Source organism: Loxodonta africana, chromosome 3 (genome assembly GCF_030014295.1).
Source record: "Loxodonta africana isolate mLoxAfr1 chromosome 3, mLoxAfr1.hap2, whole genome shotgun sequence".
Lineage (NCBI taxonomy): Eukaryota > Metazoa > Chordata > Mammalia > Proboscidea > Elephantidae > Loxodonta > Loxodonta africana.
In genome coordinates, this window is record NC_087344.1 from 46,937,252 (window position 1) to 46,996,503 (window position 59,252).

Genomic DNA, 59,252 nt, shown 5'->3' on the forward strand with positions numbered 1-59,252 from the left:
TATTTTATTTATTTATTTATGTTTGTTTTTATTGTAATTTAGATGAAAGTTTACAGCTCAAATTAATTGCATACAAAAATTTATACACATACTGTTATACGTGACATTAGTTGCAATCCCTATAATGTGACAGCACACTCCCCCTTTTCCACCCCAGGTTTCTTGTGTTCATTCAGTCGGTTCCTGTCCCTTCCTGCCTTCTCATCCTGCCTCAGGACAGGAGCCACCCATGTGGTCTCGTGCATTTGCTTGAACTAAGAAGCACACGCCTCACGAGTATTATGTTTTATAGACCAGTCTAAGGTTTGCCTGAAGAGTGGGCTTTGGGAATGGTTTTAATTCTGGGTTAACAGAGTGTCCAGGGACCATGGCCTCAGGGGTTCCTCCAGTCTCAGTCAGACCCGTAAGTCTGGTCTTTTTACATGAATTTGAGTTCTGCTCTGCACTTTTGTCCTGCTGCATCATGGACTCTCTGTTGTGTTCCCTGTCAAGGCAGTCATTGGTGATAGCAAGACACCATCTGGTTCTGGTCTCAGGCTGATGGAGTGTCTGGTTTATGTGGCCCTTTTGTCTCTTGGGCTAATATTTTCCTTGTGTCTTTGGTGTTCTTCATTCTCCTTTGCTCCAGGTGGGTTGGGACCACTTGATGCATCTTAGATGGCCACTTGAAAGCTTATAAGACCTCAGACACCACTCACCAAAGTGAAATGCAGAACATTTTCTTAATATACTTTGTTATGCCAATTGACCTAGATGTCCCCCAAAACCATGGTCTTCAGACCTAAGATCATCTTTAAAACTTAAACTGAAAATATTCACTGAAGTCTTCTTAAAACTAAACAATAAAAAACAACTAGTAAAGAATGTCTGCTTTGAACATGTGCTCTTTCAAGATCTATCTATATGGGATCAAACTGACAACAGCAACTCAAAAGATTAGATAGGAAACTTAGGGGGCAGTGAGTTTATGTTAACGGGGGAGGAACAACTCAGAAAAGGAGGGTGAGGATGGTTACACACCTTGAAGAAGGTAATCAGTGTCAGTGAATCGTACATGTAGAAATTGTTGAATTGGTGTAAGTTTGAAAAATAAAATAAAATAAACCCAAACCAAGCCAGTTGCCATCAAGACAATTCCAACTCATGGCAACTCCATGTGTTGCAGAGTAGAACTGTGCCATAGGGTTTTCAAGGCCGTGACCTTTCAGAAACAGATCACCAGGCCTTCCTTCTGAGGAGGCTCTAGTAGAGTTCAAACCATCAACCCTTCAGTTAGTAGTTTTAGTAGTTGTTATGGATTGAATTGTGTCCCCCCAAAATATGTGTTATAAGTCCTAACCCCTATCCACGAAGCGCTCCTTGGAAACCCTATGGGGCAGTTCTACTCTGTCCTATGAGGTCACTATGAGTCAGAATTGACTCGATGGCAATGGGGTTTTTTGGTTTTATACCTGTGGTTATAATCCCATTTGGGAATGGATTTTCTTCATTATACTGAGAGGCCATATCGGTGTAAGGTGTGTTTTAAGCCAGTCACCTGTGAGATATAAAAAGAGCAGATTAAGACATAGAAGCAAGCAGAGACTGGGGAGGATAGGTGCCATACCACATGAAGATCACCAAGGAACCAAGCAACAGGGATCTTTCCCAGAGTCAACAGAAAAAGCCATCCCTAGAGCCAGTGCCCTGAATTCCGACTTCTAGCCTCCTAAACTGTGAGAAAATAAAATTCTGTTCAATAAAGCCACCCACTTGTGGTATTTCTGCTACAGTGACACTAGATAACTAAGACAGTTGAGCACTTAACCGCTTGTGCCACTCAGAGACTCCTACATCCAAGGTAGGTCTTGCTTTTTGCCTACAGTGAACCCTCACCTTGACTTCAATTTCCCTTCGGAGCTCAATTTCATGAGCATCATCTTTCATGAGGGCTTGGTTTGTGGCTGAGCTGATGATGCATACCTTCTGAGCTGGAGGGAGCAGAAGCTGTCAGGAGGCCTGGCCTCATCAAAAGGGAAGAGGCCTGGGGCACAGGGGTGATGTGCCCAGGGAGGTCTTCCTGTGCGGACTTCCCTCAGAACTTAAGAGACAGGCACTAGAAGGAAGGATGAAATGGGACTGCATCTGAGTTCACTAGGGAAGAGGTAGCATCACAGGCACCTTATGGTCTACCCGCCCCCCCTTAAGGTTACAAAATCCTCAGCTGCAGCTCTAGCTGCTTAAAGGCACCAACTAGTTTGAGCTGGGAGTCTGGGAAGAACCCAGCAGCTCCTGACCCTGGATTCAGACTCCGTTCTTGGACCCAGGAAGGTCTAACCTTCTGGGCTGTTGGAGTGGGAAGTCAACTCAGAAAGTCCTGTTCAGTTGCCCAGTTTTGGCCTGGAGGACTGACGAAACTTCTCAGATGTGGAACTCCAGGGCCAGGCCCTGCCAGAACCCAGGAGCCAGGTTGGTGGACCAAGGGCACAGACTGGTGGACTAAGGGCCCAGACTGACCCCAACACTCATGCAGCCTGATGGATTCCATCCAAGAGGTCGTGCTGACCTTGTCACCAAAGAGGCAGTAAGGAAGCATTTTATAACCAACCACACCAGCAACGTAGAGTCTTGGAAGGAAATAGGGCAGGCGAGTGAGAGGAGGTGGGCAAGGCTGCCCAAAGCTTTCCCAAAGCAGAGGCCACACGGGGAGGGGAGGAGTTTGGGGTAAGAATGTCCGAGAGGACATAAACCTTGGACATTTGTCAGCAGTTCTTCATCTCAGCTGGGGCAATGAGTCCAGTAATCAAGGGGTCAGAAGCAGCCACAGTTCCTGAGCTCCTACACTTTGTGAAGCATATACTCAGATCCCAGGACCCAAGATCAAAGAGACAGGGCCTCTGTCTCCCTCTTTGGGGAGGCAGGACTTAAAACACAAGTAGAAAAATGTCAGGAATGCCAACAGGCAAATGCTCAAGGACAAACACCCACCCACTGCTGTCAAGTCCATTTCAACTCATAGTGACATTACAGGACAGAGTAGAACTGCCCCATAGGGTTTCCAAGGAGCACCTGGTGGATTCAAACTGCTGACCTTTTGGTTAGCAGCCATGGACTTTAATCACTACACCACCAGGGTTTCCAGAACAAGCACGATTCCTGAAAAACAGTACCTTTGGCTGGAGTGGCCAAGGAAGGCTTCCTGGAGGAGGGGGCATGAGAGCTGGACATCAGAGCAAGGATGAGGAGGGGCTTTGTGGGAAGTGAGAGCAGAGGGAGAGACAGAACCCAGAGTAGCCGGGCTTGGGGACCCACACACAAGGCGGCACACCCGCAGTGAAGAAGCAAGGCAGTCGCTAGGCTAGAGTTTCTGGGTGTGGCTGTGGAAGGCTGCACCGGCAAGGTGGGGCTCGGGAGGTATTTTTCTGGCAGTGATGGTAGCGTGAATCAGAAGAGTTAGAGCTGAAGGCGAGAAGGCCAACCGAGACTACAAGCTGCTTAAGTTCCGTCTCCCCCGATGGAGGGACAGGGTCCATGAATCTTAGGGGAGAGAGTGAGACCTTGAGAGCTAGTGTCTGTGAGTGGTGGATGGGTGCCAGTGGGTGTGGGAAGAACTGAGCAGAGCTCCTCAGGGTGGGAGATCGAGTGAGTGAAAGCCTCCCCAGTAACCGTAGTCACACCTGCCTTTCATCGTGGGCCTGCTGTATGCGAGCACTCTCCTAGGAACTTTGGGTGACTTTTTAAATCCAGACCTTAGACCCGGGAAACGGGCATCGTTAGGAGACTGAGGTCCAGGAAGAAGAAAAAGGTTGCCCAAGGCCACACAACACATGACTTAAAGTGATTTTTCTACTGCTGAAGTTTAAGGATGCAGCAAGGCGGCGAGGGGCGAGGAGGAGGGGCGCCCTATTCCCTCTACAGGGCAACAGCGGGAGCAAGCGCGGCTGCAGGAGAGGTGGGAGCCGGTGTGCACGACGCTGGGCTGCGCGTGCGCGGCAGGAGCAGAGGCGCGGGTCACAGCCAAGGGCTCCAGACTCCTGGCACGTCGGAGGGTGCTGGCACGAATGTCCCTTCACTGTCAGCAAAGCCAAGGCGCCCACGTACCCGGCCCACCCGCCCTCGGCTCCAGTGCCCAGCTTGGCCTGTGGGGCACGGCGGCCACCAGGTTCAGGGCCATGGTGGCGATCTCGTCGGCGTGTCTCTCGTCCCGCTCAGGCAGCCGCCTCTCCACCATGTACGCTTCGCCGAGGGTCTCCACCTGTGGGCGTGCAGGGCCAGCTCAGAAGGCCGCCATCCTAGCTCGGAGCGGCGACCCCGCCCAGGCCCCTGGCCCCGCCCCAGCCCCGCCTCGGACCCTGCTCCAGCCCCTCCCCAATCGGCCTGGCCCCGCCCCAGCCCCGCCTCGGGCCTCACTCCAGCCGCTCTCCGAACACGCAGAGATCAGTGGCTCCGCCTCAAGCCCTGCCTCCGGTCCGATACCGCCCAGCCTACCGGCCCCGCCCAAGGCCACGCCTCCAGCCCCACCCCCGCCACGGCTCCGCCCCCGGCGTTCTCGCGGTTCTGCCCCGTTCTCCTTGTAGAAGTCACGGGACTACATGCGCGAGTCAAAGTGCGCGGGCAGGTTGTTGAGCACCTCCACCACCAGCAGCGGCGTGCAGGCGCCGGAGATACCAGTGAAGCCCACGATGTCAGAGAAGATGGTCACCTGAGAGCCGGGGACCGACACAGGGCTGCATGAGATCTCGGAGGCCCACCTACTTCACAAACCAGGAGCCTGAGACCCAGCGAGGAGCAGGCCACGTTTGCTCTCAGCAGGCCTGGGACAAAAACTTGGGCACCCAGACCCCATCCCAGTGCTTGGCTGAGTTGGGCTGTGGCTGGAGGCCAAGAGGAGCAACTTTGTCCATTGTGCCCCTGGGACATTAGGGGTTGAAGAAGCAGATATGAAACTTTTTAGGTACTTTAAAGATTTTAAGTTTTATATGAATGCAGGGGAGTTTTAGCTTTCACTCACCTGTGCCAATCATCTGTACAGCAGGGGCCACGTGGTCTGAGTCAACTTGGGGTAAGGGGTAAATACACGGGTTTGAGGGTCACAAAGACCAAGGTTCAAATCCTGGATCTGTAACTCCCTGTATCACCCTGACCAAACCTCTCTGAGCCTCAGCTCCCTTCTCCATAAAAAGGTGATGATAGAAGTCCCTACCCTATAGGGCTGTATTGAAGATACATCAAGATAATGTATGTTGTTGTTAGCTGCCTGGAGTCAGCTCCTGACTCATGGTGACCCTATGCATAACAGAAGGAAATGCTGCCCCATCCTGCACCATCCCCATGATCAGTTGGGAATTGAACTGTGTGATCTATAGAGTTTTCAGTGGCTGATTTTTGGAAGTCAGTTGCCAGGCCTTTCTTCGTAGTGCAGTTTAGTCCGGAAGTTCCACCGAAACCTGTTCAGCATCATTGCAACACACAAGCTCCACTGATGGGTGGTGGCTGCACATGGGGTGCACTGGCCGGGGAATCAAACCTGTGTCTCACACGGAAGGGGCGAATTCTACCATTAAACCACCAATGCCTCATGATCTCCGCAAGAACTTAGTATGAACCTCAACATTCAGTAAGCACTACTGTTATTATTGTTGAGATGGGGCCAGATGAGGGTGAGGAAGGCTTAGGGCAACCCGCTCCTCCTCTTGGATTGCTGTTATATTTTATAAAAGACAACCAGATCACTCTCAGCGAGGTAGGAACAGACTGTTTACAAAGCTGACAGATCCACGTCCTTTATCTGGTTGGGTCCTCAAGACAGCCTTGTAGTTAGGTCAGAGTGATTATAAATTCTTTCTGGTAGAAAGTGAGCTTTTTGAAGGCAGGGGTTGTGTAAGCTCAATTAATTTTTATACTTGTATACACCATGAAATCATTTAGGATCAAGATAGGAAATATTTCCAGCATCCCAGAAGGTTCCTTGGAGGCTGTCTGTTCTCAGTACCATCCCAGAGGTAACCACTATCTTTACTTCTATCACTACTGATGAATTGGGTAGTATTAGTATTTTTTAAAAGGAGCCCTGGTGGCACAGTGGCTAAGCACTCAGCTGCTAACCAAAAGGTCGGAGGTTCAAACCCACCAGCCACTCTGCAGGAGAAAGATGTGGCAGTCTGCTTCGGTAAAGACTACAGCCTTGGAAGCCCTATCTGGCAGTTCTGTTCTGTCCTGTAGAGTCACTATGAGTCAGAATTGACTGAACAGCAAGGGGTGAAATATTTTTAAATGGTTAACTCGCTCGGCTGCTAACTGAAATGTTGGAGTTTCAAGTCCACCCAGAGACATCTCAAAAGAAAGACCTGGCTATCTATTTCTGAAAAATCAGTCACTGAAAACCCTGTGGGGCACATTTCTGCTCTGACACACATAGAGTTGCCATGAGTCAGAATCGACTTGATTGCAAGTGGTAACTGGTAGCTTTTCTAACGTCCAGCCAGGGTAGAGTCAAAAAAAACAAACACCCGGCTACAACCGATGACTGCCCTGACAGGGAGCACAACAGAGAACTCCTGAGGGAGCAGGAGAGCAGTGGGATGCAGACCCCAAATTCTCCTAAGACCAGACTTAATGGTCTGACTGAGACTAGAAGGACCCCAGTGGTCATGGCCCCCAGACCTTCAATCGGCCCAGGAGGGGAACCATTCCCGAAGCCAACTCTTCAGACATGGATTGGACTGGACAATGGGTTGGAGAGGGATGCTGGTGAGGAGTGAACTTCTTGGATCAGGCGGACACTTGAGACTATGTAGGCATCTCCTGCCTGGAGGGGTGATGAGAGGGTGGAGGGAGTTAGAAGCTGGCGAAATGGACACGAAAAGAGAGAGTGGAGGGAGAAAGCAGGCTGTCTCATTAGGGAGAGAGTAATTGGGAGTGTGTAGCAAGGTGTATATGGGTTTTTGTGTGAGAGACTGACTTGATTTGTAAACTTTCACTTAAAGCACAATAAAAATTATTAAAAACACACACACACACAAACAAACCCATTGCTGTCAAGTCAATTCCAACTCATAGCGACCCTATAGGACAGAGTAGAGCTGCTGCATAGGGTTTCCAAGGAGCAGCTGGTGGATTCAAGCTGCTGACCTTTTGGTTAGCAGCCGAGCTCTTAAGCACTGTGCCACCAGGGCTCTGAGCCAGGGTAGAGCCAATAATAACAAAGGCTGATCCTGATTGAGCACTTCCTGAATGCCTGGCATTGTGCTAGGTGCACTTCACACACTAACTCATTGAACCCTCACTCAACCCTATGGGGTAGATTCTGTTCCTACCCCTACAGCTCAGATAGGGAAATTGAGGCAGAGGATTTGAATCTGCACTAGGTGGAGAGATGTTCACCAGCTGTGCCCACTTGCAAGGTGGGCTCCGTGGTAAATAGATCAGAAATGGGGCCATTGCAGAGCCAAGGCCAGGGTGGGATTTGCTCCATTGTCACCTGGATCTGGCTTCACCCCACTGCCCACGTGGCCCTGCCTGGAACAGGCTTGCCTGCTCGTAGTTCTCAGCCTTCACGTGCTTGTGCATGCAGGGCTGCCGGGCCACAGACCTGGGCAGTATCTGGTGCAGCAGATTTTCAGCCAGCCACCCCTCCTGCTGCAGGTTCTCAGTCCTCTCCAGAGGCCTTGGGTGTAGGCCTGGCCCAAGCAGGTCATCTGTCTGAAGGAAACCAGTATGATAGAGTGGAAGAGGCTGGCCATCAGCACCAGGCTGACCTTCAGGCTGACAGTGGAGAGTGCCCCCTCGACCTTGCTGCCCAGTCCCATGGAGCCATGCTCCCACATGCAGCCCTGTGCAGACCCATGAGGCTCCGGGCCAGGGCCAGTGCTGGTGACAAGCAGACCATGGAGGAAGGAGGTGAGAGGAAGACAAGGCTGCTCTCAGACAGGGGCCAGAGGAAGAACAGGTTAGCATTTGCCCTCCAGCAAGCCTGAAGTTTCTCAGAAAGCATCACTGCATAGCCAAGGTGGGCGGTGGGTGGTACCAATGTGCCTGCCCATGTGGGAGAAGCTGCCAGGTCTGGAGAAGTTCTTGGACCTCAAAGAGGAAGCTCAGGGCCACCATATCCACCTAGTCAGGGTTGGTCTTCAGAGCTGTGAGGGACTCACTGGGAGCTTTCCAGGAGTGGTAGCAGCTCAGAGATGGTGCCTGAGAGCAGCAAGCTGGATCCTGAGGCTCCGAGCTGCCTTCTGCACATAGAGGTCACAGGCTAAGCCTGGTTCCTGCTCACACCAGGCCCTGTGGGCACTCACCCTGCCCAGCTTTGCCTGGCAGAGGGCCTCCACCCTGCTGAGCAGCAGCCATCAGAGAGCCAGGGCCAGTGTCAGCGTTGTCCATGGGCCCCAGCAGCAGGGCGCTTACTCCTCTCGGAGGAAGCAGATCAGCAAGGCCAGAAGGATATTCCTGCAGCACCGAGTCTGCTCTTGGACCTGCCATTGGCCCAGGTTATCCCTCAGGCCCGGGATGACAGCCCCCAGCAGGGTTGCTTGAGAAAACACACAGGTGGCCAGCATCCTCCACAGCAGCTGGCTGGCTCTGCAGTAAGCACCACTGGGATGCTCAGGAATGGGCCTCGATGGGGCTGGGATTCTGGGAGGCAGTAAGAATTTTACAATAGCTTCCAGGTAGGGCAAGGATTCATGGGAAAGTTGGAGTCCCACATGGGAGTTCACAGGGCTCATGGACCGGGGACTATATTCACAATGGTGGCCTTGGCCAAGTTATGCCCATCTCCAAGCACCAATTTCTTCATCTGCAAACCCCAAATGATGATAACATTTATTGCATTAACTTGATGTGTGTAAAGCCCTTGGTGCACAGGAGGGGCTCAATAAATGTGAATCATAAGATTAAGAATGAGGGAGAGTAGTGTCCTGGTTGGAGTCCCTGAGTGGTGCACATGGCTAATGTGCTCCCTGCTAACTGAAAAGTTGGTGAAAGATTGGTGGTTTGAGTCCACCCAGAGGCACCTCAGAAGAAAGGCCTGGCAATCTACTTCCAAAAGATCTGCCACTGAACACCCTATGAAACATAATTCTACTTTGAGTCACATGGGGTCGCCATGAGTCTGACTCTAGGGCAACTGGTTTGGTTTTTAGTGACCTGGTTGAGGGCATGGACTCTGGAGAGATTTCCTGGGTTCAAATCCTGGCTTTGCCACTTTTTAGCTGTGAGCCTTCGCCACCCTGTGCCTCACTTCCTGCTTATAAAAATGGAAATGGTAATAAGAATACCTACCTCATAGGGTTATTTTGAGGTTTGTTTTGAGGACTAAAGGAGTTAAGCATAAACCCATTACCCATTGCTGTCGAGTCGATTCCGACTCATAGCGACTCTATAGGACAGAGTAGAACTGCCCCATAGAGTTTCCAAGGGAAAAAAAAGAAAAAACCTGTTGCAGACAAGTCAATTCCAACTCATAGTGACCCTGTAGGACAGTAGAACTGCCCTGTTTCCAAGGAGCAACTGGTGGATTTGAACTGCCAACCTTTTGGTTAGAGCCAAGTTCTTAACCACTTCAAAATCAGGCCACCTATAATACCAGTATTACCTCTAATTATGAATCGACTCTATAGCACTGGGTTTGGTTTTGGGTTTTGGTTCTTATCAGCAGCGCGAATCTAATCTCTGCCTTGCCCTCACTTGAAGCATTTTCAGAGGGAGGCAGACTAATTCCATTATCTGTTGTGCAAAGAGTGAACAGTGTGTGGCTGCTAACAGAAAGGCTGGAGGTTCAAGCCCACCTAGAGGTGCCAGGAAAGAAAGGCCTGGTGATCTACATCAGAAAAGTCAGCCATTGAGAAGCCCCTGGAGCACATTTCTACTCTGACACACATGCTGTCGCCGTGAATGGCAACTGGTTATCGCAAAACCGAACAGTAAGCAAATCTACCCGAGTCACATCTTGTACTCCCAAGCCAAGGCAAAGTGATTTAAATCCCTGGAACTACTGTTTTGCCCACTCTATCCACCTTAAGGAGCCCTGGTAGCACAGCGGCTAAAGCACTCGGCTGCCAACAGAAAGCTCGACGATTCGAACCCACCAGCTTCTCCGCTGGAAAAGATATGGCTGGCAGTCGACTTCCCTAAAGATTACAGCCTTGAAAAGTATCAAATTGATTGCAGTGGGTTTGGGGCTACTGTTTTGTCTGCTCTATCCAGGGGCATGACAGAGTTAACTGGGTTAGGAGGTGGGAGTTGGGGGGAAGGCGGGAAGTGGGAATGAAGGGGAGCGGACGAAGCCCGACTGGAGAAAGCGCTTGGGTGAGGGGGCGCTCACTGAAGCAGCACACGGCTCTGCCGGTGGGCCCCAGACCCAGCCGCAAGGTTCAAGCCACAAACTCCCGGGCGATTTAGGGGCCGCCTAGGGTGGAGGTTACATCTGATTATGGGAAGCCAGATGGCCCAATGGACGAGTGATTTGGGGGGCTCGGGGCAGCCCTAGTCCAGGTCTGGCTAGGGATTCGGGCTGCCCCGGTCGGATAGCAGAGTGCAGTGGGGACCATGCGTGGGGAGGGTGGAAGCTGGTCTTGAGGAGCAGGACACCTCCGGAAGGGCCGTGTGCTTGGCAAATACTGCAGACTTCGAGAAAGAGAAGAAAAAGCGCTCAGGCTCCCCCTCCCTCACCTGCTTTGGTCTCTGCTGCTATTTAGGGCGCCCCTGCTGCCCTGTTCTCCCCTCAGCTAGTCTGGAGTGGGGCCTGAGAACTTGTACTTCTAACAGGTTACCCAGGAGACGCTGATGCTACTAGTCCTGGGACCACATGGTGAAAACCACTGCGTTAAAACACGATTCTGATAATTTACTGTCTTTCAAAACTCTTCAATGGTTCCCCCTTTGCCCTCGAGGTAAAATTCAAGCTCTTAGATGTGGTCCCTGCCTTTTAGCCACTCAGCCTCACACAGCTTACGGGGTCTCTGCCTAGAACACCCTCACCACCCAGGCGTCGCTGAACGTTGTCATCAGCGCTCATCACACAGACCTGTCTCCATGGCAGACTTCCTTGCATATTAAATTTTAGGGATATATTTCTAGTCCTAGGACCCAACACAGAGTTTGACACACAGCTCAATAAATTTTTGTTGGATGAACAAAGACAATTATTTTCAAGACTTTTTTTTTCAAATTCAAAATAAAGTTTTACTTAGAGCGCCAATTTTAAAACAAAGTCAGACTCTGCTAGTTGGACCAAGTCTGTATTCCGTTAAGTCTGGTCTCCGCCCTGCCCCCTTGTGGTGGTCTTGAGCCCAGCGCGAAAACTATTTCCGGAAACAGGAGGTTGATGACGCACCTTCATTTACATATCCACAATGCATTGCACAGAGGACAATTTTCGACCTTAAAACTATTAGATACACTCCTTTTTTATAATATAGATATGAGAATGCCCTGATATAATTGTCTGTGAAAAAGGAAGAAGTCACTGTTCCTTTCTAGTGACTAGTCACCGCTAGTGAATTAGGTGTGACAGTTACTCGAGAAATGCGTTCCGTTGATCGCAAGCATACTCTGGTTTCTCTCCAGAATGTATCAGTCTTTGGTCTTTTACCAAAGGCGTCTGGAGATGCAACGATTGTGAGTAAACGGCACAAAACAACAACAACCAATTTTTGGAAGCCCTGCGTAGTGGCAGGGCTTACATTGAGTTATAAAAAACAGACTTTTTTGTGAATTTTAGTAAAATTGGTTTTAAACATTTTTCTTTTTCAGTTTGTCAGCTTTTTCTGTAAATTGCTCATTTTGTTGCGAGAGTTTGGTAAAATATTTTATCGATAATTTTTAAAAAATTAGGTTGCCAGTTTAAATCAGATCACCAAGTTAGCAGCAGAGCACTTTCAACCATTGTACCACCAGGGCTCCTAAGTGTTTCCATTTTTTATAATGAAATGTTGACACGTTGGAGACCACTATACATTATCACCTGCGTGCTCCTGTGCCTCCCCTGGGCCTGGCACAGAAGTTTCTGGTTTTGCCCAGGCCTTGTAACATACAAACCAAAAAAAAATTTTTTTATTTTTTTTGTTGTTGTAAGTTCAGGCTTGGGCACTGCATCTCATTCTAGTAAATGCCAGGCAAGTCCCAGACACCATTCTGGGTCCTAAGTGTTGCACTTATTGTAAGCTTTGACTACTTTTTAAAATACCAACAAAAATTCCATCTGTAGACCCTGGGTTTAGAAGTCCTGACCTGCCTCCAGGTATACACAACAAAGGATTCTCCTGTGTGTTGGTAGAGAGTTTTGAATTTAGCAAAGCACATTCACCAACAGTCCTTTCTTGGGACTTCCCAGCCATCTGATGAAGTTGGAAGGTGTTAGCCCATTTTATAGGTGGGAACCTAATTCACTTGTTTGAGGTCATACAATGATAATGACACAGCTGAACATGAAACTCAGGTCCCTGACCCCCAGTCCAGTGCTCATTCCTTTATATCCAACTTCCTTCCCCAATAATGTTGCCTAATTATCTTTTCTCAAAGTTTTCCTCTGACAGAAGCCACAACCTTTCTCATGAGCTTACCTGCCCCTCCTCACCTGCCTCACCCTTCTCATCTGTCCCTCCTCACCTGCCTCCACTCCTCACCTGTCCACCTGGTTTTCTCAGCTTTCAGGTCACACAGCGAGCTATCACAAGATTCTCAAGATGCTGGTGGATGTTCAGGTGCTGTGATCTGTAGCGCAGTCTTTCACATGTTAGCAGAAGGGATAATTAACCTAACCTGTTACTGGGGCCACCCTTTGACCTTTGGCAACCCACTCTTTCACTGGGTCTCAGTTTCCACGTTGTAAAATGGGGCAATAAATTGTCTTCCCTTGGTTTTCAGGGGTGCAGTACAGATTGGCCAAAATTATGACAGAATTTAGGGGAGAGGAAGTGGTATGCCCACAGGAGACATTTTTGTCTCCAATATTACTGCCAGAGTCCCAGGGTGGTGCATGTGGTTACCACGCTCAGCTGCTAACCACAGGTAGGGGGTTTCAGTCCACCCAAAAGCCCCTCCGAAGGAAGGCCTGGTCGCCTACTTCTGAAAACTCAGCACGGGAAATCCTGTAGAGCACAGCTCTGTTCTGACACACATGGGGTTGCCATGAGTCGGAGCTGACTCGGTGGCAACTGTTTTTGTTGTTGTTGTTACTGCCATGAATTAGGACCAGAGCCTACTCATTACGCTTAGAAGTCAATGATGTGAAGAAATCATCTCCAACTCTCTGCAGACAATCTGAGGTACCAGCTGCTCCCTGGGCGTTTCCGAACGTTCCCACCCGTGTGTTTGCTCACCATTCCGGCGGCCTGATGGTCCTCTCCCACGCCCCGTGCAGTGTGATTGGCCTCACACGCTGAGGCTGCGCATGCGTGAGTGCTGCGTATGGGTGCCCGGCAGGTCCCTGCAGATAAGAGAGCGGTTGAAGCGAAGTGCTGTGGGTGCTTACACCTGCGCAAAGCTCGTTTCCTCATCTCTCAAATTGGGATCCTAACAGCCCCCTTCACCAACTCCTCCTCCCATAGAGCCACGTTGATGTAAAACCCTAACATAATTCTGACATATGGTGAGCTCTGATTTCTGGATATTAGTTCACTGAAATGCTAATCATTCCACCAGTAAGTGTTTGTCGAGCGCCAGGTGCCCGTGTTCACGTCTATGTTGACGGGAGCCTCTGGCACGCCCAGTACCAAGTTAAAGGCAGGTGAATGGGAGCTGTCAGGCGTGGCTTTTGTTGTCAAGCAGCTTCCAGTCTAACTGGAGCAACTGGAGCACCTTCCAAACTGTGAATGACACCAACTGCCCACTATGAGAGTCTCGCTCCCTGAAGAGGCAGGCAGCCCATAGGCCGATGGCATTTCGCACTGTGTACTACCCGGAGCCGGAAGAGAAGGCTCCTGGGACTCAAGTGGCTGGAAAGACAGGGCGCCTTATTGTAGAGTCTGCTCTGCTTGTTTACTTTCTCCCACAGCCATCTGCTGTGGCCAGACTGCAGCTCCTTGGCAAGCAACCTGGTCCCTGGTGAGTCATGCTGCTTAAACTGCTTGTCTGGGAGCCTGGGAGACAACCAGAACACTGGGGCAGCCCCAAGGTGGGCTGCCACGCCCAGCAGTCCCTGGGATGACTCTCACCTCCCACAGAGAGAGGGTGGTCTGACCATGGCTTTGGCTAACACCCTGCAGAAAGCCCACTCAGGGTTTCTTCCTGCTGCCCAGCCCCATGGCCAGCCAACGCCAGGGCAGGAAAGGACCTGGGTGATGCTAGGGGCCCTCAACCAACCTACTCACCAGGCCGCCAGAAAGGTATCCACCTCCACACCTTCTGAATGACTCCTTTGGAGAGGAGTAGAGGACACGGGAAGGTACCGTCTCTACGGCAGGGCTGTGAGGTGTGTCCTTCTGCTGCAGGCACTATGCAAAAATCTGGCGACAGAGGCTTCAACCACACACAAAACCGGTCATGGAAGTTTTAAAAGTTATTTATTTAAAAACAGAACAAAAAGAAGCTTTGGTATTTCAAAACCCAACAATCATCAATTACTAAAAAATTAAACACCTCCCCCGAGGCCCAAAAGTACAAAACCACAGATTTCCACAGGCTCAGGATGAGAAGGAGACAAAGGGCGAGCTAAGAGTGAGCCAGACCGGCGCCCCCACAGGCAGTGCCCTCCCTGGAGAAGGGCCCGGCCCGGCCCGGCCTCCAAACCGCCCATGGCGTCGCAATGCCACAGAGGCAGCTTAGATGCCGAGCCGAGCCGCTGCCAAGACTCACTGCCTAAAGTGGACGCAAAAGCCACCCCACAAAAATAAATTAAAAATTCATTCAAGAAAGAACACCTTAAATTAGGAAAAGAACAATTTTTCCTAAACGAGTCTTTTCAAAAGAGGGTCAATTTCCTGGAACAGACGAAAGGGGGAACATGGAAGGAGTAAGTTCGATTTCAAGTATTTTCCATTTCCATATCATTTTATTGAGCCGAAAGCTTACAAAGAGTCCACTGGCCCCTCCCCTCCCTGCTCCCCACTGGACACTCTCCTTCCTTCCGGCGCAGAGTCCTGAATATCCACAAACGCACCGAGTCGCTGGTTTCCCCAAACAAGGCACAAAAGGGTGGTGGCTTTCGGAGGATCCCTTGTTCGTAGCAGCAGGACTTTCAGTGCTGGATGTCTTGTGCAAATGGTGGCTCAAAGCAGGACCATCTGTTCAGTCAGACACTGGGACCTTCCAGCAGGACCATCTGTTCACTCAGACACTGGGATCTTCCTGTTCAATGAACGAAAAAAGGTATTACTGTTTGCCACCAGCCCTGGTGGACAGCCACAGAAATACTCAGAGACGCAGGCGATGGAGGCCACCCTGTGGCCCCCCCCCCCCCCCGCAGCCAGGCTCTGACCCGGCCTGCAGACAGCACCTAGCCTAGGGTGACACTGGCATTCCCACGGACTTTGTGGCCTGTGGGCTCCTCAGATTGGGACAGAGTGTTCCCCTGGCTCTGCTCCAGTGTGGCACAGCTCGACCACGCGTAAACTGGGGAACATGGGTCAGTACTCTGCAAAGGCGGTTTGGCCTGTCTCCTAGATTATGCAGGGAACCCAGGGTGGATGGGTGTACACCAAGAGCAAGAACAGCAAAGCACGCTGAAAAGCAGGGGGGTGCAGCGGCCTCTGTAACGGCATCGGCAGCAAAGCCACACAACACAAATTTCGCACCTGGTCCATTGTAGCCAGTTGAGAGCCCGTTAATGGGCAGACCTTCTGCACACTGCTTCTTTTTTTTTAAATAATTTTTATTGTGCTTTAAGTGAAAGTTTACAAATCAAGTCAGTCTCTCACACAAAAACCCATATACACCTTGCTACACACTCCCAATTACTCTCCGCCTAATAAGACAGCCCGCTGTCTCCCTCCACTCTCTCTTTCCGTGTCCTTTTCGCCAGCTTCTAACCCCCTCCACCCTCTCATCACCCCTCCAGGCAGGAGATGCCAACATAGTCTCAAGTGTGCACACTGCTTTTTGATCTTTCAATCTATTCTTCAAGCTTGAGAAACTCAGACCTACCTCCGGCCCTCCTCCTGCCCCTTCACTGCTGTTTTCTTCTCCAAGTCCTGGCCTTGGGCCAGAAACCAGAAGCCACAAAGCCCCTCTACTGATGCTATGACGCATCTCTCCTGAGCGGGCTCCAGGCTAGTTAACTACTTGAGGGCACAGACCCAGAGCCTCAAAGATCTCTATTTTCACTGCAGCGGGAAGGCGGCGAGGGGGAGAAATGGAACCTTGCTGAAACCCCAGTGAGGGGTTGAGCTCCAAACACAACACAGAGGCCCTCAGGGGTGAGGACAGGGCTGCTGGCAGTGGACAGAGGCTTCAGGTCAGTCTACGGACGTGTTGGAGTTATTTTAAAATGCAGTTTATGGGGAGAAACCGCCTACGTCTCTGAAAGCCAGTGGACTTGTCTACTCAGCACCTAGATTTCCACAGCTTTCCCTTTCTTATGGTCCCCTTTTACACTCACTTTTTGGTGTCCTCTAAAAACACTCCTACCTCTCTGATGCTGAGAGCACTGGCTATCGAACCCCACTACCACCCAGGCCTCGCCCTGCCCTCTCCAGGCCAGCCTCCTCCTAGACAGAGGATGGGAAACAAGGCAGAGGCCTCATGCTCTCGGCCAATGGCTTTGTACCTTACTCCGGAAGAGGGGCTTGGCGCCAGGCCCGCAGTACTCGTTATAGATGAGCTTGAAGAGGAAGAGGTGGAAGAGGGTGATGAGGGAGGCCACACTGAACCAGAAGAGGAAGGGCAGCCCGGGGTCCTGCTGGGCCATGTGCTCGTCGTGGGCCAGGATGGCCTTGAGGTGCAGCGTGTGCCGCAGGTCCTGCAGGTGCGTGAGGTCGGTGGAGATGTAGAGCAGCGGTGTGATGGGCTGCGTCACCATGATGGAGAATGTGTGGCCCTGGGGTGCCGAGGTCAGCTCCACGGGGTCGTCCAGGCAGCCCGCTTCACAGGCGTAGATCTTGACGGGCTGGCCACGGGACTCCACGGCCACGTGCAGGTAGGGCTTGCCCTCGGCGTCTGCGAGCACGGCCAGGTTGATGTGGTCGTTCTTGTAGCGGATGCCGTGCAATGAGTAGCTGTTGTGCAGCACGTCGGGGTCGGCCTGGAACTGCAGGTGGTTCTCGGTGAACTGCAGCCCGCCAAAGCTGAGCACCATGCCCTGCATGATGCCTGGGGCGCCCACCTTCACCAGTCCCTTGCAACCACGCTTCTGCAGGGTCAGCTTCCACAGGTTGGACAGCTGCAGGATCTGCTGGATCGTGGACAGCCGCCCAGGCCAGAGGTTCTCCGCGTGCATCGTGGCGTGGCCGCTGAAGCAGTGATCTTCATAGTTGAGCGTCGACTCCATCTGGTCTCTCTCCCTGTGGCTCAGGGTGGGGTTGAGCAGTGGGGCTGGGGAGCAGGACAGCATGTAGTACAGTGTCAGGTTCACGGTCAGGCTGGACGGTGTGTGGGCGTCAGTGATCCTCTTCATTTCTACTCCTGGAACACCCCAAGGTTGCACGTTAGACGCAGGACATGGCCAGGAGACAGAGGTTATGAAACAAAAATCAAGAGCAGAGACATGTTAGTGCCTGATGCTGAAGGCAGTGGCTTGCGTCCCTCATTTCAGGACAGAGCTGTCCTGCCTGTCTTCCTCACTTGACCATCTTCAGCTCTGAAGGCTTGACCCCTAAAATTCTGTTAACATGGCAGTGAGGCCTCCTGCCAGAGCTGAGAAGAATACAGACCCGGCCAGGATTTCTCAGCCTATGGCATCAAGAGAAAAGTCTGGTCCCCTCCATGCCAGGACCTTGTGTTCATCAATGCCCTGACCAGTCGTGGGCCACTTCTCTTCTCCACCATCTCTCCCTCCAGTTTTTCAGCTTTATATAATCTCTGAACACAGACATCTCCCAAATTTATGTGGACTCTAGACTCAGTCACCAGCCTGCTTGGTGTCTGCACCTGGCTATCTGAGAGGTATTTTGAACCTGACGTGGTTTGAACTCTTCCAACCCCAAACCATCCTTCCCCAAGTTGTCTCCATCTTGGTAAATAATACCCCCAACAACACAACTGCTCAACCCCCTAAAATCCAGGAGTCCACCTCAAGTTTTCACTTCCCACAGCCAATCCATGATAAGTCCTGGCGGCTCCATCTACTTCTCTCCACCTCAGTGGTCACAACCCTGGCCCAGGCCATCTTCCCCTCTCACCTGGGCTCCAGAAAAAGCCTCTTGACTGGTCCCCATGCATCCACTTCGCCCTTCTACAGTCTGTACTCTTCATACAGTGGCCAGAGAGATCTTTTAAAAAGGTTTACCAGCTCACACTCTCCCCTGCTTTCCATCCCACTTAGAATAGAATTCAAAGTCCTCACCAAGGTTGACAAGGCCCTTTATGATCTGGCCACCGCCAACACCCTCACCTGTCTGACCATGTCTCCCGTTCACTACCTGCCAGCTGCTCAACCTGTATTGCTCCTGCCTGCGGGCCTCTGCCCTTGCTGGCTCCCAGCTGGGCTTTCTGCTCCCAAATCATTACACAGCGACTTCTTCTTGCCATTCAGGCTCAGTTTAAGTGTCTCTTTTTCAGAGAGGCCTCCCTGGCGATGCAGCTAAAAGGAGGCACCTCCATCCCATACTCTCACCCCACTCATCACCCTCGATCACATCACCCTATTTTTAACTTTTCCCCATAGCATTTATTCTAGGAAACTACTACGCTTATTTATTCAAATGTTCACTTTTCTAATACATGTCTTCCTCCCAACCAGAATTTAAGCAAGAACCATGAGAACAGGGACTTCATTCCGTTTACTTCTATGTCTCCAGTGCCCAGAAGAGCCCCTGGCACAAGCATTCAGTAAATACTTGTTGAATGAATTACAACTCTCTTTGAGCAACCAAACCTAAGGGCTCAGACAGCTGGAACCCTGGCAATCAAAATCCCTCTCTCATTCAGCAAAGGCTTTTCTTTCCTTAAACAGCCTGTGGGAAGAGCAGCTGTCACTTGGCAGGACCATCCCAACCGCCTCGGAAGAAGCTGCAGCCACAACAGCAGGGTACACACAGCCCAGCGAGAGTCACGTCAAGGAGCTCACACCTGTCACCAGCCGGGCTGGGAACTGAGGAAAGACTCCTGGGATCTGCCAGGTCTCTGCCTCATGGTTTACCCTTTACAAACCAACTCCAAAGACCTCACCCTGCTCAACTCAGGCCTCCCCTTCAGGAACAAATAACAAGACCTGCCCTTTACACTCATTCTCTTATTAAAATCTCATAAAAGCTCCCAGAGGTAGGTACTGTTATTACCAAAAACAGGCCCAGAGAGAGGTGACTTGATCCAAGGTTGCACTGCTACTAAATGGTGGAACAGAGATTCAGCCCCAGGTCAAGGCCAAGCCCAAGTGTGAACCACTCCACTCCTCTCCTTCAGTGTCACCTCCGCATCTGTGTTCTACCTCCCTGCCCCAGACACTCGCCAGGCCTCACCTGGGCTGAAGAGCTGGGCCCAGAGACGCTGGTGGTCCTGAAGCAACTCATTTGCTGGCATCTCCAAGAGCTCCAGCATTTCCTTCCGGGCCAAGTCCTGCAGCGTCTTGAGCTCGTTGGCTGCTTTGCTCTTGAGCACCTGGGGGTTAATGGGATCGGAGACATGTACAACCCACAGCACTGTCTCATCCAGTTGTGTCTTGGGAGCCACCTGGAGCCGGTTCACTAGCTTCTTGGCCGCCACCACCACTAAGTGCACCAGTCCCGTGGACAAAGGCGGGGACCGGCCCGAGTAGAGAAGGAACTGATGGTCTCCGACCTTCTCCAGGGTACTGGTGAAGGCCCTGGGGACTGGGCCAGCAGTAGGCCCCACAGTCTGCAGCGCGGCCACGCGCTCCGTGGGGTTGTTGAGCTGGATGCGCTGCAGGTAGACGTGAGGTCGGCCTCGGTGCGCCAGAAAGTCCTCTTGCAGCAGCACGCAGTCGCGGCCGCCCCCTGCAACAAGGCCAGAGGCCGAGGCGGGCCCAGGGACGACGGCCGCGGGCCCAGAGCCTGGAGCCCCGAGCTGCAGGCAGCGCACCCGGCGCAGCAGGCCCTCCCGCAACAGCAGGACAGCCTCCCCAGCTTCGGACAGCGCACTGAGCGGGCGCAGCTGCACAAAAGGCACGAAGTCCGGCGCCACGGCGGGCTCCCGCTCCCCGGGGATCACCAAGAGCCGGTTGGCCGCCACGTCCAGGGCCAGGAAGCCGTTGGCCACCAGGGCCGGCACGCCAGGGCCCAGCGGCACAGCCTCGCCGCGCTCCCGCAGGCTACGCCAGGCACGTGTGGCCGCCTGCAGGCAGGCGGAGGGCTCGGCAGCGCCCGGCTCGCCGCGGCCCCACGGCAGCAGATGCAGGCCGCCCGCCGCCCGCCGCGCCCCGGAGCCAGCGAACCACAAGAGCAGCAGCAGCAGGCCGAGCAGGCACAAGAGGCGGCGGGCCCAGCTGCTCGACAGCAGCCCCGGCAGTCCCTTAAGCCGCTGCTGCAGCCACATCGGGCCGCCAGGCGCGGGCGCGGCGCACGGGCGGCCGCCGGGCCCGCCGCCCAGCCCACCGGCCCGGCCGCCCGCGCCTCACTCCCAGGCCCAGACCGCGGCGCCCACCCTGGCCCGGGTCGCAGCCGCCCCAGCAGCCGCCCCAGCAGCCGCCACCGCCACTTCCTCCTCCCTCTCTGTTGCCTCCGGCCGTCAAGCGCCACCAGCCGTTAAGCGCCGCCGCATCTTTTGCGACAGATGGAAAAGGGCAGAAGGGAGAGAGAGGGGCGGGCCAGAGAGAAGGAGGCGGAGTAATAGCGGGGGCGGGCCTGAAGCGGTGACGTCGACGGTAGAGGGGCCTGAGACAATTCCGCGATTAAAACAGAACACCTGACCGGCCACGTCGAACACGTGTTAGGGTCAAATTTGGCCGGTGAGGCCTCGGTTTGCCACTGATGGATTCAACACCCCTAGGATTAAAAACAAAAAAAACACAAAACTTCATTGTTTCTGTAAAAAAGATCATCCTCGCTGTAAAAAAAACTTGGAACAGTACAGAAAAGTAGAAAAAAAAAAAAAGTAAAAACTACTGGAAAATATTTTGTTGACAACACTTTCAGAGCTATCTGGCAGTACATATGGCACTTGGGGCCACGTAAATCTAGCCCAGGGCCGGGAGGTTAGTCTGTTTCTCTCCCACACCGAGTCTGTTTTCTTGATGTCAAACCTGAATTTCAACTTATTAAATACCTCTAGACACTCGATGGAAACCCTGGTGACGCAGTAGTTAAGAGTTCGGCTGTTAACCAAAAGATCAGCGGTTCGAATCCACTAGGCGCTCCTTGGAAACAGTATGGGGCAGTTGTAGTCTGTTGTATAGAGTCGCTGTGAGTCGGAATTGACTCCACAGCAACGGGTATTAGACACTAAGTATCTCATACTTTGAAAATCCTTAAATTGTGAAGTATCAATGCAAAAGAGACATTTCCTTTTGTTTCTGGAGAAAAAATTCCATATGAGCACAGAGGTGGACAATGGGATGATTGTTTTCATGTTGCTTTTGGGACATTCCAAAGCCAAACTGTGTTTACCAGTTGTTAAAAATTAAACGGTCACTCGAGGTGGTTTCTTGTGGGCCGTACACAAGTCTTTGCTGTTTCCCGGGGCCAGCCTTCTGTTGTTGTTAGTTACTGACAAGACAGCTCTGACTCATGGTGATCCCATGTACAACAGGACAAAATGTTGCCTGGTCCTGCACTTGCTCCAGTCCATTGCTGTGGCTACTGTGTACTTTGAGTATCTTCCAACCTAGGGGGCTCATCTTCCAGCACCACATTGGCCAGTATTCTTTTGTGTGTGTGTGCTTTAGGTGACAGTTTACTGAGCAAGTTAGTTTCTCATTAAACAATTACTGCACATATTGTTTTGTGACATTGATTGTCAACCCTGCAACGTATCACACTCTCCCCTTCTCAACCTAAGATTGCCTATTTCCATTGGTCCAGCTTTCCTGTCCCTTCCTGCCTTCTCGTCCTTGCTCCTTGGGCGGGTGTGCCCATTTAGTCTCCGTTGAACTATGTGTGTTATTGTTTTATAGGCCTGTCTAATCTTTGGCTGAAAGGTAAACCTCAGGAGTGACTTCAGTACTGAGTTAAAGGGGTATCTGGGGACCAAACTCTCAGGTATGTTGGACAGTATTCTTTTGCGATCCATAGGGTTTTCATTGGCTAATTATTGGAAGTAGATAGCCAGGCTTTTCTTTCTACTCTGGTTTAGTCTGGAAGCTTCACTGAAATCCAGGAGACCTGCTGATGTTTGAAATACTGCTGGCATAGCTTCCAGCATCATAGCAACATGCAAGCCACCACAGTATGACGAACTGACAGACAATAGTGGAGCACGTGCCTATCCAAGCAATCTGAGACTATGCTTACCCTCCCCCTCATTATATCATCAAAACATAAAAACACTAAGTTTACGTTCTTATGGAAAATTTACAGACTCTTTTATTCACTGGAGTGCAGGAATCCATGGCCTCCAGTTAGAAAGACAGCAATCAATCTGACCAGTATTTGGGAGGCGCACGCAGTGAGGTGAGAGCTCAGAACCAGACACAGACTTGACTCTACATGGGAAGTGGGCTGATCAGACAACCTGCTTCTGGGGTTTTTGAGGAATCAGTAAGTTAAGGCAGGTAAAGCAAGTATGGTGTGTGGCACGCAGGATATGCTCAGTAAACTCTAAAAAACAAAAAGTCACCACCGAGTCAACTCTGACTTACGGAGACCCCTCGTGTGTCAGAGTAGAACTGTGCTCCACAGGATTTTCAAAGGCTGATTTTTAGGAAGTAGACTGCCAGGTCTTTCTTCAGAGGTACTTCTAGGTGGACTCCAACCTTCTGGTTAGCTGTCCATCATGTTAACTATTTGCACCACCCAGGGACTCCTCAGTGAGTATAAACTCAAGTGGATTCCTAGGTCAAAGGGAAAGCACATTACTCCTTTATTCTTAACTGCTTTGCCATTCTCAAACACCCCACCTGGGGAGCTGAAGGACAAGGATGAGCAGCATATCACAGCACAGCCGGGAGGCCAAGAGTAAGGACCCTGGCATCAGGCTGCCTGGGCTTTGAATCTTGGCCCTGCCCCTTGCTAACAAGCCAACTAAACTCACTGGGTCTCAGTTTCTTCATCCATAAAATGGAGATCACAAGACAAAGTAGGATTTCTCTGAGACTTTACATTGGATAAGTGCATGAAGCATTTAGCATACTGCCTGGCTTAAAAATAATACTAGAAAACATGGCTACATGATAAAAAACTCAAAAGGTACAAAATGATAAAGAGTGAAAACTAAGTCTTCCTTCTTCCTGGGTCCCCAGCCAGTCTGTTCCTCTCCTTAGAAGCAACCATTGTTACCTATTGGGTATTCTTCCAGATAAATCTTACTTGTTTACAGATATATACATATCTGTATACATTGTTATTGCTGTTAGCCCACCACTGAGTCACCCCAGACTCATGGGAACCCCACGCACAATGGAACAAAACACTGCCCAGTCCTGTAGCAACCCCATGATCCTTTGTGGGTCACACCTTTGTGATCCATAGAGTTTTCATTGGCTGATTTTTGGAAGTAGATAGCCAAGCCTTTCTTCCTAGCCTGCCCTAGTCTGAAGACTCCCCTGAAACCTATTAGCATCATAGCAACTTGCAAGCCTCCACTGACAAATAAGTGGTGGCTGTGTATGAGGTACCTTGGCTGGGAACCGAACCCAGGTCTCCTACACGGAAGGTGAGAATTCTGTATACACGTTGCTGCTCTTATTGTTAATTGTCACCCAGTGGACTCTGAGTCATAGTGATTGTCTTAGTTATCCAGTGCTGCTATAACAGAAACGCCACAAGTGAATGGCTTTAACAAAGAGAAATTTATTCTTTCACAGTCTAGGAGGCTAAAAGTCCAAATTCAGGGCACCAGCTCCAGGGGAAGGCTTTCTTTCTGTCAGCTCTGGGGGAAAGTCATTGTCATCAATCTTTCCCTTGTTGAAGAGCTTCTTGGCACAGGGACTCCGGGTCCAAAGGATGGGCTATTCTCCTGGCTCTTGTTTCTTGGTGGTAATGAGGTCCCCTTGTCTCTCTGCTCACATCTCTCTTGTATATCTCAAAACACACAACCTAATCTTGTAGATAGAGTCTTACTTCATTAACATAACTGTCTCTAATCCTGCCTCATTAACATCATAGAGATAGGATTACAATACACAGGAAAATCGCTTCAGGTGACAAAATGGTGGACAATCACACAGTACTGGGAATCATGGCCTAGCCAAGCTGATACACATTTTGGGGGGGACAGAGTTCAATCCATGACAGTGACCTTATGTATAACAGAACAAAATGTTGCTCAGTCCTGTGCCATCTTCATGATCATTGTGTGTTTGAATCCATTTTTGCAGGTGTTGTGTCCATCTGTATCTGTATACGTATACAAATATATATTTCCTTTCACAGAAATTACAGCATAGGATACACACATGAATCTTTTATTTATTTATTTTCACTTAAGGGGGGAATAGCTTGGAAATTCTATTTCCATTATTATTGTCCTGGTTGTGGTCAATATTAAAGGGATAGGCTGACAGGTGTAAGGGGAAGGGGCTAAGGGCTGGTGACAGCTACCTGGCAGCACAGACCGTGACCATGCCACTGAGGCCTTTGCTCTTCCTTCAGCCAACAAAGGAAATGGGTAAAAGAAGAGGAAGAAATTGAGAAAAGCCCTTCATGGCCACGGACAACTGCCCTCCAGGCTGGCTACCACGGGGACACCTCTTTTTCTTCACCTTCCCAGGGAAGCAGAGTCCTGTGCCTTTAACAGTCTTCAACACGTGCTGCACGTACCAGGAGTAACATCTGGGCCACAGCCACCTCTAGTTAAAGAGACAGGCCCTCCTTCTAGATGCAGCTTGGACCAGATTCAAGTTCTAGCAACTGAGTGAAGGGAGCTGGAAACACATGTCAAAGGGGTGGAGCAGGCTGCGCCTGGGTGAAATTTTTCTTCTGGGGAGGGCAGCAGCCTCCAAGATTGATTTCGCTTTCTGACTCACAATGAATCTGGGGACTTGGGCCATGGAAGCCCTACTGCCCAGGGGTTCTTTCTCGCCACAGTGCATGACCCTAGGGCCCAGCAAATGGAGAGTCAGAGCTGGGTCCCAATCCTGCCTCTCTAATAGTGGTCCCACAGATCTGGTGGCTTCACTTCACTAAGCCCCAGAGTCTTCATTTTGCAAATGGAAGCAATAGGGCTTAAGACCCAGGGCTGCTGTGAGCATGGAGTAAGAGAGAGCTCTGAAAATTGAGCCAGCCAACACAAGCTCCTTCTCCTCCTCTCTGCTCTTTCCTGCATTTCCTCCTCAAAGGGTCTGGAATCCCTGTTCTCATCCTCCTGAATCCAAAACATCCGGTGGCTTCTGGCGTTAAGTCTGGTCCCCAGCTGAAGAATCTCCCCTCCCTGGGTCACAGCTGTGAGGTGGAGGCTCTGGATCCCGCTCTTGCCTCTTCCCCTTACTTGCCTGTGAGTCCCTCTGGGCCTCCCTTCTGCCATCTGTCCAATGAGATGATCTCCAAGGTTCCTAGTGATTGTACTCATCTTTCAAAAATAACATGCACTGGCTTTGTTTGGATTGTACAAATAGTATTTATTCATTATAAAAAATAAAAAAATGAAAAATATACAATATAAACACGAAAATAAAAACTACCTATAATCCCACCACCTGGAAATAATCACTGCAAACATTTGGACGTAATTTTCTTCCAGGACTCTCTTTATGTGTATCTAGATCCATACCAAACCAAATAAAACCAAACCCATTGCCATAGAGTCGATTTGGACTCATGTCGACCCCATGTGTTAAAGAGTAGAACTGCTCCATAGGGCTTTCTTTGCTGTAACGTTTATAGATGCAGATGGCCAGGATTTTCTTCCTCAGTGTCGCTGGGTGGGCTTGAACTGCCAACCTTTGGTTGCTAGTCAAGTGCAAACTGTCTGCACTATTCAGGGACCTATCTATATTTTAAGAATATATTTTTACTAAGTGGGGTCATTCTGTATAAAGAATATTATTGATTTTTTGTTTCCCCAGCACCTACATACCACCTGTTCTACTTGCTTCACTGATGTCCATGACATTCCACCTCCCCCAGCTTGTGCCTTCTCCCGGGGAGCCCCTCGCCACACTCCGACCCTACCCAGGGCTGCACCTACCACCCCCCACTGCCCCAAGTCTACTGCCTCTCTGGAGCCTCATCTGCCAGAAAGAGGCTCCAAGGCCCTGCCAGCGGACCTCTGCCCGGGAAGGGAGGGCTTCTTTCTGGAGGTTGTTACCCCTAGCCTACATCTGGTCCAGGAGCCCTTGCTCTAGAGCCCCTTCAGTTGTTTATTGAGCTTTGAAGAAAATCCTGTCTGTGAAGAGGCCCTAAGAATGTCAACACACATTCATTCACTCATTTGACAATGAGCCCTCAGGAGCAAGACCTTCCTTGGCCCAGAGTTCAGCCTGACCCTCAGGGACCCAAAGACAGATTAAGGGACTCCCTTTAGATTTCTGCATTTCTTGTGGCCAGAGACACATGGCAAGGGTGTGCCTCTGAACACTTTCGTGCCCACTCTCACCCCCTGGACAGGACTCCCAGGTCCTTCTGGCTGAGATGCTCCCCTGCTGAAAGCCTCAAGAGGGTCAACGGTCAGAAAAGCAGAAGCATTGTTCTGCACTGCGCCAGAGTGAGCTGGGGCTGGAGGCAGTTCAGGTGAGAGGAAGCCCAGGTCCAAGGCCCACTGACATCCTCTGTGCCTGCAAGCCTGTACTCTCTCAGTCTGGATGTGCTCCTTTGTAAAATGGGGGTATTGCAACAATACCTGCCTCGCCTGGACTTTTCTCTGGATCGAATGTGAAAAATAAGGTTAACTGCTTCAAAAAGAGAGCCACAGAACTGAAAGAGATTTCTAGCCCAGTGGTTAAGGTGGGATTAATCCGGGTGCAAATCCAGTCCCTGTGACTCCTGGCTGTCGGATTTCGGGCAAACGACTTGGTTTTTCTGCCCTTCAGGTTCTTCCTCTGTCAAATGGGGAGGAACAATAGTGGGTGCCCCTTGGGTTGGGGAGAAAGACTAAATTAAAGAGCTGAGACTTAGTGGGGGGGGGGCTGTTCTCAGTGCGCAAGATCCCATGAGTAGATGCTATTATGGTCCCCACTTACAGGTGAGAAAACTGAGGCTAACAGCTATTGATACAGTACTGTAAAGCCTTCGCGCAGACTCTGGGATATAGAAATTGTGTTTGCCTCCCCCTCTTCATTCCCTTATTCTTCCTTGTCTCAATGAATCACCCTGGAGGCGTCAGGGCAAGAGGGCAGGCCTGGCGGAAGGGCCGGAAGGCTCAGAGACTAGCCCAGGCAGCTGTCCCCACTGCGAGAGGCCTCAGCGAGGGAACATCTGCAGGAAAATCCTTACCCCGGGGCGGGAACGGGAAGGCGGGCGGTGCGGCACCGCCCCCGGGGCGGGCCCAGTGCGTGGCAGCGGGACCGCTGGCCGCTTCGCGACGTTTCCAGCTCTGCTTGCTGCTCCCGGCCGGCCGAACGCCCCAGGACCCCGCCATGCGGCCCCTGCTGCTCCTGGCCACGCTGGGCTGGCTGCTCCTGGCCGAAGCGAAGGGCGACTCCCAGCCGGAGGGTGAGGCGGGGACTGGGCGCGGGCGGGCCAGGGTGGGGCCCAAGGTCGCGGGGGCTGGTCCCTGCCGGGTCCGGCCCGGGGCCGCCTCGGTAAGGACCAGTCTATACGGGAGGCCCTACATTCAGGAGAGCGTCTGCGTTCCGCCCTCTTGGCCACTTACTGGCAACTTGAAAAATCTCTTCCCCTCTCCGGGCTGCGGTTCCCTTATTAGTGTAGCAAGTGAGGGAGGGTGACGCAAGGGTGACAGCGGGTGTCCCAGTCAGCACGGATTGGGTCAAATAATACTAGTACTCATACTACTGCTATTACTACTGGCAGTGGCTACAATTTATGCAGCACTCACTATGGGCCAGGCATTGCTAAGCACAGCATGCTGGCATTCACCCTCCAACAACCCAACAAGTGGGTCCTCTATCACCCCCATTTTCCAGCTGGGTAAACAGGCTTCAGAGTGGTGTCATTTGCCCAAGGTCACACAGCTTGTGTGCCTGGGAACCAGGATTCACACCCAGGCTCTTGTCTGGTTTCAGAGCCACTGGGCCTGAAAGTGGGGGTGAGGGGCTAATGGTGGGGGCGAATGGGGCTGGAGGAGGGGCTGGTTCATGTTCCTCCAACAGTGTGCACTTTCACCCATGCCGCCTGTGGTCTGCTCAGCCCCCTGCCAGGTGCTTATTGCACACAAGGAAACTGAAGCCCAGAGAAGTGAAGTGACTGCCCAGGGTTGTCCAGCCCATGGAGTGGTTGATTCAAGGCCTCTGGACTCCTGTCTAGTGCTCCTTCTATTTTCCCAAGGCAGTGAATCTCAAAGTGTACCCACTCTCCTGAGTGGGTACTGCTCCCCTTCCAGCCCTCCCTGATGTGGCCACCTCCAGGGCTACGTAGGGAGCACCCGAGAGCCCCAAGGAGAGCACAGACCCAGGACAACCGAGTGAAGCAAACCTTGGAGCCAACTAGCCACACGCTCCTTGGTGGCTCCTACTCCCCTGAGTGCTCCATCTTCCCCACCTCCTCACCTCCAGGTCACCTGGAGAACCTGGGAACCATGAATAGGGGGTGGGGCTTGGGGAAGGGATGGGAGCCACCGTTTCTTGAGAACCTCCTTTGTGCCAAGTTGTGCCCAAGGACACATGGCTCCCAGTGCCAAAGTCAGAGGGTCCTTATTCCTCACGGGGCTCTGTCGTCTAGCAGGGAGTGGGTGACACCTCACTCCTGGAGCTGTTACAAGGATTCCATGGGGTGGGGCCTGTCGGTGAGGGGTCAGCTCAATGCCTGGCCTGGAAAGGCCCTTAGCAAAGGACATTTTCCTCCCAGGCTCAGCGCTGCCTGCAGGGCAGTGTGACAGGTTGAAGAATCCAGAGAGGGAAGGGCTGGGCTTGGGGCTGGGCTTGGGGTATGTGCCCGGCCAGGGGCCCGCAGTCTGGTCCACTCTGCCTGGGAGCCAGGAGCCCTACAATAGCCTCCCCCCTCCCCCCTGCCTTTCCTTCCTCTGCTTCTGCTATTGTGGGCTCTGTCCACCCCAGACCACCCCAGAAGAGAAATGAGATCTGCCTCCAGCCACCCACACTGAAGCCCAGAGAGGTGGGGTAGGCAGGGACCAAATCAACAACAGGGCTTCAGGTGCCCTGACCCCTGGCAGGTGATCCTGCAGCGGAGTAGGCGCAAGGCAGCTCCCACTGAGGGTGCTGCCAAGGTCAGGATTCAGGGTGCTGCTGAGATTATCTGATGGACAAGAGGCAACGGGGTCCCCAGACATGGGGCTACTGTCAGGTCGCTCTCAAGTGGGGGCCTTTTGCTTCCCTTGACACATTTAGACCCTTTTGGTAAGGAAGGAATTGTTAGTCCTGTTTCGTAGATGGAGAAACTGAGGCCCTGAGAGGTTGAGCACCTGGCCTCCAGTTGCCACAGCTGGTTGAAAGAGTTGTTGTTGATGGACTCAGACTTGCTGTTCGTTCCCACTGGCCCCTACTTCCTGGGTTGGGAAGGCTGTTGCTTGGAAACACTACCTGGGGTAGCTGGGCAAGCTCCCCCAGACCCAGCTGAGGTGGGACCCTCAGTTACCTGGACAGGAGGACAGAGTGGGGTGGTCATTTTTCCTGCAGGTCGTTCTTGAGCTGGCCACTGACTGATGTTGGAGAGGGGGCACCCTAGCAACCCCCAGAGAGGCCAGGTCCTCCCTCCCCTGGCTGGGCCAGGACCCCCCAGCCAGCACCAGGTGCCAGGATGGGGCAGCTGCTGAGTATTCAGTTGGGGCAGGCGCAGAGATGTGCCCTGTCTGTCCGCCTAAGCACGGCGAGGCCTGAGGTGGGGAAGGGAATTTGCTATGGAGCCTTGGGGAGTATGCGGTAAGGGAGCCCTGGGCAGCTTGTCCATTCCCGCAGCTGAACACTTGTGGACTTGGGGTATGGAGTTTACAATTTAATTTTCTCTTTTAGGGAGCCCCTAATCTGAGGGAGGATGCAGAGCTTCTCCCTTCGGTGGACTTCAAGTCTGATGGGGGAGACATGATTCTCTGTTCTCAGGGTGCCCATGTCTGAAGGAGGAGACATTGCCCTTGGACTGGGGGAGCTCCTAGGCCAATGTGGGAGACAGAACAACACTGTCAAAAAGGCAACATTCAGACAGGCAAATGCCCAGAGAGCTGAGGGGAGCAGGAGGGTCAAGAGGCCAGAGGTCCCTTCTCCCTTTGCAGAGGTGGCTGGCTGATCCCTGCCCTCTCCCTGGGCTCAGGCTTTCCTGTGGGACTTGGTTTGGCCACGGAGAGGGGAGGCCAGCTGGGGCCTGACAGCTGCTAAGTGCAGAGGCTGGGATGTCAGCCAGGCTTGGTTTGGGGCTCTCGGTTATGCTATTCCATTGCAGGGAATGGGGATATCCCAGGAGTCAAGCAGGCCCTGGAGGTGGGGGTGGAGTGAGGTGGAGCAGTGGTGGAGGAGACCTGAGAACTAAGGAATGAGTGGGGCCAGACCTGGGGGAAGCCAGATTCTGGGGAAGCCAAGGTTGGCTTCTGGGCCCTGGGAATCCATCCCCTACCCTTCTGCCAGACTCCATTTATGACTTCCGTTCAAGTCCAGGGAGGGGGGCGGAAAGGGGAGAGACTATTTCCACCTCCCCAGAGAGCAGACCGGGTGTGTCGAAACAGTGCGATGAGACCCAGGAGCTGAGTGTGCTTGGACCATCCACTCGCTTGTCTGGGCTGGAACTGCTTCTTGGGGCAGGGGTTGGGGAGGGGAGGGAAGCGGGGCACCAGCCCAGAGAATGCCCTTAAAAAAAAAAAAAAGCATTACCTTTGAGTTGATTCTGACTCATAAGTGACTCTATAGGACAGGGTAGAACTGCCCCATAGAGTTTCCAAGGACTGCCTGGTGGGTTCGAACTGCAGATCTTTTGGTTAGCAGCTGACACTCTTAAGCACTATGCCACCAGGGTTTCTGAGGGTGACCTAGCCAGGTTAAAATTCTCAGCCTTTTCCTCAGGGCCACAGAGGTCCTTTCACAGCTCTGCCTTTTCCTCAGGAGTCCCTTTCTCCCAGGAGCCTTCTCACCTGCGCTGCACCCCTCCTGCAGGCCCCTTGAATGGCCTGTCCACATCAGCCTTGTTCTTCATGCTTGACCCCAGGGCAGCATATCACATCTATGGCTCCCTCTCTTGGTGGGGGGGAGGGGGCGGTTGCCTGTAGTAAGAACCCTCAGGCCACCACAGCCAGGCTCTGTGCTAAGTACCTTCTGTACATTAGCTCACTTAATCCTCAAGAGAGTCTTCTGGAGAAGGGTACTATGAATATCTGCATTATTCCCATTTTACAGATGAGGAAACTGAGGCACAGAGAGACTAATTTGCCCAGCAATCTCTTTTTCACTCTACTGTCTCTGTTGTATCTTTCCTGAGCCTGGCACGTGGGTCGATTCTGGGGAAAGCACTGCTGGACTTTGGGCAGTAGGTCCCAAGGACCAAGTGCCCCAGGCACCAGGCCTAATAGAGTCCTGGCCTCAGCCCAAGGCAGGCTGTGTGGACTAGACAGAAGGCAGGTGGGTGGAGAACTGGTGGTTGGAACCCAAATCCTCCACGTTGACACCATATGGATTGCCCAGAGCTTTGGCTGGGCCTGATGGTGATTCGGGAGGAGACTCACCACGTGAAGGGAGCTGAGTGCCGACGTTAGGAAGGTTTTGGAATACTGGATTTCATCTGCAGCCCGGAGTCTCTGGCACTTGGGATGTTGGACTCTTGGGCAGGGAAATGATGACTTTAAGAGCATGGGCATTTGGAATGCTGAGCATTCTCTTCTCATCCCAAGGTTCTGTGACCTTGGGTAGGTTACGCAGCTCCTCTGTGCTTCTGTTTTCTAACTTGTCAGCTATCATTCGGTCAGCTCCTGACTCACGGAGACCCCACGCACAATGGGATCAGATTGTTGTGACCCGTGGGGTTTTCACTGCCTGATTTTTGAAAGTAGATTGCCAGGCCTTTCTTCCTAGTCCCTCTTAGTCTGGAAGCTCTGCTGAAACCTGCTCGGCATCATAGCAACACGCAAGCCTCCACTGAGAGATGAGTGGTGGCCACTTACGAGGTGCATTGGCCAGGAAGCGAACCCAAGTCTCCCGATGGAAGACAAGAATTCTGCCACTGAACCACGACTGCTCCGTTTCCTCACCTGTAGAAGGGGATAAAGATGCCCCTACCTCACAGGGTTCTTTGAGAGTTAAATGTGGCAATGAGTGTCACACGCTTCACACAGTGCATGGCATTTAATAAATGTTCAACAAGTGGTAGCCCTTACTAGGATTATCTTTCCACATGGTTCCTTAAGGCCAGGCATGCCTTAGCTGTGCTCAGCCCCAGCCTCAGTGAGGGGGTGGGAGGCCGAGGAAATAAAAGACATGGCTCTGGCCTGACCAAGGGAGAAGGAATGGCATCACACTGGTACATCAAGTGCTGGGCAAACCCAAGACTGCTTGTGGAAAGGAGTGACCAGATCAGAGGAGGAGATTAAGGAGGGCTTTTTTTCCCTGGAGGAGGTGGACTTGGGGCCTCTTTGGAGGAGGGGTAAATCTTACAGATAGGACAAGGGTATGGGGTGCAGGCTGGGGTAAGTAGCACCTGGCTAGTTTACTGAGGTGATTTTTGTGGGGGTGTTGAGAGGTGATGTTAGGGTCCCTCGGGGCAGGGGCCTGCTGTGAACCACCTCTCAGGCCCTTGGATCCTAGAGCCAGACAACCAGGGGGTTGGGTTGGACCTGTGGTCCCCAAATGTGGCTGGCATCGGAAATCACCTGGGAAATGGAGGAAAAATCCAGATTCCTGGGTTCAACCCAGACCTTTGGCCCTAGGGACCAGGAATCTGCATTTTACAACCTCCTTTGGTGATGCGGATATGCATGCAGGTTTAGGACCCTCTGGGCTGGCGACCTCATGGGGTCCTGGGCCAGGGAGTGGGTGCTACATGGTCCAAGGAACCCAGGATTTGTTAGGGCCCGAGGGGGTACACCTGGCAGCCACCAGGAAAAGGGGAGGTGACAGGCTGAGTGGGAGAAGGGCGGGTGTGTGGGGAGGGTCCGTGGGGAGGGTCCAACCTGGCCTGGGGCCCTGTGGTCCAGCCCAGCTAGACATATGGAGAAATGGGGCCCTTTTTGTAGCTGGCCTGGCCACTGTCCCAGTCCTGGGCGGTGCAGTGTGCAAGACGGAGGAGGGGGAGTGTCCTGGACCCAGGCGTCTGGCACCCAAATCCTGGTGCTGCTGCTTCATAGTTAAATCCACCATCTCTGAGCCTCAGTTTCCTGACTGTACGTGGGGAGTTAGTATCATAAAGTGCTTAGAACAGTGTTTGGCAGAGAACATTCTCAATAAAGCCAGTGCTGCTGCTGTTACTTGGAAGCAGGAACTTGAGAAAGGAGGCTGGAGACACACCACCCCATCCCCTACCTCATCTTCCTGGCTTCAGGAGCTCCATCCGATTGGGAATCCAGGATCACAAGGAACACTCTGCCTTTTTCTGTCCACGAAATGTGACACCTTCCCTGGCCCCAGCGGCCCGTTGGCAAGAGGGCCTCTGAGCCGAGGGCTCCGGCCCCCCTCACCTGGGCGGAGACTTAACCGTCCTGGTGGGAGTTGGGGGAGGTCTTCTCCAAGTGTGAGCAGCACCTCTTTCTGGACCCCGGATCGGGGTAGTGAGCTCTTCCCTTGCCACACCTGCTTGGTGAATCCCTGGTCCTGTTCCCTCCTCCTTCAGGTCCCTGCCCTCCCTCCTCAACCCCGCAGCCCCCCCACCCCCACCCCGTGATTGGCTGATTCCTGAAAATCCCTGCTGGGCTGCCTGGCGCCAGCCCCGTGCTCTGGGGCCTGCAGCCTGTAGGGCTGCCCTCTCCACTCAGCAGGCTTAACTCCATGGACTCCTTTGTTCTTTGAGCCTAGGTGCCTCCTGATTCCTGGGGTGGGGTTGTGGGTGGGCCTTTACCTGCCTGCCAAAGGCCTGGCTACTGAGTGGGTCTGTTACCCTCCAGGTGTCAGTCCTGGGCTCTCAGAGAACTAAGACTCCGACAGTGAACCAAACATGAGTGCTGCAAAGTGAAGTCCTGCCACTGAGGCTTGTGGAGGCCAGAGAGGGCAGGAGAAATCCAAGAAGCTTCCTAGAAGTCTTGGTGACTGAGGGGGTGTCACTGAAAGGGCAGAGAGAGGGAGCTATGTCGGGAGGGGAGGAACCTACCAAGGTGTTTACCCCCAGCTGGAAGAGGGGATGAGTAAGTCCCCTGGTGCATAAGAGAGGGCCTTGAATGCCAGGGCAAAGCCTTTGACTCTCATTAATCAATACCAGTGGAAACCCTGGTGGCATAGTGGTTAAGAGTTCTGCTGCTAACCAAAAGGTGGTAGTTCAAATCCACCAGGTGCTCCTTGGAAACCCACTGGGGCAGTTCTCCGCCCTGTACAGTTGCTATGAGTCAGAATCGACTTGAGGGCAACAGGTTTTTTTTTTTTCTTTTCTAATCAACACCAGTAATAACTGATACTTAGGAAGCCCTTAGCATGTGCCAAGCACCCCAGCGTTTAATCAGTCCAGCAGCCCTGAGAAGTAGGTACTATTACTACCTCCATTTTACAAGGAGACAGTCTCAGAGAGACAGGGGCTTTCCCCAGGTTACACAGCTGCTATATTGGTCTCCTAGGGCTGCCATAACAAAGTTCTACTAACTGGGTGGCCTAAAACAATGCAAATTTATTCTGTTAATTCAAATCAAATGTGTTGGCAGGGTCATGCTCCTTCTGAAGGCCCTAGGGGAGGATCCTTCCTTGTTTCTTCCAGTTGCCAGCAATCCTTGGCATTCCTTGGCTTCTAGACACATCACTGCGGTCTCTGCCTCTGTTATGGGACGTTGTCCACTGTTTCTATCTGTGTTTTCATATGGCCGCCTTCTCTCTGTGTGTCTGTCCAAATTTCCCTCATTTTATAAGGACGCTAATCATTGAATTAGGGCCCATCTTAATCCTCATTTTAGCTGATTACATTTGCAGAGACCCTATTTCCAAATGAAGTTGCATTTGCAGGTACTGGGAATTAGGGCCTGAATATATCATTTTGGGGGAAAAAATTCAACCCACAACAGCCAGTAAGGAGCAGAGCTGGGATTCTAAGCAGGTAGCCCACCTCCAGGCCCTCTCTTCTCAGGAACACAACCTCACAGTGTGGTCTGGGAGGGGCTCCCCAGAGCTCCCCAACCCAGAGATGCTGGCAGTTCCATTGCAGAGGTGAAGCCACACTACAAAGTCCAAGGGAGGTCCTTTGTTAAAAAGGTAGTACAAGCTGCTCTAGCCAAAGGTCATGTGTGGACTGATAGAGGGATCTTTAGTTTCTACTGTCAGCCGACTTTGGTTGGTTGTATCAGCCTGAAGTACTGCACTGGGAGAATCCAAGACCACGTGAGACTGTTGGGATTGATTAGTAATGTCTGCCCTGGGTTTGGGTGTTGAGAGTGGTGGCTTCTATGCTGTGTATTTGCCATCCCAGCATTGGTCAAGTGTTCCTCGAGTTCATCATTCAGAGCAGATCCTTCCATCTGTCCCCATGAGGGACCTGGGCCCTTAAAGCTAGAAAGACTCAGTCCCACAATGTAAGTTGCAAACACCTTGCCTGTGGATGTTTCCAGTCACGTTTGTCAGTTACCAAATGGAAGGAGCCCTGGAGGGGGATCAGGAGACCAGGTTATGTCCCAGCTATATCACTGACCAGCTGAATATCTTAGGCATGTCCCTTCCTACCCAGGCCCTAGGCTCCATCTGTAATGGATTGATATGAAGACACAGCCTGCCAGGATTTGACAGGTCACCGGGAACAGTGACCCGCTCCTCCTTGTCACTTGCCCTCATCCTCCATCCCCATTTACCATACTCTTCTCTGTCCTCAGACAACCTCTTAGTCCTCACGGTGGCCACCAAGGAGACCGAGGGATTCCGACGCTTCAAGCGCTCAGCCCAGTTCTTCAACTACAAGATCCAGGTTAGGGGCTCATGGCGCTGGGCAGAGGCATCCAAGGGGTGGTGGGAGAATTAGGAGCTGGATGTTTTCCCTTCTGAAACTACTGAGGCCTTGAGACAGACTTGGGGCCACTGGGAAGACTGTGGAAGCCTGAAGGATGAAGATGTGTTAGGGGAAGGAAGAGGGATCAGAGGACACAGCGTGAGCAAAGTCAAGGAGGGAGCGAAGCGTGAGGCGAGAGGAGGCTGGGAGGTAGGCAGTGGAGTTCAAACGATAGGGGGCATAAGACTCACCTGGGGGTAGATTAGAAGGCAGGGCCTGAGAATTAGCATTTAACAAATCTCCAGGTGATTTTGGGTAGATATGGTTTGGAGACCATACTTGTATAAACATGAGCTAATGCCTGGTCCATCAGTGGCATATCCTGTGTGTGCAGACCATCGAGCTGAGCCCAGCAGGGTGTTTTAGTCATCTAGTGCTGCTATAACAGAAATACCACGAGTGGATGGCTTTAACAAAGAGAAATTAATTTTATTACAGTAAAGTGGGCTAAAAGTCCAAATTCAGGGTGTCAGCTCCAGGGGAAGGCTTCCTTTCTCTGTTGGCTCTGGAGGAAGGTCTTTGTCCTCAATCTTCCTCTGGTTAAGGAGCTTCTCAGGCACAGGGACCCCAGGTCCAAAGGAAGTACTCTGCTCCCAGTGTTGCTTTCTTGGTGGTATGAGGTCCCCAACTCTCTGCTTGCTTTCCTTTCCTTTTATCTCTTGAGAGAGAAAAGATGGTGCAGGCCACACCCTAGGGAAACTCCCTTTACCTTGGTTCAGGGAGGTGACCTGAGTAAGGGTGGTGTTACAATCTCACTCTAATCCTCTCAACATAAAATTATAATCACAGAATGGAGGACAACCATACATGGCCTAACCAAGTTGATACACACATTTTTGGGGGGACATAATTCAATCCATGACACAGGGAGACATTCCTCCATTCAGCAGAGAGGGTGCTGAGTGCCTCCCTCTGTCAGGCTCAATGTCAGGCACTGGGGATGGAGTGATGGATAAGACAGACCACATCACCGTCTCTGTGGTACTTGTAGCCTAGTGACATTAGACAAGAAAGAATGTATTAGCTCACATGAATGAGGATTGCAACAAAGGCTGGCTTCAGGCATAGCTGGATTGAGGCATTTAAGCAGCATGGGACAGGCTTTGTCTTTCCATCTCTAGGCTCTGTTTGTTTTCATTTGCAGACATGTTCTTTCCACATGGTGGCAAGGTGACCGCCAGCCACAGACTCACATGTCCTAGCTTTGCAACCTGAGCAGAACAAGATAGCTTTCACAGAACAGTCCCAGGGAAGACTCTAATAAGTGATTCATGAGTCACACGCTCAAGCGTATGGCTTTGGAGGGTTAGAGCTGGACCAGTAAGGCATTCTGTTTGGCCAGGTAGGGTCACATGATCACCCCGGAGCCAGGTCAGCCTCACACATGCCATAGAATGGTGTGTGTGGGGGAGGGCGGTGTGCTCAATAGACAGAAGCAAAGGCGTTCACTGCTCAGGTTAGGGATGGAAAATTTGACAGGAAGAAGATATTTGTTCACCTAAAACCAGTGGTAATGGACCTTTCTCTCTGCAGGCGCTTGGCCTGGGGGAGGACTGGAACAGTGGGCAGGAGACGCCAGCAGGTGGAGGGCAGAAGGTTCGGCTGCTGAAGAGAGCTCTGGAGAAGCACGCAGACAAAGAAAACCTAGTCATTCTCTTCACAGACAGGTGTTAGGCTGGGGCCTCCTGGGCTGGACCCCCCATGGGTAGATATTCTAGACTGAAGCCCTTCCAGAATATTGGGAATGAGGGGGGATCACTCTAGCTAAGGTTGCCTACAGTTTTAGAGGATCCATGATCCTGAGGATAAGACCTTCCGGTGTAGCTCATTCTCATTCTTGGTGGAAAGATGGGAGGGGTGACCTGCCCAGGTGTGGTGAGCCATGATTTGGGTGTGAGAAGGACATGGGTTGTGGGGGCCATCTCCCTGCCCAGAGTTGGGTGGACACATGGCAGGCAGGGCCACAGACATGGGCAGATTCATTTCCCAGGTTGTGGCCCAGGGCTGGGTCAGGAGGTGAAGGATTGTGGAAAGCCATGATCTCTAGTTGGTTCTCTCCTGCCTGTACCCTCACCGTGCCCCTGCTCTCCATTCTGGCTGCAGCTATGATGTGGTGTTTGCATCGGGGCCCCGGGAGCTCCTGAAGAAGTTCCGGCAGGCCAGGAGCCAGGTGGTCTTCTCTGCGGAGGAGCTCATCTACCCGGACCGCAGGCTAGAGGCCAAGTACCCAGTGGTGTCAGACGGCAAGAGGTTCCTGGGCTCTGGAGGTGAGAGAGCTGGGTGCGGAGCAGGGTGCGGGGGCTGGGCAGGGCTGCAGGGGGTCCAGCCACTGCGTTTGTGAGGATCCCCCCTTGCTTGATGCCCCACATTGATGTCTTACAGGTTTCGAACCCAGAATGTCCTGAATAGAGCTTGTCTTAGGGTTCTCTAGAGAAACAGAACCAGTGAGCTATATATACACACAGAAGGAAAGACAGAGATTTACTTCAAGAAATCGACTCATAAGGTTGTGGGGGCTGGCAAGCAGGCTGGGGATCCTGCAGGCTTGTGTCCCAAGAGCTGTAGGTCAGGCAGTGGAGAGAGTGCAGAGTGAAGAGCAAGAGAGAGAGACAGCTCTGCCAAAATATCTATAGTCTGGAGGCAGAACAGCTAAGGTGACTCCTTTTTTAGCTGATTAATTGATTACATTACATTAGATTAGATTGTGGAAAGTAATTAAATCAGATTAGATTAGATTATGGAACAGCAACTAGACTAGTGTTTGGCCAAACCACTGGGAACCATAATCTAGCTAAGTTCACACATAAAATTAACCATCACACAAGGTCCCTGAGTGGCACAAATAGTTTATGCTTGGCTAGTAACCAAAAGGTTGGCAGTTTGAACCTACCTGGCAGCACTGTGGAAGAAACTGGCCTGGCAATCTGCTTCTGTAAAGATTGCCGCCAAGAAAACCGTATGGAGCAGTTCTTTGACACACATGGGGTCTTATCAGTCACAAAGCAACAGCAAAAACAAAAGTAACAAAAAAATTAACCACCACAGAGTTCCTGACCTTTTTACCCCTAAACCTGATCCCCTGCAGTCTTCCTCATTTCATGAAACAGCCACCCAGCTGCACAGGGCAAAACCCAGGAGTCCCTCTGACTCCTCACTTGTCCTGCCACCTCTCCAGCCCATTACAATCCCCATCACTCCTACCTCCTGAAGCCCTCTTGAACTTACGCTCTTAACTCCACGTCTACTGCTACCCTCTCATCCAGGTCACCATTATCCCTTGGCTCCCGGACATCTATAGTAGTCTTTTAACTGCTCTGCCTACCTCTACCCTCACCTGTTCAGTCCCTTCTCCACTCAGCAACCAGAGGGACCTTTTAAAAGATGCAGATGTCACACATCACTCCATTGCACAGACAATACCCCGTCCAGCCTTGGAAGAGGCATCCACCCCCAGCACCCACGTTTCTCCCCTGGTTGAAAGCACAGTCCAGGTGGCCTGGTCCTGCTTGCCCAGGGTAGGAGTGTCCCTGGACTCTGTGGCTGCCCACCTTCTCCCCTTCTCTTGCTAGTCTGCACCCAGCCAGGGAGCCCGCATGGGTTTCCCCCACTGTGCCAAGGCTCAGCTTCTGATATGCATGGTACGACCTTGGCTGAGCCTTCCCTCCTCTGGGCCAAGCTGTCCCAGATAACAGTATCAAAGGGGCTCCAAGCCCAGGTACTGCCAGCTTGGCTCTGTGGGGGATCCTGATCTATTTATTCATTCATCACCTGTGTCTACACACTGAGCCGCCTAGCTCTGTGCTGGCGGCTGAGCTGCTGCAGTTTAGGGGCACCGTTGAGCCTTCCCTCTGGGGTACCTGGAAACTTGTCAGCCAGTGGTGTTAACGGACAGGCTGTTTCCACCCTGCAGACACCACCTCCTGTCAATCCAAGGGGACTTCCAAGAGGAGGCAGGGTTGGTGGATAAACAATGGGAGGTGAATGAGAGGGGAGGCAGGGGAGACCCCTGACCTGGAGGCTAAATGTCTGTCTCTGTGTGCCCCCCTACAATTATCAGGCTTCATCGGTTACGCCCCCAACCTCAGCAAACTGGTATCCGAGTGGGAGGGCCAGGACAGCGACAGCGACCAGCTCTTTTACACCAAGATCTTCTTAGACCCGGAAAAAAGGGTAAGAGACAGCAGGCAGGGTCAAGGAGAAGGGGCTGCCCAGGGGCCAGGGTGCACCAGAAGTCGTCCCTTGGGGGCCTGGACCCTGGAGTGGGCAGTGACACCCATTCACCCATCTATTCTTTGGTCCACTCATTTATTCAGCAGGCATTTGTTGAGAAGCTGCCACTGTGTCATGGGCGGGGGTCAGGGAGGATATAGCAGTGAACAAGATAGAGGGGCTTTGCTGTTATGGATAGGGATGAGAAAACAAGAAACAACCTCATGTGAGGTCATGATGACTGACATGGAATGAACTGACAGGCTGGGCTGTCCCTCCCCCATCCCGCAGGGGGTGGTGCCTAGGGGCTGATGGGCCTTTGACTGGACCTGGGCCGAGAAGCCAGACCTCAGAGCTGTCTTGAGGCAGGCAACATCAAGGGGAGTAGCGGTGGCAGAAGCAGGCCAGTGCAGCCCAGATCCAGCAAGTGTCCTCTGGGCAGGCAGGAAATTCAGGGAGTCCTTGGGGTCAGGATCCTGAATTCTTCCCTGCTCACTTCCCCCTAGCCATGCTGTGCTGTGTGACCCTGGGTAAGTTACCTTCCCTCCCTGAGCCTCACCTTTTGTCATCCATAAAATGGAGCATTCGGGCTTGTGCAGTGGAAACTATGATCTTTTTGTTAACTCAGACCTTCCTCCTCCTTCCCCGTTGCCTCTGATGATATCATTTGCAGAAGCCCAGGGTCCAAAATGTAGAAGGGGAGCTGAGTTGTTTGAGATGGGGGCTGGAGCCCAGGGTGCCACCTGCCCTTACTCTCCCAGGTCTAGGGCTCCACAAGACACGGTTGAAACTCAGAGAGGCAGTATTGCTTAATGGTTAAGAATAAGAACTTTAGGGCTAGGCTGCCTGGGTTCAAATCCTGGCTTGGCCACTTAATAGCTGTGTGATCTTGGGCAAGTTACATACTCACTGTGTCTTATTTTTTTGAAATCTGTGAAATGGGGGTAACGATAGTACTTTTTTGTAGGGATGTTGTACAGATTAAATTAATTGATATACGTGAAAGACTTAGAACACTGACTAGTACAGTAAAAAAAAAAAAGCAACCAAAAACAAAACCATATCCATCACTGTTGAGTCGATTCCAACTCAGTGACCCTGTAGGGCAGAGTAGAACTGCCCCATGTGGTTTCTAAGGAGCGGCTGGTGAATTTGAACAGCTGAGTTTTTGGTTAGCAGCTGAGCTCTTAACTACTGTGCCACCAGGGCTCCTACAGTAAGCCTGTGTTTGTTATTATTACGGTTGCCATTGTTGGTATAATTGAACCAGCTATTGTGTTAGATTCCTTCCAGTTCTGAGAGCCCGTGGTTCTCTGTAGCTAGATCCCAGGGGCTTGGCTATGGCTAGTGTTCTCAGGACCCTCAGCTGCCCTGATGTGGTGGGGTAGATGGGTATAGGGAGAGGCAGCAACAGCCATGGGGGTCAGGCAGGGGGCATGCTCCCCTCTGAGGTAAAGAAGCCCCTCTCCTTTGCCCAGAGCCTTTCCTTTCTGCAGCCTGACATCCTCTTTCCTGCAGGAGCGGATCAATATCACCCTGGACCACCGCTGCCGAATCTTCCAGAACCTGGATGGAGCCTTGGGTGAGCAGCCCCCACAGGGAGGGGAGGGGAGGGAGGTAGACAGAAGAGGTTGGTCCTGAGAGGGGTGATAGGGAGGAGGTGAGGATGTGAGGCAGGGCCTGAACCCAAGGAGGACAGCTCAGCTAGTCCCTCTGGGTGTTGTGCTGGGAGGTCACCTGCCCCATCACCATGTCCCCAGAGACCACCTGGGGGCACGTCCTGGGGTACAGCTGTGTCTCTGTGCTAGGTGGTGGGGAATAGAGGCTCCAAAGGTCAGTCCCCAGAGCCCAGCAGGCAACCAGGGCAGGGGAGGTGGCTAGCCATCACGGGAGGAGCTGGGTGATGCAGAGCAGGTCCTGACAGGTGAACCTTCTACACCTCCATCTCCTGCCCTCGCGCTTCCCAGGTGAAGGCTCCCTGGGTTGAGGGGAGGGACTGAGCTGGTAGGGAGTAAGTTGATGGCTGATTGGAAAGCCAGAGGCCCCTGGGTCCTTGAAGCCACGAACACCCTTGTGCCCAGCCCCAACTCTGTGGCTGATGATGGCATTACTTTGTCACTGTCTTGATGGGTAACCTCAGGCAAGTTAAGTCTCCTCTCTGGGCCTTAGTTTTCCCATCTTTAGAAAGGGGGAGTTGGACGAGATCACTGATGGGTGGTTTTATGGAGCAAATAGACCCCTTTGAGAGTCTGATGGAAGCTATGGCTCCTCTCCCAGGCTGATGCAGAAACAGTGGGCCTTTCCCTGTGTTTTCTGGGGGTTTGTGACCCCTGGGTTAAGAAGCCAGGTCTACGTCACCTCCTGGGCAGGCTGGGAACTTGTACAGAGGGGCTCTTCTGACGTGATCACCGCCCTCAGAGGGCCTCCCTCCCTGCCATCCTTAGCAAGGCCTCTGAGAAGAGAAGACCCCTGCATTGTATAACTGACCAGGCAGCTTCCTACCGGGTCTAAAGTGCAGGCTAACAGGGAGAGCATGGGTGTTAGGACCCTGCCAGCATGCGCTGTCTCCACCCGAACAGGATGTACGCCCACTACCCTGGCCTCCCTGGATGGCAGCTTATCCTGGGCGCTCTGCATGCCCGTCAGAACAGTTACCTCCCATTCTGCTGTCCTTGGGGCTTCTCTGCACTGTGTCTGGAGCTGGGATGTTCCAGGCCTTTGCCTTTCTCCCATCATCTGCTTCTGGCACAATAAGTAATAGGGTTGCCATGAATTCAGTGCTCACTACATCGTAGCTGTGGTGCCAAGTGCATGCCAGATGCTGAATCCTTCCACTCACCCCATAAAGATGGGATGATCCCCATTTTACCATTGAGGAAACTGAGGCTCAGAGAACTGATTTGCCCAAGGCCACACCCTGGTCACTTGGGGAGAGGTGGGATTCAAGCCTAGCCTGTCATCCCTGAGCTCGGCCTCTGGGCCTGACACTAGACGGGGCTGTGCTTTCTGACCCTCAGATGAGGTCGTGCTCAAGTTTGAAATGGGCCACGTAAGAGTGCGGAACCTGGCCTACGACACTCTTCCGGTCCTGATTCATGGCAATGGGCCTACCAAGGTAGGGAGCGGCCCCAGCCCTAGAGGAGTTTGGGAGAGGGGCCAGGGCCCTGATTCTACTCTCAGTTTTACCCCCAACCTTTCATTGGGACCAAGGCCATCTATCTGGGCCCTACTGTGAGCTTGCTGCCTCTGACCTCACTTCAGAGTTCAACATGCCGTCTTTCCCTGCTGTGGGGGACGGTGATGCCTATCCATCCCTGCTGGATGGCAGAATGCACAGGAGGCCTCTGTTCCCTTCCAGGCCTCAGCTGGGCTGCCTTTAGCCATCCCTACTCTGCACCCCAGGACATACTCGTTTATTCATTTAACAAACATTTATTGAATATTTGCACCAGGGAATAAGGGATACAGTGAAATAGGACAGACTGGTCCCTGTGCTCCTGGAGCTACAGACAGGGCCTGGGGGCAAACTATGGCCAGGCACAGGGTGGGCCTAACTGGACCCTGCGGAGCTAGACACTGCTGAGCCCTGGTTCCTAGTGTCTTCTAGTGAGGTCCTCAACCATCAGCATCAGAATTCCATGGTGGTGTTGGGTAGTGAAGGAGCTTGTGAAAAATGCAGATTTCCTGACTCCATACAAGAGCTGCTCATTTGGAATCTCTGGAGGGGACCCAGGGATCTGCATTTTATAAGTACCCCAGGAGATCCAAAGATGAAGAAGCTCTGGAGTGCCATCCTCTATCCTCCCTCAGAAGAGTTTTGATGATATCCAGGGGGATGGGACATTCTTTCCAAGACTTCCGCAAAATATAATCCCATTCCTGCCCCCTTAGGAGTGGGAGGAGTTCCTGGGTGGTTAGCTTGGCTGCTAATCAAAAGGTTGGCAGTTTGAGTCCACCCAGAGGCACCTCAGAATAAAGGTCTGGCTATCTACTTCTAAAAAATCAGCCACTGAAAACCCTATGGAACATAGGTCTGCTCTGACACACATGGGATCACTATGAGTCGGAGTCAACTTAATGGCAACTGGATTTTTTTTGGAGGGGTGGAGTGGGAGAGGACTGGGTTGTGTGGGCCCCCTAGGGGTCCACAGAGGCTTGACTGGGTGGGCCCAACAGCCTTGTCGGCGGTTGTTGGTGGGCGGGTTGGCCCGGCTCCTCTCCAACCCTCGTCCCCTGACAGCTGCAGCTGAACTACCTGGGCAACTACATCCCACGCTTCTGGACCTTCGAGACGGGCTGCACTGTGTGTGATGAGGGCCTGCGCCTCCTCAAGGGCATCAGGGTGAGGGCCTGAGCGTGGGGACACTGGACGGGGGAGAATGGGAGATTCTGGAAGACTCCACTGTGTTGGTGGAAGGGATTCCTGCCCAAGATCCCATCCTGCTCTCCCCAGGTGCCTCTTCTGGAAAATGTTCTCAAACTACACATGACTCCACCTTCCCCCAAATGCCCAAGTTCCAGATTCTTCCGCCTGGTCTCTCAGGCAGTTCTGCAGCCCCCTCTTGCTCCCATGACCCTTAATCCTCACTTATGGCCCCTCTCAACACCCTACGCCAGCCACAATCTCCCAACAGACTGCAGTCTACCAGAGCTCACCTGGTCGTCGCTGCCATCCTGGGCTCCCCCTGCTCCTCTCCTGCCCCCCAGCCTCCTCTGGCAGCTTCCCTGCCAGGCCCTGCGTCTGCCCACCCACACACCCTGCTCAGAGTTCCATGCCCAGGCATCACTGATAGCTAAGTCTACATGCTGCTGCCTCCTTCTCTGGATCCCTCTAGTCCCCCAGGGGCTCAGTGGCAGGTGCTGTGCTTAGACACTGCTAGATTCTTATGCCGCCCCCTCCCCATGCAGGACGAAGCTCTGCCCACAGTCCTGGTCGGCATTTTCATCGAGCAGCCCACGCCGTTCCTGGTGCTGTTCTTCCAGCGGCTTCTGCGCCTCCACTACCCCTGGAAACAGATGCGGCTTTTCATCCACAACCACGTGAGCAGCAGGCCCCTGGAGGGATCGCCTTGTGGCTTGGGTCAGGGGCTCAGCCTCACAAGGTGGGCTGAGCCCTCTGAGGATCTGACCAAGCCGTGATTACCTGGGCCAAATGGGAGGGGGTGGTGGACCGTATCCCAAATCACTGGGGGGACCCTAGTATTAGACCAGCTGGATTTAAATCCCAACACCACTGCTTTTATTGGCTGTGTGACCTTAGGCACGTTATTCAACCTCTCTGTGCTTCCATTTTCCCATCTATAAAATAGGATTCATAATAGTGCCAACCACATAGAATTGTCATGAGGATTAAATATGTTGATACATGAAGCACTTAGAAGAGTGCCTGGTGTGTAGGAAGCACATGGTGGGTGCTCTCTTAGCTGCTGTTATTATCTTTATTTCCCTCACTGCCCCAATTAATCCCTCCTAATTGGAGGCAGTGGTGGTTCGGTGGTAGAATCCTCACATTCTCAGCTTTCATGCAGGAGACCTGGGTTTGATTTTTGGCCAGGGTACCTCAGGCACAGCCACCCGCCTGTCAGTAGAGGCTTGTGTGTTGCTAAGCGGCTGAACAGGTTTTAGCAGAGCTTCCAAACTAAGATGGATTAGGAAGAAAGGCTTGGCAATCTCCTTCCAAAAATCAGCCAGTGGAAGCCCTGTGGATCACAACAGTCCCATCTGCAGCCAGTCATTGGGATGACGCAGGACCAGGCAGCGTTTTGTTCCGTGGTGCATGGGATCGCCATGGGCTGGGGGCTGACTTGACAGCAGCTAACAACAATAATTTGATCTAGTAATAGCCAAATTGATTTTCATTCCTTGAGTGCTTTCTTGGGACTTGGGGAGGGTCGGCTGCTCTGTGGGAGTGGGCTTGGATTCAACATCCCCAGCACCTCCCTTCCTGCCTCTCCTCGTTAGTCCCACCTTTTGGCTTTTGCTTATGTCAATCTCCGTCCCTGGGATGGAGAGTCACTCTACAAATCCTACCTGTTCTTCAGGGCTCCTTGTCATCATTGAGGTCTTTTCTGCTGCCCCATCTGGGATGATGGTCCTCCTTTCTGAGACTCTCAGTCCTGCCAGTCTGTGCCCCCTACCCCTGGGGTCCATGGTCCCAGCCTGGGCTCCACTCTTTGCCTCTTTCTCAGACATTCGTTCACTTGTTTTTGTGCCACGTGGAACCAGAGAGGGGGATGAGGCCTCCCCTTGGGAGGCTCAGCAGCCCTGGAGACCTCAAGCAGTGCACCCATGTCTGTGACTTTATGTAGAAAAAGAACTGTCACAAGGCAGCCCATGAGGACCTGCTGTGTGCCTTGTGTGACTCAGTGAATCCTTACAGTGACATGTCAGGGAGACATGGTTGCTCCCATTTTACATGTGAGGAAGCTAAAGTGGGACAGGGGAAGTGACTTGTCAAGGTCACATGGCCAGGTATAGCAGAGCCAGGGTTTGCTCTGAACCCAGGGTTTCTTCTAAAAACCCTGCTCTGACCACGTCCCCACACATGGAGCCCCAGGTATAGAACATTATTTTTCGAAGTGTGGTCCAGGGATCTCCTGGAGTTTTGTTTTTTTAAAAGTCTTTTTGAATACCGCCCCCGCCTCCAGCTTTTTTAAAAGTGTGGTGAAAATATATGTCAATATACACCATCTCAGTAATTTCTACATGTACAATTCAGTGACATTGATTACCTTCTCCAAGGTGTGGCATCATTCTCACTATCCTTTTCCAAAGGATTCCACCACCATTAACATAAACTCAGTGCCCTCTAAGCAAAAATCCCCCCTTTCCTCTTCTCCCACCTTTAGTAACCCTGATCATCTTTGATTTCTATATATTTGCTTATTTCTTGTAAGAGATTGTACAGTATTCTTTTGCAACTGACTGACTTCGCTCAGCATGATGTTTTCAAGACTCATCCGTGTTGTGGCACGCATCAGGACTTGGTTTCTCGTCATGGCTGAGTAGTAGTCGATAATGTGTAGGTACCATATTCTGCTTATCCATTCATCTGTTGTTGTTATTGTTGTTATGGGCTATTGAGACGATTCTGACTGAGCGACCCTACAGGACAGAGTAGAACTTCCCCGTAGGGTTTCCAAGACTGATCTTTACAGAAGCAGACCACTGCCATCTTTCTCCTGTGGTGTGGCTGGTGGGTTTGAACCACCAATTTTTGAGTTAGCAACCGAGCACTTTAATCACCATGCCATCAAGTCTTCTTTTATCTGTTCCTCTGTTGATGGACGTTTCATTCATTTCCACCTTTTGGCTATTGTAAAAATGCTGCAGTGAACATTGGTATACTGTTTTATAGGCTTCTGTTTGTGTTCCTGCCTTCGTGTCTTCCAGGTATATACCTGGGGTTCGGATTGCTGGGTCATGTGTTGTTCTGTGTTCAACTTATGGATCCTGAAGTGTTCTGTGACAATGCAGAGCCCTGGTCCACACCCCAGACCCACAGTCTCCACATCTCTGCATGGGGCCTGGGAAGTGGTGGGTGCTGTCGTGATGACAAAGCCTCTTAGGAAGCTTGTAGAGCCTGGCTTTGTCAGGGGGTAGTGGTTGAAGGATGGCCAGGATTTGGCGTATCTGGGAAGGGCCCCTCTAGGCAGAGGTTCTGGCATGGGGAAAGGACCCAAGACAGGAAAGCAGATGACCAGGGATGGCCAGGGTGGAAGGACGTGGCCTGGCAGTAGCAGAAGTTGGTGTGGTCCCTGGGCTGGAGCGTGAACCTTCATCCTTATACCTCCCCCCGACCTCCCTCCTCCCAGGAGCAACACCACAAGGCCCAGGTGGAGCAGTTCCTGGCAGAGCATGGCAGCAAGTATCAGTCCGTGAAGCTCGTGGGCCCTGAGATCCGGATGGCCAATGCTGATGCCAGGAACCTGGGCGCGTGAGTCGGGGCCCAGGAGCAGGTGGGGTGGGTATGGTGGGTGGAGGGAGGGACCAGGGTTCAGGAGCATCGGGCTGCGAGACAGGAGTTCAGAAAGCTTCGTGGTCCCCAGCAAGTTCCTGCCCGTTTCTGGGCCTCAGAGTTCTCATCTGTCAAGTGGGGAAATAGTCTCCTTCCTGCTGACCTCGGGGGTCCTAGGCGGGGCTGAGCCATATCAGTTGGGTTCAGGAAGCAAATCAGGGAAAGGAGAAGGACTGGAAAAATTGAAGTAGACAAATGTTGACAATTAGAGAAGCAGTCTGTCTTAGTTATCTAGTGCTGCTATAACAGAAATACCACAAGTGGATGGCTTTAACAAACAGAAATTTATTTTCTCACAGTTTAGGAGGCTAGAAACCCAAATTCAGGTTGCCGGCTCTAGGGGAAGGCTTTCTGTCTTTGCCAGCTCTGGGGGAAGGTCTTTGTCTCTTTTCGGCTTCTGTTCTTTGATTCCTTGGCCGTCTTCATGTGTGGTATATCTTCCCTTCCATTTGTGCTTGGTTCTCTGTGCTAATCTGCTCCTTTTATATCTCAGGGGTGATGTGTTTAAGACACACCCTACAGTGATACGGCCTCATTAACATAGCAAAGAAAACCCTATTTCCAAATGGGATTACATCAATGGGGATAGGGGTTGAGGATTTATGACACGTATTTTGGGAGATACAATTTTTGATTTCTTTTTTCCTTATTAAAAAAAAAAAAAAAAAACCTAAGTAATGTGTGTTGACTGTCAAAGACTTGGACAGTCCTGACCAGAGGTCAGCAAACTTCCTGCAAAGGGTGAGACTGGAAATATTTTCGGCTTTGCTGTCTCTGTAGCAACCATTCAACTGGCTGGTGTACTAGGAAAGTGCTTTATTTATGATAATTATGTAAGATCATATGTCAACGAATGAATGTGGGGGTGTTTCAATAGCATTTTATTTATGGACACTGACTTGAATTTCATATTTTATGATTTCATCTGTTTTCTTTTGATTTTTTTTTTAACCATTTAAAAACGTAAAAACCGTTCCAAACTATACAAAAACTGGCAGTTGGCCAGGTCTGGACCACGGACCATAGCTGGCTGAGCTCTGGACCAGATAACCAAAAAGCCTTTTTTGAGGCTTTTGGTACAAGTTGCCAAATGGCCTTCTAGAAAAGCAGTACCGTTCTTCCCACCCTCCCCAGCCCTGGCAGTGTGGGAACCTGCCTGGTGGGCCGTGCTCACCCCAGTACCAGGGTTTTCAGGGCTTTTAACGCCAGCTGCTAAGCTCCGGATCTTCGTCTTGAGAGCATGGTAGCCCAAGGCTTGGGTCTTAGAGTCTGGCAGGACCTTGGAGGCTACTGGTGCTGACCCCTACCCATGCTGGCAGCCCCTCTGAGAGGGCCCTGGGCTGGTACCTGGTGAAGCCAGAATGTGCTCATGGTGGGGCAGGGGTGGAGATGCAGCCACCAGGTAGCTCTGGGATCCTGGGTGGGGAGGCTAGTGTGGAGTCCCAGCCCTGCTGACCCTGTTCCATCTGTCCTGCAGAGACCTGTGTCGGAAGGACCAGAGCTGCACCTACTACTTCAGCATGGACGCCGACGTGGCCCTGAAGGAGCCCGACACCCTGCGGCTGCTGATTGAGCAGAACAAGTAAGGCTGAGGGCAGGTGGGTGGGTGAGTGGGCAGCGAACCCTTACAGCCTGAGCTCCCAGACCAGCAATGGTCTGTGATGGGCTGTGCTCATGGTGGGAGTCTCTCCCTTGCTTGTTCTCGTACCCTCGGCCTCACCTGTGGAATCCTGGGTCCCCGCCTCCAGTGTGGCAATCCCAGGTTCTCATGGACAGTGGCACCCACCCTTGTCTTAGTCTGGGATGTTCCTCTCCCCACCCCATCTCACCTTCATGCCACAGCCCTCCCCCAATCTGTCCCTGGCTGCACCATGGGAGGGAACAAGTACCAGGTGAGCCAAATCCACCTCCAGGCCTAGGTCCTCCTCTGCCCCAGTGAGGTTCTTGGAGCTCATGTCTCTCCCTTGCGCCACCTCTGGCTAGGTCTGTCCACCCACCCCTGCGGTCGGCAGGGGATTCCCACTGAGGTGTTCCTTCCTCAGAAATGTCATCGCCCCCTTGATGACCCGCCATGGGAGGCTCTGGTCGAACTTCTGGGGGGCACTGAGTGCAGATGGCTACTACGCCCGCTCCGAGGACTACGTGGACATTGTGCAGGGTCGGCGTGTGTGAGTACGGGGGGGGCACTCTCATCTGTCTTCCTCCAAGGCTTGTGGCACCTCCCTCCCCAATATTCCTGTCCTTGTTGCCCTTAAATTCCTGCTGACCATGAAGCAAGGAAGACTGCAGTCAGATACTGAGAAGGACTTCCTGACAATTATTCCAGGCCCTTGTGCCCAGGATGGGAGAATCAAGTCAGCAGTATTGTGCTCTTCCCTCCTGTGATCCCTCTTGCCCCTGACCTCATCTACGATACCTCACCATCAGCTTGTGACCCCTTCCATCTCTCTTATAGTGGTGTCTGGAATGTGCCTTACATCTCTAACATCTACTTGATCAAGGGCAGTGCCCTACGGTCTGATCTGCAGCAGAAAGACCTGTTCCACCACAGCAAGCTGGACCCCGACATGTCCTTCTGTGCCAATGTCCGGCAGCAGGTTGGCCCTGGGGCTGAGGGTCACAGGAGGCCTTGGTGACAGGGAAGGTGGGCAGCCTTGTCACCATAGGCCTGGGGAGCTGCTGAGATATCAGTGGGGCTGCTCAGAGGCCCCCAGGGTCTGGCGGGGGTACACAGGGCGCCGGGCATGTTGGCAGGTCCCCAGAGGTCTGCAGGGACCATTTTATCAGACAGAGCTTTCACACTGTCTATTTTACTTACATTTTTGACAGCCTAAAGATAATTGAGAGGGCAGTGGTGGCTCCGCGGTAGAATTCTCACCTTCTACGCAAGAGACCCGGGTTCCATTCCCGGCCAGTGCACTTCATGTGCAGCCACCACCCATCTGTCAGTGGAGGCTTGCGTGTTGCTGCGAGGCTGCATAGGTTTCAGCAGAATTTCCAGACTAAGACGAGATAGGAAGAAAGGTCTGGAGATCTACTTCTGAAAATCAGCCAATGAAAACCCTGTGGATCACAGTGGTCTGATCCCATTGTGCATGGGGTTGCCATGAGCTGGGGACCTACTAGATGGCAACTAACAACAAAAGGATAATTGTACTTGCCACTAAGTGTAATCCATGTAATGTTTTCTCCAGTGGCCAAAACTTCAGTATCAAAGTGCCATCCTTTTACACATGCATTTGTTCTTTCACACATTTATTCATTTCTTTTGCATCCAGTCCTCTAGGAAGCCTTCCCTGATTGCATCCCCAGTGTCAGGCCTGGGCTGGGTGTTGGGGACACGGGGGTGACCCCACTTGGTCCCTGGCAGCTTGTGACCTGAGTCTGGTGGGCAGAGGAGGCTGCGCCGATGGCCCTTTCAGGGGCCTACAGGGGATGGGGAGGGAGGCAGGCCTCCCCATCAGGCTGCTCTCCCCAGGCCGTGTTCATGTTCCTGACCAACCGGCACACCTTTGGGCACCTGCTCTCCCTGGACAGCTACCAGACCACCCACCTCCACAATGACCTGTGGGAAGTGTTTAGCAACCCTGAGGTGAGGACCTGAGTGGGGCCGGGAGGGGAGGAGCACTAGGGACTCCATTGATCCAGAGGCCTGAGGCTTCTCCCTTTCTGATCCTAACCAGAGCTGGGACCCTGGGCCATCTCTCTTCCATTTGCCTCAGGAGGTCTGTATGGCCAGATTTGGGTGGGAGAGGAGGATGCGTTGAGAGGCAGCGCCATCTAGTGGAGAAGGGACCAGGGGTCGGAGGCCTGGATTTGAGGCCCAGCTCTGCCTTTGGCTGTGACTTAGTTGAGCCTCTCAACTTTCAGGGCCTCTGTTATTTTAGCTCTAAAATGGTTATACTTTCCCAGCCTTGGAAACCCTGGTGGCATAGTGGTTAAGAGCTGCGGATGCTAACCAAAATGTTGGCGGTTCAAATCCACCAGGTGCTCCTTGGAAACCCAGTGGGGCAGTTCTACTGTCCTTTAGGGTTGCTATGAGTCAGAATCAACTCTGGCAATGAGTTTTTTTTTTTTAATACCAGCTTCACTCGTGTCAGAGAGTATTGTGATGGTCAGAGGAGGTAACAGTTGTGACAGTGCACCTAGGTATTGGGAGGTTGTGGTTGATGTGGGTGCGTACTTATACCCCCCCCCCCACACACACATGCATGCAAATACTAGCTCCTGCAGGCACACTTCAGCACCCAGGTGTGCACATGCCCATCACACTGTGTGGAGATTTCTGGGGAGGAGCCCTTTCTTGGAGCAACCTGTGGTGCTGAGCATATGGTCAGCTCCAGGCCCAAGGACCCCAGCCTGCTTCCCCCTCCCCGCAGGACTGGAAGGAGAAGTACATCCATGAGAACTACACCAAAGCCCTGGAGGGGAAGCTGGTGGAGACGGTAAGGGCCTGTGGTGCCCCTGGGAGCAAAGCCCCTGAATCCATACCCCCTCCACACCCATCCCCGGGAGGGGAAGTAAGTGGGGGAGGAATGGAGCCAACTGACCTGAGGACCAGGGGCACCTTTCTGTCTGCGCTGGCAGTGCTGGGGTAGGGAAGGGGCAGCTGATGGTCCCCTTCCACCTGCTGGCACTTTGGGGCTGGAGTCTGCAGGGCCTTGGGGGCCTCAGGCCTCTCCTCTGGCTCATATAGGAGAAAAGAAGAACATCCCCAAATGTCATCTCAACTGTCCAGTGGGTGCTCCTCTGGACTCCCTGCCTGCGTCCCCCGGGAGCCTGAGGCCATTACTCCCTGGGTGTGCACCCTTTTTTCTCTGTGACCTCACTGAGACGGGCCATCTCTGAGTTCCTGCCTCTTCCTCCCTCAGCGGCTCACTAGGTCCACCCAGAGTGGACAGAGCCCCTGCTCTGTGAAGACACTCAAGGCTCACTGACCAGGGTGGGGGCAGCCAGGGGGCATGGCAGGGCCTGCAGAGGGCTCTGGGAGCAGGAGGAGTATATGGTAGGGACCCCCTGGACTCCTCTGACTGAGGCTCCCCTCGCAGCCTTGCCCGGACGTTTACTGGTTCCCCATCTTCACGGAGGCGGCCTGTGATGAGCTGGTGGAGGAGATGGAGCACTATGGCCAGTGGTCTCGGGGTGATAACAAGGTGGGGCCCTCTTCCCGTGCCCACTTTCTGGGCTGTTCTCTGGGACTCCTCTAGATGGGGTGCTGGAAGGGGTGCCCACAGGCAGTTAGGTGTAGAGGTGTTGAGAAACTGGAAGCAGAGTTTGTCCCCAAAGCTTCCGTTGCTGCCGTGTGACTCTGAGTTCCCTTAAACTTACATTGCTTGGTTTTCACTTCCGGGTTGGTGATTTAAATGGTTTAGCTTCCTGCCCTAGACTTGTGTGTGGGATAGGGCAGGAATTAGGAGGTGTAGGATGGGGAGTATCCAGTAGTGGGGCTCCAAGTTCATCAGCATCAGAAGCAGGTGGCACAGTGGATAAGGGAGGCTCTGCGCCCTCTGAAGGAGAATCCCAGCCTGCGCTCATGTCGGCAAGTCCAGGCACTGCTTGTAAAGGTGCGTGAGACCCTGAGCCTGTAGGCCTCAGGCTGGGCTGTCCTATCACCTGGAAGCTGGACTAACCTGTGGTTCTGGTTACCTGCCTCATTCATACACTTGGGTGGCTGAGCTTATCTCCAGGACCCAGTAGCTGGGATGGCCCATGCAGTCTGTGGTCCTGCTAACTCTTATGCCCCAGTGACCAGGCTACCCCCTGGACACCAGTGCCGCTGTGCATTAGTTATCTACTGCTGTGTAACAAATTACCACAAGCTTAAGAGGCTTAAAACAACACCCATTTATTATCACATGGTTTCTGTGGGTCAGGAATCTGGGCCTTCACCAGGGTCTCACAAGGCTGCAATTGAGGTATCATCTGCAGCTGGGGTCTCTTCTGAGGCTCAGGGTCCTAGTCCAGGATCACATGGTTGTTGGCAGATTTCATTTCCTTGCAGCTGCAGAACTCATGATAGTTCGTTTCCTCAAGCCCAGTAGGAGAGTCTGTCTCTCTTCTTAGAGCCTGTTTTAAGTACGTCGTCTGAATAGGTCAGGCCCTATCCAGCATAATCTCGCGTTGATCAACTGAAAGTCAACTGATGAGGGACCTTAATGACATCCACAAAACCTGTTCACTTCTGCCATGTAACACAACTATCATAGTCACAGGGTCCCACCCACACTCAAGGGAGTTGGGGGGTATGTACAGGGTCAGTCCACCAGGGGGTGGGGATCTTGGGGGTTCATCTTAGAATTCTGCCTTCTTGGAATTCACACCCTCCTTGGCCACCTGCAGGACAACCGCATCCAGGGTGGCTACGAAAACGTGCCAACTATTGACATCCACATGAACCAGATCAACTTTGAGCGGGAGTGGCACAAGTTCCTGGTGGAGTACATTGCCCCCATGACGGAGAAGCTCTACCCCGGCTACTACACCAGGGTGGGTGTGGGGCTGCTACGCCAGGGTGGGCGCAGGGGCTGCTATGCCAGTCAGGGTGGGTATGGGGGCTGCTATACCAGGGTAGGCGTGGGGGCTCTATGCCAGGATGGGCGCAGGGTGCGGCCAGGATGAGGCAGAGGGGACAACGGTGGTCAGGCAATCTTGGCCTGGGGGAGAGGCCTGGATAGTGAGTCCCCAGGCAGGAATGAGGTCTCCCCCATCAGGCTGGGCATCAGGAGGTGGGGGTCTCAGGAAGAGTCTGGGGTAGGGGGAGGCCCCTCTGATCTTATCCCATCTTCCTAACCCTTTCTCCATGTTCTTAAATTTCACTTCTGTGACTCCTAGACTGGCCCAGCAAATAAGCTTCTAGTTAGCTGGCCAGCACATCCCCATTCCTTGCCTCAGATTGTCTCTGGCTCCATCACTCATGTATCTGTCAACTGCCCCTTTGGTTTTCCCTCTTCCTCCCTCACTCACTCAGTTACTTCCTCATTCCCCTGGTTTTCTCTGAACTCTTGCTCTGTGTGTTTGTGCCTGTGCCCTGCCCTCAAGGAACCACCAGTCCAGATGGTTGCCAGAAAGGGCTGTAAAGCTTAGTTTCTCCTTCCCTTCCTCTCTCCCTCCTTTCTTTCCCACTCTCCTTCCCCTCCCTCCTTTCTTCTCCCTCTTTTCCTCTCCTTCCCTTCTTCCCTCCATTCCTCTCTCTTCCCCAGCTCTCTCCTTTCCTTTCTCCTTTTCTCCCCTCCTTACATTTTTGTTGAGAACCTTCCCCATGTCAGGCACCATGCCAGGCACCAGAGGACACAGTGCTGAGCAATATGCTTTCAGGGATCTGACATTCCAGCAGATTAGATGAGGGCCCACCACCCTTGGCTGTCCTCGGCCTCTCTCCTTTAACGTTGGTTGTTGTCCCACTCCTGTGGTGCAGGCCCAGTTTGACCTGGCCTTCGTTGTCCGCTATAAGCCTGATGAGCAGCCCTCACTGATGCCACACCATGACGCTTCCACCTTCACCATCAACATTGCCCTAAACCGGGTGGGAGTGGACTACGAGGTGAGCAGGGCTGAGGGCAGGCAGTGGGGAGGCTGGGTGCTGAGCTGCTTACAGGGTGGGGGTGGCAGAGGGGCTCTAGGTACTCCAGCACCATAGAACTGGGTCCCTGGAGGGCCTCCTGAAGCTACTATTTTTAAGGAGTTTCTCTGGCCTCAGCCCTGGGCTAGCACTGTGAAGAACACTCATGAAAACAGCTATAATTTTTGAGAAAGCACCTAGGCATTGGGGTTCTCAACAGGGAGTGATTCTGCCCCTCACCCCCAGAGGATATCTGGAAATGTCTGGAGACATTTCTGGTTGTCACAACTATGGAGGTGCTACTGGCATCTCATAGGTAGAGGCTAGGGATGCCCAGTTTAGCACCCCACAACAAAGAATTATCTGGCCCAAAATGTCAGTGGTGCTAAGGTTGAAGTACCCAGACCTAAGCTCTTATAGCCTCTCATTTAATTTTCACAACCCTTTGCAGTTTCTCCCACATTTTACAGATGGGGATACTGAAGCCCACCACTGAATATGTAGTGGAGCCTAGATTTGCCCAGGGCTGCCTGACTCCAGAGCTCTTGCCCGGTTGCTCTGCCTTTGCCGAGTCTCCACCTTAGGCACTATGGGTATCATGCGGCACCCCAGGCAGGCTATGCCGAGGGCTGCTTGTTGGGAGACTAGAGGGAGAGTGGGGGAAGGGCCCAGCTTCCTGTTGGGAAACTGATACTTCCTGTTGGGTACTGACGCTTCTTGTCTCCCAGGGCGGAGGCTGTCGGTTCCTGCGCTACAACTGCTCCATCCGTGCCCCGAGAAAGGGCTGGACCCTCTTGCACCCCGGGCGGCTCACGCACTACCACGAGGGGCTCCCCACCACCAAGGGCACCCGTTACATCGCCGTCTCCTTCGTCGACCCCTAATTGCCCAGAGCTGGCCACCTCCGACTTTTTCTCTTTGCTGACAACCACTGCCAGAAGCTTCCAGGGCCTCAGTGTCCCAGGGAGCTGGTCCATCTTCCAGGCTCTTGACTCCCTGTTGCTCGGGGAACCTCCAGTCAGAGAGATGGGGCATGCAGGCCACAGGCGGAGCAGATCTCCTTGTCTGAGGCTTTCCGGATGCTCTGGCCCCTCCCTGGAGAGGCAGTTCACTGTCACTGCTTTGTAGAGAGTCATCCTTCCCAAACCTTCTTCCTGAAAAACTGAGTTCCCCTTTCTCTGCTTCTTCCACTGGGCGAGACCTGGGCAGAGCTGGGGCTTACCCAAGGCGCCCAGAGAGTCTCCAGGGGCAACAAGCCATGCCCCAGAGCTTCTCCCAGGCAGAGCCACAGCCCCAGGGACTTCCTGCTTCAAGCTTGGGGTAGACACAGAGACCTGGGTCAGACTCATGCTCCTGCCCTGACCCTGGGACCATGGAAGCCCCCCATTCTCTATGGTTCCTGTCATGGCAGCAAAAACTTGTCCCCTGGAGACAGCGACTCAGAAGACCTCCCGGAAGGCAGAAGGGAATCTATTTATGCCACAGCTGGATCCTCTACTTGACCCTTGCTGGGGGAGGCGGGAAGTGTCCACACACTGTACTGGGTCACCCTGTCCCTATGCCTCTGGCGAGAGGGACTGACAGAAACAGGAGAGTTTCTATTAAACGTCATGACAACCATGGAGTGGGAGCTGCTGAGTGGGTGGGGTGTGGTGAGTGGTACAGTGGGTTGATTTAAGCCAATGATTGGTATGTTCAGGAGGCAAAAAGACTGTCAGGAGATTGGGCAACTTCTTTGTGTCCCAGACCCAGTCACATGTGATTTCCAAGTCATTGGTGTATTCCGTAAACCCTCCCTATGAGCCCAACACTGGCAGACTGGGGCACGCTTCTTACTCCTTCAAGGCCTGCATCAGGCGTTGCCTCCTCTCTGAAGCCTTTGCTGACCACCCTTCCTGCAAACATGAACAGGAAAAACTGCTGCTGCTTCTGGTGGCCCCCACCATACCCTGGACAGACTCATCTTGTAGTGCTGATTACACTTCAGGGCGTACCCTGGTGGTGTAGTGGTTAAGAGTCTGGCTGCTGACCAAAATGTCGGCAGTTCGAATCTACCAGGTGCTCCTTAGAAACCCTATGGGACAGTTCTACTCTGTCCTGTAGGGTCGCTATGAGTTGGAATCCACCTGATGGCAATGGTTTTGGTTTAACATCTATCCATCCCTTGCTGTGGGCCAGGCGCCACGCCTCTCGGGCACTGAGTACACAGTCCTCTGGGCTAGGAGCTCCCATTTCCTTTTTACAGATGAGACAGGCTCAAAGAGGTCAAGTAATTTGCCTAAGGCCACACAGCAAGTTAGTAGTAGGGACAGGGATTTGAATATGATTCCAGTGGTTGAAGAAATCTGGTCCCTGCCGAGACACTTGTAGTCAGTGGAGGAGCAAGAAAGAAACATGCAGTTCACCATGGACCGGTGTGATAAATGCCACAATGACTATCAGTGGGCTGGGAAGAGGAGAAGGGACCAGCCAGCTTGGTATAACTTGATGCCTCTCAACTAGAGGCAGTTTTATTCCCTAGGGGGCATTTGGCAATGTCTGGAGACATTTTTGGTTGCATCTAGTGGGTAGAGGTGAGCAATACTGCTAAACATCCTATAATGCATGGGATAGCCACCTGCAACATCGAAATCATCCACGTCTAACGTCAATATGGAAACCCCGGTGGCATAGTGGTTAAGAGCTATGGCTGCTAACCAAAAGGTCAGCAGTTTGAATTCACCAGGCACTCCTTGGAAACTCTATGGGGCAGTTCTACTCTGTCCTATAGGGTTGCTATGAGTCAGAATTGACTCAATGGCAATGGGTTTTTAATAGCAATACGGGCGCCCTGGTGGTGCAGTGTCTAAGAGCTATGGCTATTAACCAAAAGGTCGGCAGTTCGAATCCACCAGCGGATCCTTAGAAACCCCATGGGACAGTTCTCCTGTGTCCTGCAGGGTCGCTATGAGTCAGAATTGACAGCAATGGGTTTTGGGTTTTTTCGAATGTCAATATGAGTTAGGTAGGTCTACTCTGTCCTATATGGTCACTGTGAGTCGGAATTGACAGCAATGGCTTTTTCTTTTCGGTTAATGTCAATAGGGAGCCCTGTGCAGTGGTTAAGTGCTCACCTGCTAACCAAAAGGTAGACAGT

The 59,252-nt window shown here is 52.4% G+C and overlaps 2 protein-coding genes, 1 long non-coding RNA gene and 1 pseudogene across 3 annotated transcripts; 3 read left to right on the plus strand and 1 right to left on the minus strand.

Annotated features, from left to right (window-relative positions):
• The first annotated feature begins 4,549 nt into the window (after nucleotides 1-4,549).
• LOC135230693 (uncharacterized) lies at nucleotides 4,550-14,123 on the plus strand. Its single transcript, XR_010321302.1, has 2 exons — nucleotides 4,550-4,933; nucleotides 5,908-14,123. It is a non-coding gene; the product is annotated as an uncharacterized LOC135230693 (long non-coding RNA).
• On the plus strand, nucleotides 11,525-11,657 carry LOC111751531 (U5 spliceosomal RNA; annotated as a pseudogene).
• Nucleotides 14,124-14,948: 825 nt separating the features above from the next.
• KIAA2013 (KIAA2013 ortholog) lies at nucleotides 14,949-20,584 on the minus strand. Its single transcript, XM_003413461.4, has 3 exons — nucleotides 19,530-20,584; nucleotides 16,682-17,535; nucleotides 14,949-15,264 (listed from the first exon to the last, which is right to left on the minus strand). Exons 1-3 carry the CDS (start codon nucleotides 20,560-20,562, stop codon nucleotides 15,247-15,249), a joined length of 1,905 nt encoding a protein of 634 aa, XP_003413509.2. The 5' UTR covers nucleotides 20,563-20,584; the 3' UTR covers nucleotides 14,949-15,246.
• Nucleotides 20,585-27,633: 7,049 nt separating this feature from the next.
• On the plus strand, nucleotides 27,634-57,738 carry PLOD1 (procollagen-lysine,2-oxoglutarate 5-dioxygenase 1). The gene is made up of 19 exons (XM_003413460.4): nucleotides 27,634-27,770; nucleotides 36,160-36,251; nucleotides 37,866-37,999; nucleotides 38,436-38,599; nucleotides 40,390-40,502; nucleotides 42,060-42,123; nucleotides 43,559-43,656; nucleotides 44,782-44,883; nucleotides 45,450-45,581; nucleotides 48,356-48,477; nucleotides 50,036-50,140; nucleotides 50,601-50,726; nucleotides 51,014-51,155; nucleotides 52,037-52,150; nucleotides 52,938-53,003; nucleotides 53,607-53,711; nucleotides 54,898-55,044; nucleotides 55,973-56,098; nucleotides 56,845-57,738. Exons 1-19 carry the CDS (start codon nucleotides 27,695-27,697, stop codon nucleotides 56,998-57,000), a joined length of 2,184 nt encoding a protein of 727 aa, XP_003413508.1. The 5' UTR covers nucleotides 27,634-27,694; the 3' UTR covers nucleotides 57,001-57,738.
• The last annotated feature ends 1,514 nt before the right edge of the window (nucleotides 57,739-59,252 follow it).

Coding starts and splice junctions, on each gene's coding strand:
- KIAA2013 (XM_003413461.4), bottom strand. CDS start 20,562: ATGTGGCTGCAGCAGCGGCTTAAGGGACTGCCGGGGCTGCTGTCGAGC. Junction 17,536..19,529: donor GGCCCAGCTCTTCAGCCCAG/GTGAGGCCTGGC, acceptor GGGGTGTTCCAG/GAGTAGAAATGAAGAGGATC.
- PLOD1 (XM_003413460.4), top strand. CDS start 27,695: ATGCGGCCCCTGCTGCTCCTGGCCACGCTGGGCTGGCTGCTCCTGGCC. Junction 50,727..51,013: donor ATTGTGCAGGGTCGGCGTGT/GTGAGTACGGGG, acceptor TCTCTCTTATAG/TGGTGTCTGGAATGTGCCTT. Junction 56,099..56,844: donor GGGTGGGAGTGGACTACGAG/GTGAGCAGGGCT, acceptor CTTGTCTCCCAG/GGCGGAGGCTGTCGGTTCCT.